We start from the raw sequence: 70,776 nt of genomic DNA on the forward strand, positions 1-70,776 counted from the left end.
AGGGTCAGAGAGAGGGAGACACAGAATCTGAAACAGGCTCCAGGCTCTGAGCGGTCAGCACAGAGCCCGACGCGGGGCTCGAACTCATGGACCGCGAGATCACGACCTGAGCCGAAGTCGGATGCTTAACCGACCGAGCCACCCAGGCGCCCCGAGGACTTTCAAACAATCAGTCCCAAGTCTGCGTTTTGGCCTCCTTCCTTCTGGCTGCCTCCCCACGGGCATCACGTGGGAGCCTGTTATAAATGCAAAATCTTGGGGCCCACCCCAAAGCTACTGAATCAGAATCTACTTCCAATGCACACTGAAGTGTGGAGACCACCACTTAAGCCTAGACCGTGACCAGGGACCAGATACTCAGCTCTTTATAACTTCAGGAAAACCCACCCTTGGAACAGGCCCAAGGCGGACCCTCTGAGCACTGAACTCCATGCTGCAGCAAACAGTGCATAGAAAAAATGAAATGTATTCATCCATTCAATTAATATTAGGGTGAATCCTGTGAAACTGCCATTCTACAGGTCAAAAATGGTTGAATATTGTCCGTTTGATATGGTCTAGCTCCGAATGTTTATTAAGCTCCTATTATGCGCCAGGCACAAAGCTAGCATTAGGGAAAGAGCAGTGGGCAAAACCAGCCTCGGCGGCTGCCTTCATAGACCTCACATTCTACCAGGAGAGACAGCCATTATTTTTCTCAAAAACCACACAAATGATGTAAAGTCACAACTGTGGTGACTGCTACAAGGCGGAGGTCCCCGGCGCGTGGATGGCTCATGAGTTGACGTGTTTCAGAGTGATGGTGGTGGTGGGGTCTGTGGCCAGAACTACAACCTCAAGGGCGAGGAGGGCATGGGAGAGGGGAGTTCCAGGTGGAGGGCACAGCAGGTGCTAGGACCTCCGGTCAGTGATTCTAGGGAAGGCAGAGCCCCTGCCCTGAATGCAGGACCCGGCTGGCCTGGTGTAGATCAATCCTTTCCCAAAAAACTACACCAGATGAGTAGCCAAGTTTGTCCTCACAGCTCCCCAGGCTTTGTTTGAAGAGGCTGAGGGGCTTTCTCTCCCGGTCAGAAGGAACTGGCGGACCATAGCTTCATGGTCCTGTAGTCAACTTGACTCACTTCGCATCTGTGAGCCTTACTTTTGATGTTCCTTGGTTGAATAAACTTTGGTGGCCTTGGGAAACTTCTTTCGGCTTGCTCCCTGAATGCCCTCGATGATCTCTCTGGCTGCTGGGACTTTGCACATGCGGGTCCTTCTGCCTGGATGGAATGTTGCACAGACAGCCTGCCCGCCTCTCTCCTCTCCAAATACCTGGCTTACTCCTAAGCATTGGGAGCACCTGTGCAGGGAGTCCTCTTTACCCCTCCCCACAGATCTGGTGCTCCCACCACCCCCTGCACGCAGTGTTGCCAAACGCTCATCACCCCTTAGCAGCAAATCTGATTTTGCTCATCTCCAGCACCCAGCTCGGGGCACGGTAGATATTCAATAGTCACTTGTTGAATAAGTGCACGAAACATTGTATGTAACCAGATGGCCAGTTGTGGCCGACACTGTGGGTTGGCTTACTCAACCGCCATTTCTTCACTTCTTTCTTTCTTTCTTCCTTGTCTGCCTCCGCCGTGAAGGCTGGCTTGCTTTCCCAGCCTCCCAAGTACATAGACGTGACCATACGGCATAGTCATACCCGTGAGATGTCTGCTGGGGTTTTCTGGGAAAATTTCCCCTTTCTCATAAAAAGAACTCAACAGCTGGTGCTGCCCCCTTCTCTGTTGTTCCTGCCTGGAATTGAGCTGTGATGCTTGGAGCTACAGTAGCCATGTTTTAACCATGAGAGAAAGGCCGACAGAATCAAAGAGACAACAGTCCGGACGTTGTCGAGCCACAGAACCCAAACCAGTGGCTATTTATCTCTGGACTTCTTCTTTAAGGAAAATGAGTGCCTATTTAGTCCTTTGTTAGATAGATTTTTTTTGTTATTTGCCGTTGGTAGCAGGCCTGATATGTCTCTGTGGCTGTCGGCGAGGGGGTAGGGAGGAGAGAATGGCAGAGCGAGTCTATTCTTTGGCTTGTCAAAGAAGGAAATTAGCATTTCTGGATCATCTGTACGTCCCAGGTTATTATACTAGTTCCTCCATGTGCATGACATTTAACCTCACAATCCATTCTGTCATTGCACAGAGCAGGCAGCAAAGGCTCAAGGTCTGTGTGAATCGCCCGGTCACCCAACTGGTGTGGGAGAGCTGGTGGGGTGGGCACTGGTCCCTCTGCTCCAAACCACTGCTGTCCCGAAGAGAAGAGTCAGCCGCGTGCTGCTGAGGTGGGGGCACCGGGGATTTGTCTCCAATCCAGATGTCCCCCGGATTGACTAGGGTCCTTCTAGCTCAGCATCCTTTGGGTCCAGCAGCTATACTAGCTTCATAAAAAGTCAACCTGTCGTAGTTAGAGCAGCAGGTGACCGCTTTGTGGGATAGAGGGCCGCCCATCGCTAACATTAAAACCGGCCGCCGCAGAGAAGAACAGGTGCTTTGTCCACAGCTCACGCATTTTGCTCAGCGGTGCTTGTATCTCAGGGGTCCCCCAGGCTAAGCAGTGACCGGGCAGGGGGCCCTCACTGGCTTCCCTCTTTCTGGCCCTTGGGGCACCTTCTCTCTCTCTTCACTGCCCTGGGTGCCTCGTGCCGTCATGTTTTCTCAGTCTCCCCTACTGAGAGGAAAAACTAAATTTATCAACTCAAACTGCATCAGAGCGTTGGTTCATTTGTTCCCTCTTTCCAGTCCCTCTTCCACCGTGTTCTAACCCTGGTAGCTGGATGTATTGCTAGTGGTAAACACCCAGCCCAAACCCACGCTGTCAGAAGCAACCCTATCTTTGGCTGGGGCGGGGGGTGGGGGGGACAACAGTCTTCTTGGTCCTGCTTTGAGGACTTGAGACATTGTGCCAGGCTCTGTGCTAACAGTAATATGAGTTAAGCATTATGAGTCCGGTTTACAGACGTGAAAACTGAGGCTCCTACCCAGGGTCCATACGGGGAGAACTTAGACCCAACCCTGTTGGGACTTGCAACTTGAACTTTAGTCTTTTTGGTAAGGGTGATTCACATCCAGTTCTGCAACCATCTCCCTCTTACTTTCTACTCCCCACCGCCTCTCCCAGGGAGCCCAAAGAGTCCCCATTAAAAGACCTGCCCCTTGAGGCTGAAAGCATTTCCATTTCCAAGGGTCTCTGTTAAAAGGCAAAAGGCACCAGGGAAGTATAATCCCCTAAACCTTGATGATACTGGAGTAGGGAGAGTTCAATGGACCAGTCCTGCGAGAGGTAACAAGGGCGACCTGGGGGCAGGGAGGAGAGGGGCAAAATAAAAAGTGTTTGATTGGCCCAGGACCCCTGTCCCCTGGGGCTCTGATGAGCCCAAGGTTAGCTCTCTACCTGATTCCCAGGGACCTTGGGGCTGGTCATTTCCAGAGCTACTTGGGGCAGGTCATTATTCTGAGAGCACTCTCATCCCTGCCAAGTATAGTCTAATAAGGCTTCCAGGAGTCCTGTGCTCGGAGCGATTCGTGGACAGGCAGCAGCAGGGCCTTGTGCTTGCTCCTGACCATGGGACCCAACTTCTGCAGCTCAGAGAGCCAGGCCCTTCCGAGGTGGGTCTGAGAATGCGGTGTGTGCACATATGTGTGGGGCGGGGGAGGGGGTTCAAGTCTACCAGCCGACCTAGTCCTCCAGGTTGTCATGGCAACCTCTCCCTGAGCCAATCTCACAAGGATCTGGGTGTCTCTGAAGGCAAGCTGATAACTTCCTGGCTGACGGCGTTGATTTAGCCTGAGACCCTCTAGATGAAGGGACCAGAACATTTTTGGCTTTAACACCTTGGGCTTCTAGAACTCAACCTTAAGAATCAATATTCTTGTTTCTGGCTTGGCACCGAAGTCTCTTTGCTGAATGGCAGGCATAAAAGTGCCCGCTCAACATTCTGAGTCAAGGCCTGAAGGCAGGCGACAAATGTCCCCTGATAGGAGGAGGAATGTTCCTTGGACTCCCTTGGCTGGCTCCCTTCCCCACTGCTTTGGTACTGGATGCGTGTTGACCACTCTCTTTCTCTGCGTATTTTCCAGGAAATAGGATGCAGGTTATCCTCCCAAGGACGATGCAATAGTTGATCCACACGCCAGGCATTGTGAGAAGCACTTGACATGCCTCATTTACCCTTATCACGGCCACGTGAGAACTCATGCTGCAGGGGAGGGCAGCAATGTTCTGGGTTCGGGGAGCGTAAGTGGCTTACCTGGGGTCACGGAGCCAGGCCGCGGGGGGACCTGGAATCGAGCCCAGGTTGTGTGACTGTGGTTCCCATCCTGGAAGTGTTAGCACACCGCCTCTCAGTCTGAGTCCTGTGAGCAGACATGGCAGGGGAGGGAGCGGATACATATAGGGAGACGGATAAACGTAGCCAGAGGAAATATAAACACGACCCAGGAAGAGGGGCCCTCCGTTTTGCTGCCATCTTGCATGGCATGCCCCGCAGAGAAAATGTGTAAGAGGCACCCTTCCCAGGATTTAATTATCTGGAATAAATATCAACTTGCCTCCTAAAACGTCCGAATTTGGTTTAAAATAGCAACGCAGCGATTTCCAGTCTTTTTAGATTTGTAACGCTCTGTTGCCTTCGCTTGTGTCTTTCTTTGTTTCTTTCTTTCTTTCTTTCTTTCTTTCTTCCTTTTGATTTTGTAAATGTCCCTTTTGTAAAAGGACATTGATCTGTGATATGAAACTCACTTAAAAATCTTCAGCGAAACCCCTCAAGGTAACTGGCGATACCTAAAGCTGCTGTAACCCCAAATAGGTGGAGACGATTCGCAGGCACGTACATCTTGTAAACATGCGTTGAGTTGCACACTTAGGCTCCGTGCATGTTTATGCCTCTCTGTTACACTTCGACGAAAAATTTATTTAACGTGTGGAAAAATACAAGAAAAGAGGACAGAAAAAATAAAATACAGAAAAATAAAAGGTTCTTCTCCGAACAGTGTGCAAACTAGCACGAGGGGATGGGCATCTATGGATCTCAGCTTTTTTGGTAGAGCTGACGCTGGAACTCTGGGCCTCTCATAAGGCGCTCGGGGCTCCTACAAGGGTTTCCTGTAAGGCACACGCTTGTGAAGAGTGTCTCATGGCTGCCTGCTGGAGTCCCGCGTCCCTGCCTTATAGCTCTCAGGGGCTCAAAACATACAGTTTGCCCAGGGTTGAGTGTAGAGACCTCAGTGCATGTGTGCACAGACACACGCATGTGCAAGACAGAGCAGGTGGCTAGGCATTCTGACAGCAGCTAGATGGTTTTTATTTGCACCACAGCTCCAGCACATACTAGCTGTGTGACCCTCAGTGAGTCCCTTAACCTTTCTGATCCATAGTGTCGTCATTTGCAGAATGAAGACGGTAATAGGGCCCACATCATAGGATTGCAGAAAGAAGGATTAAATAGGATAATTCACATAACGGGCTTAGCTCAGGATCCGGGAGACTGTCAACGCTGATAGAATAATGTATGGAAAACAACATATGTAAGAATAACGTACGGAATCAGAATACCCGGGGATGGGGCTCGGGCATCCAGTTGTTAACAAGCTCTGCAGGTGAGGCTGATACGCGGCCAAGGTTAGGATGACCCTCTGGCCTGGCCTCTGCCCCCACCACTGCCTGTGGATGATCTAGAATGTTAATTCTCTTCTCTCCCTCTCTGGCCAATGCCAAAGGAAAGCCATTCCTTCCTTCCTCCCACAAACATTCACTGAATGTGTGCCAGGCGCCATGTGGAGAACAGACAGCCGGTCAGGTGTGACCGCTGCCCTTGGGGGGCTAAATGCTCACAAAGGAAACTTCCTAGTGGCGCGTGTCTGGGCTCTGGCTCCGTTTTGTCCCAAATGAGCTTCTCTGAGTCGTCCTTTTACGCCGTAAAATGAGGGGGATGGACTGGATGATTTCAGGATGGATCCATAAATGCGTCCCTCACATCGTTGTCGTATAAAACTCAACAAAAAAGAAGGCTGTCAACTCAATTGAAAAATAAGTGGGGCGCCTGGGTGGCTCAGTCGGTTAAGCGTCCGACTTCGGCTCAGGTCATGATCTCGCGGTTCGTGGGTTCGAGCCCCGCGTCGGGCTCTGGGCTGACGGCTCAGCGCCTGGAGCCTGCTTCGGATTCTGTGTCTCGCTCTCTCTGCCCCTCCCTTGCTCCCACTCTGTCTGTCTCTGTCTCAAAAATGAATAAAACATTAAAAAAAAAATTAAAAAAAAATAAGCAAAAGACCTGAACAGACAACTCACCAAAGAAGACACACAGATGATAACTAAGCATATGGAAAGATGCCCCGCATCACATATGAGTGCAAATTGCAGACTAAAACAACAATGAGATACCACGTTACACCTGTCAGAATGGCCCGTATCCAAAACACCGATGACACCGAATGCTGGCCAGGAGGTGGAGCAGTGGGAACTCTCATTCACGGCCGATGGGGATGCAAAGATGGCAACGCCACTTTGGAAGAGAGTTTGGCTGGTTCTTTCCCTTTTTTAAATTTTTAAATTTTTAAATTTTTATTTTTTCAACGTTTTTTATTTATTTTTAGGACAGAGAGAGACAGAGCATGAACGGGGGAGGGGCAGAGAGAGAGGGAGACACAGAATCGGAAGCAGGCTCCAGGCTCCGAGCCATCAGCCCAGAGCCCGACGCGGGGCTCGAACTCACGGACCGCGAGATCGTGACCTGGCTGAAGTCGGACGCTTAACCGACTGCGCCACCCAGGCGCCCCTTTCCCTTTTTTAAATTGGCATCCAAGTTAGTTCGCACAGAGCGCAGTCATGATTTCAGAAATAGAATCCAGGGATTCATCCCCTACCTATAACCCCCAGTGCCGGTTCCAACAAGTGTCCTCCTTGATGGCCCGTGCCCATTTAGCCCATCCCCCCACTCCTACCCCCTCCAGCAACCCGCAGTTTGCTCTCTGTATTTAAGAGTCTCTTCTGTTTTGTCCCCCTCCCTGTTTTTATGTTACTTTTGAGTATGTTCCTCTGTTTTGTCTCTTCAAGTCCTCATATGAGTGAAGTCATATGATACTTGTCTTTCTCGGACTAATTTCACTTAGCATAATACCCTCTAGTTCCATCCACGTAGTTGTAAATGGCAAGATTTCATCCTTTTTGATTGCCGAGTAATACTCCATTGTATATATATACGCCGCATTTTCTTTATCTGTTCATCCATCGACGGACATTTGGGCCCTTTCCATACTTTGGCTGTCGTCGATAGTGCTGCTATAAACACTGGGGTGCATGTGTAGTTTGGCTGTTTCTGACAAAGGTAAACATAGTCTTACCATACAATCCAACAATTGCAGTCCTCCGCATTTGCCCAAATGAGTTGGAAACTTTTGTCTACACAAAAGCCTGCATGGGAATGTTTATGGGTCAGTGCCTCTGACCCCCGAGTTGTTCAAGGGTCAACTGTAAGTGGGAAACCTCTGTACCTTCTGCTCAATTTTGCTGTGAACCTAAACCCATTCTAAAACATAAAGTCTATAAGGAGTCAGAAACAAAACCAAATCGAACGCCAAATAGTGTATGGTTAAGATCACAGGTTTCGGAGCTCGATTATTGGAGTTTGAGTCCTGGCTCTGCCTAACTAGCTGTGGCCAACAGCAAGTTAGCCAAACATTCTGTGCCTCAGTTTCCTCATCTGTAAAATGGGGTAATAGCAGGGCCTGCTTCATGGGTTTTTACGAGGATTACATGAATTAATAAATCGAAAGCAGTTAGCACGATGCTTGACATGGGGTAGGTGCTCAATCACTATTAGCTACTGTTAAAAAAGTGAACCAATCAATTGGTTAAAGAGCTGATTCCAATCAGTTGGTTGACGCTCACTACCTTTTGACTGTAGCAATCCCTTGCACTTAGGATAAACAATCAGATGCCTGGTGGGACGACTTCTCTCTGCTGTATATTGGGGTGGAAGATCTATTTCAGAGCCAGAACTTTCAAGGCTGCACACGTTCTGAGGCCCAGAGAAAATGCCTCTTGATGGGACCATGCCACTGAATCCGGCAGAAAAAGCAGTGATACATCTATGTCTCATTTGCCTAAGTGACCTGGCACATCCCCCAATCCCCATTCTTTCCTTCACCAGCCAGGCATTGTCGTTTCTGGTGTCACTCTGGGGAAGAAAGCTTCTGCTGGATTAAACTAAGATTGATGTTCAAGCTTCGGGTGATCTTACCCTTTTGCCTGTAGCACCCAGCCTTGAGTGCCATGGGCTGTGAGAAATGAGTTCCTCAACCAAAGATGAACTTGGACATTTTGTGGCATACTTAAAATGCATTCAATACTTATTGGACATTCTCCCAAATAGTTCTAATGGCATTATTGTGTTTTGAATTTATGCATACACACATCAGTACGAGTAGTTTCCATTTCGATTTACGATTGTTTTTAAAAAAAGGACATATTCTTTTTAGGCCCTAACAATCTTAAATGATATGAATTGCTTACAGATCAAGAATGACCCAGGTACTAATATAATTAAGAACAGGCATTATAGTTGACCTTGGCCAAAAAGGGTCACTTGGTCACAGCCTGTAGAGACCATGGAGTGGGGGTGCCTGGGTGGCTCAGTCGGATGAGTGTCCGACTTCGGCTCAGGTCATGATCTCACAGATCGTGGGTTCGAGCCCCACGTCGGGCTCTGTGCTGACAGCTCAGAGCCTGGAACCTACTTTGGATTCTGTGTCTCCCTCTCTCTCTGCCCCTCCCCCACTCATGCTCTGTCTCTCTTTCTTAAAAATAAATGTTAAAAGAAAAAGACCAAGGAGTGAGCTCCCCAAATAGGCAACGACACTCTACCCTCCCTAGAAGATTTATTCGTGTCACCCCACTTTCACTAACAATGATACCCGTGATACAGGACATTCTACAGTGTTGGATGTTAAAGTCTACCAAGGGCTTACATGAACATTAAACTACCTTATCTGAACTTCACAGCAGCCTTGCTAGGGGAATCTGAGGCTCTCAGAGGCTGAGTCCCACTTAAGGTTTTTCACTTGGTAAGAGGCTTAATTTGAGACCCAGCTCCTCGGCTTCAAAGCCATATCCAATCCTCTAAGTTTTAACATTTTCTCCCTTTGATGGATGTGAATTGGTGGCTGGAGTAGGAATCACAAGTTCCACCTCTAACAACCCACTTCCCTCATCCCCAGTGCGGGGCAGAGCCCCAATTTATTTTGTTGAGGTAATGAAGCCTTCTCCAAAGGACTAAGCCAATTGTGATCATCCCAGCACCCTGGCCGGAGATTGGTCTAGAGGTAGGCATGTGACTCAGTTTGGCCAATGGGATGTGAGGGGAGGTCTAAGAAAGTGATTTGAGTAAACCGTACAAATTGAGTAGGGAAGAAACTATCTTCTTTCTCTGATGGGCAGAGCTCTATATTTCCACTGGACTCATTTTCTTTTGAGTCCTACTTTACTTGCTCATGGTCTCTTTTTAAAGAGCGCCTGGCTAACGTCTTTTGGGTCTGGGTCTGTGGGCCTTGGCTCCTCTCTGGATGGCACCAAGGCCGGGGCTGTCCTTTGATGGCCCTCAGCAGCAGGTGCACACTGGCCAGAGGCCGGGAGCCTCTCCACCCTGGGGGAGAGGATGCAGGTCCGGGCTGGCTGTGCCTGAGTGGCTGGCCCAAGGGGAGCATTGTGGTCACGGCTGCTCTCAGAGGAGGCCGAGAGCCAAGCCCCCCGACCAAGCAGGCACATTACCCTGATGCTTCAGCAACAGCGGGGAAAAGGGGTGACAGGCAACGATGCCCTTTTTAAGCGAGCTGTCTCTGTGAGACCATGATTACTAAGCATCGTGGCTTGGAAAAACCCTTTCTTCTTTGAGAGGCCCCATCCCAAATAAGAAACTTCCAATAATCAGAAATTAAGTTTTTCCCTGTGGACATTAACCTCTTAGCTCCTGGTACCCTGGCCAGCTTCCCAAATGGGGCCGGGAATCTTAATTGGAGGGTAACATTAACAGCACAGAACGATCACACAGAATTTCGATTTCCAGAGTGAGTCATTTTGCTGTGCTTTATTCTTTTGTCCACCCAGGAAAGAAGGTAAGGAAAGAATTACCAACAAGCCATGTGACCCTGGGAAATGCCCTTATGAGCACCTACCCAACCATAAGCAGACCACGGGTTGGGTGCCCCATTCGTGGCCTCCTTTAGCTCTTCCTCATGGTGATCCTACGCAGCAGAAATTCCTACCTCCACTTTACCTAAGAGTATGATGAATCTCAGAAAACAGAGTAAATCTCAGGGCCAGGATTCAAATCTAGCCCCTGTTGCCCATGTCACATGATGTTTCTGGGTCTCAATTTCTTTAGATGGAAAATAAGGGGCTTAATAATATGGACTCTCTAAGGTCAGCTTTTCTTTCTTTCCCTTTCTTTCTTTCTTTCTTTCTTTCTTTCTTTCTTTCTTTCTGTTTATTTATTTTTGAGGGGAGGAAGGGCCGAGAGAGAGGGAGACACAGAATCCGAAGCAGGCTCCAGGCTCTGAGCTGTCGGCACAGAGCCAACCACAGGGCTCGAACCCACAAACTATGAGATCATGACCTGAGCCGCCCAGGTGCCCCAGGTCAACTTTACTTCAAACTCCATGATTCTACAAATATTGTCCTCTGCCATAAAAAATGGAATGGAAGCATAGAAATTATCTTTGTCTAGGGCCATGTAAGAAGCTAGTAGGGTACGTGAGCCTTCCTCAAAACCAGATCTCTGGGTTTCCTTCTCCTGGCTCCCACAATGAATGGTTGGAGTGGCTCCTGGTATTAGGGAGTCGAGGTGAACGTATTGCACATCCAGTTGGCGTTAGCGCCCTTGTCTATTTAACTTCTGGGCAGTCTTCATTGCTGCCAATATCTTTTCTCTTTAAAAAAGTTCCAGCCTCTCCTCCCAGGCAAGCAGCAGCCTGAGACTCTGATCCAAGCTGGGTTCCAGGAGTCAAGACTGGATACCTTGTCAGGGGAGATCCAAACTCTAGCATTCAAGTGCTCTCTTCCTGAGTCCTTCCTTGTTTTAAGCACTGTTCCAAGAGCTTTCCCGGCAGTAACTCTTTGTATATTTATATATTTAAACCTTTATAATACCTTTATGAACTAGTCATTATTACATCCACCCTATTTATTTTATTTTATTTTTTATGTTTTATTTATTCTTGAGAGAGAGACAGAGCATGAACGAAGGAGGGGCAGAGAGAGAGAAGGACACAGAATCCGAAGCAGGCTCCAGGCTCTGAGCTGTCAGCACAGAGCCCGACGCGGGGCTCGAACCCACAAGCAGCGAGATCATGACCGGAGCCAAAGTCAGACACTCAAACGACTGAGCCACCCAGGCGCCCCACATCCACCCTATTTTAATGATGATGAAATTGAACACAGAGAGGTTAGGTAACTTGCCCAAGGCTCCACAGCTAGTATGCTTCAAAGACAGGATGCAAACAGGGAGAGTCCGGTTCTGGAGTCCACACTCTTTACCACTATGCTTTATTGCCTCGCATGATGCATTCAGCTTTTTTTTTTTTTAAGTTTATTTTACTTATTTTGAGAGAGAGAGAGAGAGAGAGAGAGAGAGAATGAGAGTGCACAGGAGGGGCAGAGAGAGTGGAAAAGAGAAAGAATCCCAAGCAGGCTCCAAGTTGTCAGCACAGAGCCTGACGTGGGGCTTGAACTCAGGAACCATGAGACCATGACCTGAGCCAAAATCAAGAGTAGAACGCTTAACCAACTAAGGCACCCAGGCACCCCGCATGATGCGTTAGCCTTCAAAGACAAGGTAAGTAGCTGAAAACCACACCTATGGCCATGGATGACAAACTGAGACAGTAAGACAGTGAACGCGTCTGAGAGAGTCGGGGCTGGGCAGTGGAGTCTGAGGACATCCCCTGGAGCACTGAATCTTTGGCGTACGGGAAGAAGGAACAAGTCTCCAGGAAGGCTTTTTAAAGGACACTTGCCCCTGTGCCAGTGAGTGGGGCAGGCTGGGGCCACCAACCTGATTGGGATGAATTGCTGACAAGTTGAGGAAAGTTGGTTCTGATGTTTCTCTGTCTGTCTCCCAACGCCCCTTAATTCCCCCTTGCATACTTGCAATCATTTAGTTAATTATCTAATTATTCATTCACCAAAGAACTGGGCCAGTCTTGTGCATAATTGTATTGCTACGGCCCTGTAGGTATCGATAACCCAGTATTTGTTGAATGAATGAATGAACGAATGAATGAATGGGTGAGTGAAAGTCGGGCCGTGTGGTCTGAAGTGTACTTTCAGCCAGAGCTCTTGGGGAAGGCTCTTGGAGGGGAGGGCACGAAACCAGCAAGCTGGCATTTTGAGGAAGTATTTGAAAGGAAAGGCAGGCTTTAAAAAAGAGGAAGGAGAAGATTAGGGAGGTGTATTTAAGAGATAGAGAAACACTGGTGGAGGCGAGGGGAGGGAAATGTGGGCATAAAACCTGAAAGGGAGCTTGTGAGCCTGGTCAGGGCTACCAAAGAAGCCCTTGTCCAGAGGCTTCCCTCTGCGGGGACACAGCTTGGCCTCCCTCAGAGCCTTGTCCTGAGGCCAGCCCAGAGATTTCTCCCCGTGCAGAAGTAAGTTCTCATTGGAAATGTTTTATCCTGGATGGCCCAAGGCCGGCAGATTCCCCCCTAGGTTCTCGGTGTGGGAAACTTTTCTGGTCCCTGGTGAGTTTCTGTGATTCTGGCCTGGGGGCTCCCCCAGCTCAGTACCTGGGCTGGGGGCTTGCTGCTCTCTGGAAAGCACTTTTGGGCTAACTCAGGGCCCTGTGCTTCGAAAGCAGGCATCAAAACGTGGCCCGGATTACCTGGAGCTGGAAGAGCTTTCCTAGAAGTGAAAATCCCACCCCTCCCCCACTCGCTGGGCCCACACAACAGCCCAGTCATTGGGCCCCCTTGGCTCCTTCCCACACCTCTCTCCACCACACCACCAAATTGTTGAGTGTAAGAGGAAACGCCACCTCCCACAGAAAACCTAGGGGACTTTTTTTTTTTTTTTTTGCCTTTAATAAACATTTGCTAAAATAACTTTTTCTCGGTGGTTGTTTTAAAACACGTAGCATAAAAAGCGTCCTGAGAATTATTCCCACCATAACTTTTGTTCAGCTAGATCTGTCTTCAATGTGGGCCTCAGTTTCCTCACCCATAAAATATGGCGCCTCTGTCACTTTACTATTCTACCAGTGTGGGATGCACCAGGAGGGACTGGTCATTGAATTCTGCTCGGCAGGCACCTGTTCAATGACTTTTCTTTAAGGGCCAAGAGCCCTGACAACTTTTGACATTATTGGAGATACAAAAGAAATGATTTCCCAGCCCCTGCCCATCACTGAATGGAGTGCCAACCCATAAGCTCGGTATATGGTAGGTGCTACTGAAGTTTTAAAAATGTAAGGGGCACCTGGGTGACTCAGTTGAGAGTCCGACTTTGGCTCGGGTCATGATCTCACTGTTCGTGAGTTCGAGCCCCGCTTCGAGCCCCACGTCGAGCCCCACATCGGGTTCCGTGCTGACGGTGCAGAGCCTGCTTGAAATTCTCACTCTCCCTCTCTCTCTGCCCCTCCCCTGTTCATGTTCTCTCTCTCTCTCTCTCTCAAAAATAAATAAACATTTAAAAATGTTAGGTGTTGTCGCTAGCTGTAAGGTGACTTCGAGCCCATTGGAATGACAATACATGTATGAAATAGAGAGAATAACTTAAAATAGCATATGATTAACGTTAGATGGGCAGCGAAGTGCTACTTAAGTTTCAAAGGCAGGGCTTGGGTTGGCTAAAATGTGATGGTGATGGTGATAATGGTGATGATGATGAATACAGGCACATTTATTAAACTCTTAGCATGTGGCCGGTATTGATATGGTGTTTTATAAGTATCACATTAAAAAAAATTTTTTTTAATGTTTGTTTACTTTTGAGACAGAGAGTGAACAGGGGAGGGGAAGAGAGAGAGAGGGAGACACAGAATCCGAAACAGGCTCCAGGATCTGAGCTACCAGCACAGAGCCTGACGCTGCAGGGCTCGAACTCACAAACCGCGAGATCATGACCTGAGTCGAAGTCGGCCGCTTAACCGACTGAGCCACCCAGGCGCCCCTGTAAGTATCACATTTAATCTCACACCAACCCTCTGATGTAGGCACCATTATGATCCCCATTTAACAGAGGAAGGAACTGAGGTCCAAATATTTTACTGAGGGTCTGACCAATCCATAGTAACACCTTCTGGGAGCAAAGGGGGCAGGGATTAAGAAGGAAGGAAAGAATGGAGAAGGGTCTTCAATCCTTCTCAAAGCAGTATTATGTGGGTGCTAGGTGGAAACATCTTTGTAGCATGTTTACATTTTCAGGTTAAACTCCCTCTTCTATTTTTTTTAAATTTATTTATTTATTTTGAGAGAGATAGAGAGGCAGAGAGAGAATCCCAAGCAGTCTCCTCACTGTCCGCGCAGAGCCCGACGCGGGGCTCAAACCCACAAACCGTAAGATCATGATGTGAGCTGAAATCAAGAGTCAGATACTTAGCCACCGAGCCACTGAGGTGCCCTGAAACTCCCCCTTTTATCTCATTTAAAAATTTTTTTTTTAACATTTATTTATTATTGACAGACAGAGAGAGACACAGAGCATGAGCAGGGGAGGGGCCGAGAGAAGGAGAGACACAGAATCCGAAGCAGGCTCCAGGCTCCGAGCTGTCAGCACAGAGTCCAACGTGGGGCTCGAACTCACAAACTGAGAGATCATCACCTGAGCTGAAGCCGAATGCTTAACCGACTGAGCCACCCAGGCACCCTGAAAACTCCCCCTTTTAAAAATGGCTTGAAGCTTCTTGAATATACATCTCTAAGGTTATAACGTACCTTTCAGATCTGAACAAATCCAACAGACTCATCTCAGATCTGATTTTTCTTTAAAAAAAAAAAGAATTTTTAAAAAATTCTTTTAAAAATTTGACCATACTGACAACCCATTTTGGCTTCCCTGGCAGTGGGAAGCCCACCCCTGTTGTTAATGGAGAGGGAATTTGAGGAACCTTGAGGTTTTGTGACTCTATGTCTGTGCCTTCCTTTCTTCTATCTTCCGCAGCACTGTTTGCTAACTTTTTTGCTTCCTCTTATTTCTCTAGTGTGTTCATTATTAGCATCTCCTAAGATGGAGTCATCGGCCAGCTTGTGTTTACTCATTCATTGACTCAAAATTTGTTAATCACCCGCTATTTGAAATTTAATATTTCTAACAGTCATCTTTGATCTAAAGAAGTTTGGTGATTCCACCTACAGTCGTGGTGTTAATTTCAGGGAGCACCTAGGTATGAATGACTTTCACATGACATCCCCCAGTTTGATCTTCCTGGGCCTCTAGCCTGTCATCCCTCTAGGCAGGGATGATACCTTCTTTTTGCTTTGCCTCCTCAAACAGAATGGCAAATGGTGTGTGGCTCATAGCAAACATTCAAACAAGGTTGTCTGACTAAATTATTTAAATGACTAACGGAACCCTGAGCTGTCAGAAGGCAGCTCAGTGCAGTTCTGTATTTAGTCTCAGACAGTTGAGTGGCATTTGATGGATGAGGCAGGAATAGTAAGCAGATAAAATTCCACAGTGTCAGTTCAGCTGTCCTTTACAAGCTTGACTTTGGCCTATTTTATTCACGTATTTTTCAGTTTTTTTTTTTTTTTTTTTTTTTTTTTTTAGTGGCAAGTGCCAGAAAATCCAACTTAAACTATCTTAGCAAGCAAGAGAAAGGAGATGTATTGATTCCATCACTGCGCGGTCCAAAGACTAATTCAGCATGTTCTCATGGCATGTTAGGTTCAGGGACTCAAATGCTGATCTCATAGCTGTTTCTCTCTTTATATGTATTGGCTGTCTTTTCTTCTGTGTTGATTCTATTCTCAGTCAGGTTCTTCTCCCATGACAGGAAAAATGGCCACCAATAGCCACAAACTACCTTCTCACACTGGTGTTTTAAAGGAAGGGAGTGCCCCTTTTCCTTAACATTTGATATCAAATCTCAGGGAAGACTCTGATTGGCCCTGTTTGGATCATGTGCCCATCTCTGAACCAATCACCATAGCTTTGAAAATGGACTACTCTAATTGGCCAACTCTGGTCACATACCCACACTTGGTGGGAGGGATGATAGGGCACCAGGATTGAGACCTTTCAAAGGGCCACAGGGAGAAGGACAGTAGTGGGTCTCATAAAAAAGGAATGCTGAAGAGAACAGCATACATCCACTACACTTTTCTCCCTAATTCTACCTGGCCCAGCATTTTAACCAGCATTTACTATCTCTTCATCTTCCAAAGACTTATTGTGTTAGATTCAAGAGAAAGTTTCCCCGGAGATGGCTGCATTTCTGTGGGTGCCAATTTATTATTAAACCTTTAGACATACCTTTTGTTTCGTAAAATTCTCATTGGTCGTTATTGGAAGGAAAGCCTTCTCATTCTCAACTCAAGTTTTCTTCTCAAGTATTTCAGCCTTAAAAAAAAAAAAAAAAAAGCAGGGGCACCTGGTTTAGTTGATTAAGCCTCCAGCTCTTGACTTTGGCTCAGGTCATGATCTCACAGGTTCATGATTTTGAGCCCCACATCAGGCTCTGCGCTGACAGCATGGAGCCTGCTTGGGATTCTCTCTCTCTCCCTCTCTCTCTCTGCCTCTTCCCTGCTCATGTGCTCTCTCTCTCTCTCTTTCTCTCAAAATAAGTAAATAAATTAAAAAAAAATTTTTAAATACCTGAAAAAATATATATCACATTAAAAATGTCACATATATGATAATATATATTTTAAGAATATATAGAAAATGTATATTTTCTATTTTATCATATGTCATATATTTTAATATATCATATGTATCTTTTAAAACTTTATTTTTTATTTTCTTAAGTTTATTTATTTATTTTGAGAGAGACAGAGACAGTGCAAGTAGGGGAGGGGCAGAGAGACAGGAAGACAGAGAATCCTAAGCAGGCCCCATACTGTCAGCACAGAGCCTGATGCGGGGCTCGAACTCACAAAACCGTGGGATCACAACCTGAGCTGAAATCAAGTCGCTTGACCAGGCTGAGCCACCCAGGTGCCCTTCTTTTAAAACTTTAAACCAAATCACTCCCCCAAATCACTACCATGTAATTTCTTCTCCAACACTAGGAAGGGGAGTAAGAGGCTCATTCTTCCTGGTCTCTCCTGGTAGGTGTTTGATTAGACAAGGCAAGAGCAGTAGGAAAGAACCATCATAAATAGGTCTCTGTGATTTTCAGAATATACGAATTGTTTGATTTTATAATACCATCCTGCCCTTCACCTAAGAATTTTTGGTGGCATTTCTTTAAGATTAGCAAAGTAAAAAAAAAAAAAAAAAAAAAAAAAAAAAAAAAAACTGTTTGAAAAAATTGTGATAATTCCATGGATCACCAGGGACAAAGGAAGATTAATATTGAAATTGGCTTTGTCTATATCAGGAACTGCAAAATCAAATGCCCCTAGGAGCCCAGCAGGTCTTGTAAATGATCTGGCAGGCTGATTGGAGACTATGTCAAAGGAGGGTGTTTAAGTCCCATCTCAAAGGGGCAGCTTCCAGTGGGCTGCAACCCACTGTTGCCATTAAGGAGTGCACGTTGTGGCAGATGACAGATATTCACCAATTCGTGGTTCCCTTCTCCATGGTACCTGGGAGGACTGAGCTTCCTTACCTCTTTGAAATTAAAAATGGTCATGTGACTTGCTTTGACCAATGTAAGCTAAAGTGACCTATTTCACTCCAGGAGGAAAGGTTTAACCGCTGGTACATGGCCGGCCCTCTCTACCTCTCTCTCTCTCTTTCCCTGCCACTGTGGCCATGGATACACTTGTTGATATGGCGGTGTAATACTGAGCCATTACCTATGGGACTTCTGCCCTGGACAGTCACCTTGATCCACAGGTGTCTTGGGTGGGTAAAAAAGAAGCCTTTCTTGTGTGAAGCCACTGAGTTTTGGGGGATGTTTGTTACTGCCGCCTAACCTATTTCATCTTCACTATTAAAGGATGTGTCACTGGGGCACCTGGGTGGCTCAGTCGGTTAAGCCTCCGACTTCGGCTCAGGTCACGATCTCGCGGTTCATGAGTTCGAGCCCCGCGTAGGGCTGTGTGTTGACACCTCAGAGCCTGGATCCTGCTTCGGATTCTGTGTCTCCTTCTCTCTCTGCCCCTCCCCCACTTGTGCTCTGTCTCTGTCTATCAACAATAAGAAAATGTAAAAAAAAATAAATGCCTAATTTTTTTCAAGAGAAGTTAAAAATCTAGATTTTTGTGTGAAATCTTTGATAGGTTAAAAAAAAAAAAAAGAATGTATGGTTGAGGCAGCAAAACCAAATTCAGCCTGCCAGGTACTAGTTTGCAATTTTTGGCATACACAGTTTGAATGGAACAATTAGCGGATGATTTTTCTGCGGAGCAGCGATCCTGTCGGAACTCCTACAGCGCTTACGGCCCTTGTCACATACTGGTCCTTTGTTACTCTCAGTCTTGCTGTTTGTTAGTGTTGAAGACCTTTCTCCTAACTAGGTAGGAGGTGGGGACAAATGAAGAATCACGTCTTAAACTCACTAGTATAAGGAGGCTAGTTGATCGGTTGATTATTCAGAACTATCACATCCTTCTTTAATATTGGAGAAACCGGTCTGGGGAAATTCATGATTTTACCTTGCCAATTCACTTTTTCACGTTGGCAAAGAGCTTGGGAGTCATCGATGTCCATTAAGCTTTCAAATGTGGTTAGCTCAATAAGTCAGAGATGCAAAACTCAGGGTGTTAATCAGGATTTTTCTAGTTGCAACTACAGATCTTCGTTGACTTACAGTGGGCTTGCATCCCAAGAACGCCATCATAATTTGACAATATCAAAAGTTGAAAATGCATTTGACACCCCTAGCTCACTGAACAGCATGGCTTAGCCTAGCCTAGCTTAAAAGTGTTCAGATCACCTACAGTTGGGCAAAGTTATCTAACACAAAGCCTACTTAATAATGAAGTATTGGATAGCTCAGGTAACCTGTTGAACCCTGTACTGAGAGTGAAAACCAGAATGGTCGTGTGGGTACGACAATGGTTGTCGGTGTATTGGCTGCTTACCCTCGTGATCGCGTGGCTGACTTGGAGCTGTTGTCACCTGTCACTGCCCAGCATCACGAAAGGGTATCGCATGCATATCCCTAGCCCCAGAAAAGATCAAAATTCAAACTGCGGATTCTACTGAATACATATATTTGCGCCATCGTAACGCTGAAAAATCCTAAGTTGAACCACTGAAAGTTAAGGACCGTCGTCGTAACAGGAAATGTAAATTCAAACTGCTTTAGGTAGGATGTAATTCACGGATTGCTACAGCTAAAAACTCCAGAGGGAGGGATGGCATCAGGCATGGCTGGGAATGCTGTCTGAGCTTGATAGGTCTCTCCCTCTCTTGCTTGGCTATACTCTACTCTTCTTTGCATTAGCTTCACTCTCAGTCGCCGCCCCTTCCCCCCGCCCCCCCCCCCCGGCAGTTTCAAGTCAAGCTTCTGGCAACTTTTCTTCCCAGAAGGTCCTCAAAATTCCTAGCCTCATCAGACTCACTTAAGATATGTGGCAATCTCAGTCAGCCTGTGTGCCAGGGCTGGGTGTTATCAATCAGGCCTTTCTTAGTTGCAAGGGATAGGAAAGCTAAATTCAAACTCAAAATTCTGAGGCTGGGTCTCTTGTCTGTCCCTAAGAGCCAATGGCAGGGCAGGGAGAAGCAGGCCAACGTCTCCATAAATGAGCCAGTCTGTGGCCTCTGCCTCTAGCTCCTTCCAGAGGCAATGACTATGTAGACAGACCGGGGAGGGGGCAATGGGCTGGAAGGGAGGGCTTGAAGCTGTGTTTACGTGGCATTCTATATACAGTTGAAAAAATCCAGATAATAATGGAGAGAACCTAATGGATATTAACGGGAGTTGGAGGGGGGCGAAAGACCCCCCTCAGTGCCACCCCTGTAGTATATTTAATTTGTGGGGGGAAGCAAAAGCCCAGCAGGACTGCCGGTGGCCTAGCCATGTCCAAAGCAGGCCCTGGAGAGGACTTGCTCTTACCACACACACTAATTATTAGTCCCCACTCATAGATCAGTTTAGGATTTTCCAAGTCCCAGGCGAAGACGCGTAAAGTAACATTGCCCCTGTTCAATGTTTTCTTCCATATAAACGTCCAGACCTCAGTCTCATGGGGGAAACATCATAAGGCAGTTTCATAGTACCCAGCTTTGATCTTTATGCCCTAGTAAAGGTGTAGTTGGCCTTACTGGGGCTCAGTCATGTTCTTCCACAAGACTATCAGATTACTACTCGTTTTCCGTTGTGTGTTCTTTTAGGACCTTACTTCATTTTTACTTGTTAACTTCAACGTTTTGAGGGAGGGAGCCGATGGTGGAGGTGAAAACTGAAAACGGTCAGTCAACGTCCTGGGCGCTTGATCCGTCTTTCCCTCTCACCCAGAAAGATTTCGCTGCACTGGGAAGTAAGGAGAATAAAATCTGACTGTACTCCTACTGAAGAGACTCGCTCATTGGGTTTTGCTCCTCTGCTCCCATCTGTCTCGAGTCTTGTTGTTTCTTTCACTCTGAGCATCTCCGCTCCAAGAAGGCATGAACTTTTTCTTTCACTTCCTTTCTTCTCTGGGTGATGGCCTGACATCACTCTGGGAAGGAGGCTGAAGGTTACTGAATATAAACACTGTCACTCCTATCTGGCTTAGGCAGAAAGGTAGGCTGGGCACCCAGGGGTTCTGGAGGTAGGAGATGCCAACCATGGTGCCAAGGCCTCAGGGCCACACGTGCGCACGAGGGCTCTGTGTCTCTGTGCCTTTACATACTGGAGGGCACCGTGGAGGACGCATTTCCTCTGGAGTCGCCATTAACCATCTACCACTCTAGGAGGATGAAAGGTGGGAGTAAGTTGGTAGTGGAAGTCGTTATGGGGGAGAGGCCATCTGGGGTCGGCCGAGGGCTGAGAGTGGCCCTGAGCCGAAAGAAGCCCGCTGGAGTGGGCCGGAAAGCCCAGGGGTCAGCCGGTGCAGCCCCAGAGAAAGCGGTGGGCTCTCAGCCCCAGAGGAGGGGAGCTTCCCGCAGCGAGCCACCGGGGGGCGGGGGGGGGGGGGCCCGAAGGGCGCCTGCGGTGGTGGCCCGGTGGGCTAGTAGGTGGGGACTATCCTCTGCCCATCCTTCACCGCAAAATAAAAGCGGCTCGCGAGATCCTTCCCTCACGCCCCCAGTCGTGCAGTGTCCAAGGATGAAAACGTGCTGAAACCCCCCGTGGGTCTGGGGAAAAGCGCTGAGGACCGAGGAAGATGGTTCCACGCAGGCTGCGGGTGCCTCCAGGAGCTTGGGGGCCGGTCCCGCCGCGGCGCCTTCTCGCTTCCCTCTCCCGAGCGGCGGCGTGGGTCGCGGGGTGGAAGCGGCTGTGCACGGGGATGCTCTTACATAACCGCCCGCCGCGTCCTGCTTCCCCGCGGGGTGGGCGCCGGGGGACGCGCGGGAGCCCGGGCCGCCGCTGCCCCCGCGGGGAGAGGAGCGCGAGGAGCGGCGGGAGGAGGGCGCCCGGGGCGGCGGGGGAGGTGAAGGTCAGTGGGTGTGAGGCGCCGGATCCACACCCCCTCCTCCCTGTCCCCTCCTTCCCTTCCTCTCCGTCCCCCTCTGACGTCTGGAGCTGGCAGCTCGGCGGGTTCCGCATTCCCGACCCCTCCCCGCCGCCCAGGGGCCGCTATATAGCCGGGGCTGATGCAACCCGTCCCGCCGCCCGCCACAGCCTGCGGGAGGGACGCTCGGCGGCCGCGACGGGGGGCGCTGGCGGCGGCGGACGCTGCAGCGGCGGCGGGGCTGGCGCCGCGGCGGCTCCCGGGCCGGGACGGGCCTGGGCACCGGGCGGAGCTCGGCGGCCGGGCGGCAGCGGCGCTGCGTGGGCACGGCGCCTGCAGCCGGGCCCCGGCCCCGGGGGCGCCGCCTCCGCCCGCGGCTAGTGCACGGTGGGTGCGAGGGCGCGCGCCGGGGGCGCCGGGCCGGGCGGGGCGGGGCGGGAAGGGCGCGCCGGCCGCGGGCACCTGGGACGGCCGCCCCCACGCGCGGGCCGGGGAGGGGAGGCTCCCGCGGCCCCGGGCCCGCCAGCGGTCCCGGCGGGGGGCGCTGCAGCACGGGCCCCTCCCGCCCGGCGCCGGGGAGCCGGCGGCCGCCTTGTTGGTTCCCGCCCTGGGACGGGAGGCTCCGTCCGCTCCCGGGACAGCCTGGGCGCTGCCTCCGCCTCCCTCCCGCGCGCTCCTTCCCGGTGCGTTTGCCGGGAGGTGCTCCCCTCGGGCGGCGGGGAACGCGGGTGAGTGGGGAGAGAAGTGCCCGGGGGAGACGGGAGGTGGGGGTGCAGATGGAGGCCGAAAGGCCAGGGAGGTGCAGGGTGCTGGTGGTGGAGGGATGACAGGGACCTGCTGGCAAGTCGTGCCGGCCCCCACCCCGCTCCCTGGGGGGGAGCGCGGCTCTCTGAGGGCCTGGACAGGGGCTGGGGCTCTCGATCCAATGAAGAGGGTTCTCTCGGGGCCACTGCTCCCGGGTTCTGGGTGGGGAGCGAGACTGGGGGCGGCCCGGGGCCCCTTTGGGCTGCCCCTGGCTCCCAAGCCAGGTTACATAAGGAGGCAAGTCTGCTAGGTAACCTGCCCCTCCTCTCCTGCCCAGCCCAGAAGACTCTCTTCTGCCCCGCCCCTCAAAGGAGGTTGAGGGATTGGGCCACAGGGCCTGGATCCCCGGACCCCGGGGTGGAGAGACCCGGGCTTAGTGGGAGGGGCTGGGAAGGTGGGAGTCCTTGGCTTTTCTGCAGGGATGGATGGGCCATCCTAGCGACTGGAGATAGAGGTTGGTGGAAGAGGAACTCAACTGACCCCTTGGGTCGGCTCCCGTTACAAAGTTGCCTGACCCTTGCTCAGTGTAAGGCTCTCCCGACTGGCGTCCGGGGCCTGGTTCTATGACCTGAGCGCATGTGCTCAGGGCAGATGTGCTCGGGTCTCTCCAAAAAGGGCTTGCAGACCGTGTGGGTGTGTGTACTCAGGTCTAAATCTTGGTGGTCTGTCCTCAGGGTCTTAGGTTGAGGGGCATCCGACCTGGAGCGTTAAAGCATGATTGGATGCCTGCTTGTCCTTTAAGCCCTTGCTCTGAACTGTGTTCCCAAATCATCTCCCTCCCTGCCCCCCCACCTCCCTCCCCTGAGGGTTTTTTAAAACACCTCCCATTGCTTTCATCTTTCCAGCAAATCTGGCTGCAGCTTGGATGGATGCCTTATCTTCCTTTGCAGGTTTCTAGGGGAGAGTTTAACCAGGTATCAGGTGTGAGTGAGCATGGCTCTGCCTTTATATAAACCTGAGGACCGGGGAAGAGAAGCAAGATCTATTCTCGTGCCTCTGGCTGGTGAAGGTTTTGCCTTGTTTAAAACAGGGAGGACAGATTTCTGAAAGACTCTTCTGTTCCTCTTCTTCTTTGGCCTTGGTTCAGAGCTACCAGCAGCTCCAGAATCTTCCTGAAGAGCTGGGTGCTGTGAGATTTGAAGGGCTGCTGGAAGGCACGGGCGTTGGGGCCTCTGACTTTCCTCCTGGGTTGGTGGCAGCCACCTCCAAGGAGATGTGTTGATAAGTGCTAACAGGGTCCCCTAAGGCGGGATTTGGACAAGGATCTCTCTACTCACTCAATGCCTCGCAGCCCAGGGTCTGTTGTCTGCCCCACCTGTTTGCAAGACCTGTGGGCATCTTTTCCAACCTGCAGAATCCTTGCCAGGGTTCGAAGGGCTGGGCTCTCTGGGGCTCGTTTGTTTGTCGTGGGGCTGCTGGTGTTGCAGTGGGCTGCCTCTCTCCCCCGTGTCTCTGTTTCCAGCTCGGCCCTGGAAGAGAGGGGCCGGTGCCATTCCAGGTTGGCCTGCTCAGTATTCATTCTGCCCCAGCTCAACTTGAGCAGCCAGGGCTGAGGGCAAGCTACATTCTTTTCTGCTTTTCTGCTGCAGGATGCAGTTTGCTTTTTTCCATGTGAATGAATTATGTTTGAAACCGAAATGAGAGGAAGAGAAAAATAGAGTGAGTGTGTACGGGTATGTGTGTGTGCATACCTATATAGGCAGGGGGAGAGCAGCAGGCACATTATTTTTCCATTTTCCTTTAATTAAGGCTCTGTGGAGGTGTGTTTGAAAACAGAGGGTCTCCTATGCCTTTGAGGAGGGTGAGAACACTGTTTTGGCTGCGTCCCGGGCCATATGCAGCGTATGGTGGCCAATGAAACTGGGCCTGGCTCGTTCTGTTGCTTGTCTTGGCAGTCGGTTCCGTGGCTTGTGTTACCAGCTCTGGAACTTACGGGCTGCCAAGCTCTGTGTGCCTGTGTGTGTGTGTGTGTGTGTGTGTGCACTCTTGTGTGTGCGTGTGTGTGGTTTGGCCTCTCGAAGCTCCGCAGAGACAAATGCCTTAGCGACCCAAGGTTGGAATTTTCAGTCTGTGTTTCTTTACACTCATTTGCCGGCTGTGGGAGGCCCAGCGAGAGCCCCCCATTCTGGGTTTTTGTTGTTGTTGGTTTTTTTTGTTTTTGTCTGTTTTCTTGCTGCAGCCCATAGGATTCCATTTGTGGAGCTCCATTTCCAAAACTTTAGTTGGCCAGTGGCATTTTTTTTAAGGGCCAAGAATTTGTCACCCGCCATGTGCGTGTCTGTGTTACGTATCATACTATGAACTACCGACACCAATGAATGCACATGGGGTGAGGCGGGAAGAGAGGATAGAAGGCTTGTCCAGTGGTAGTACCTTCCCAGCTCTTTGCTGTTTGGGATAAGGATCTTGGCAGAAATGCCTTACCGTGTATTTATTGAGCACCTACATTAGGCAGGGGAGAAAGCTGTGTTTACAGGCGGGGCCTCGTCGGAAGCATTTCTCTGGTCTCCAGGGAAGAACCTTTCCTGCGGGGAGAGGTTCCGGTTTCCTCTATGGGCCCGGATGGCCTTGCGAGGATCGCTCATGCTAGTGTGTGCCATGCCGCTGGCTTCCTCTGATCACTGCCTCCCCTCATTCTCTTCTTGTGAGGATCTAAGGTCTGTCCCTTTCTAAGCAGCGTAGGGATACCATAGCTTGAAGGACACAGAAGATGCTGGCCCTCTGCTTCTGGGGGGAACACACTGGTGGTGCCTTGCCAGCGATCTAGGCAGCTGTGTTCTGGCCTCCGGAGGAAACTTTAGGAGAAGCCAAGGCAGAGAGACATGTATTCTGCCTCATCTCTGCCCCTCTGTACCCAGCATTGATCTGCCCTCCTCTGTTTCTCTGTTGCAGTAACGGCCTGGATGCAGGATGTTCTTGCCCCTTGGAGTTTACAGCTGGAAAGTGGGACAGCAGAGAATCCTCTGGGGAAGAATCTTTTTCACAGCCCTAGGAAAGGGAGATCAGTGCTAGGTGGGAAATGTGCGGAAGGGATGTCGACGGGTCACCCAACACTAGGGTTCCTCCAGGAAGGAAGGCCTTCATGGCTACGCTGACTTCACGCTCACTAGGTGCAGGCGTTGTTCCAGGTACTTTCCAAGTAGTAACTAATTTAATCCTCTCCTCCGCCTTACAGGCCAAATAGCGTTATTTGTTATTCCCACTTTACAGCTGAGGAAAGCGAGATGTGGGTTAGGGAACTCTCCCAGGGTCACACAGCTAGTAAGGGGCAGACCTTGGATTCGCTCTCACATGTGCTCCCAAGTTCCTCTTCCGAACGTGCCTCGCTCTCCTGCCTGCAGAGCTGAGACAGTTGTGCGGAGACACTTGTGCGGCCGCCCCATTCTTAGTCTTAGAGATTTCTCCATCCTTTCGTTCCTTGCCTTCTGGATCGGCTTATCTTTTGGAAGCTGATTTACCCACCTCGTTTCAGATTCCAGGAGACAGATCATTCCAGATGATTCCTTAGCTCCCAGCACAGGTCTGGTATTTAATTCTCCAAGATTCACGATAGTTAGTACTACGTTTTGTGACCACTGGCCTGGAACCTTTCCGTCTGCAACCTTCCTGGCCATGGACTTCTGTCCTCCACGTTTTCCTCCTGGGAATCTTCCCAGGCTCTGACTCCCAAGACCTCTCACCCCCTCTTGCTGATTCTCAGGTGCTGGCTACCTGCTCTTGACTTCTAACCCCACTGGGGTTCCTGGGGCCTGACCCCTGAGCTCCCTTGCTCCTTGGCCTGCCCCCACTCATCTCCACTTTCTCTCGGTGCTGAGCCTTGCAGCCTCGGGTCCTCTGCACTCATTGTGCGCCCATCCCGGGCTCCCGATGCCAGCCCAGGCCAGCTGTTTGCCTGGAGGGGGGCTGCCCTTCTCAAAGAGGCCCAGGGACTTTAGAGCCTCCCTTAAACTTTTATTTCTGTGGACAGAGAGTCCATGGTGCAGATCCTAACTTTCTCTTGACTTACCCCCTACCGCCTTTCATCTGTCTTTGCCATTCTGGATGAAGATGATGATGATTGGACACTTTTTAACAAGAATAGCCCATTATGAGCATGACCCTTCAAAGCAAGACTATTATTTACTTGTAGATGTTTCCATTAAATCAATGATATCTTACACATTTACATGTAGGAAACAAGAGAAGAAGACAAGAGAGGAAAACCTAGGTTATCTCTGCTTTTCCTTCTTTTGGCTGAAATGACCCTCCATGTTAGCATCTTCCAACAGGGCCCATTTTCTGGAATTGAAGTGTGTTGTGGCTTTTCTTGGGCTTGTACAAGGCAGCGCCCCACCCTGTGCTCCTACAAGACCCTGAGTAAGTCAGAACAGGGGGGTACAGCCGTCAGATCTTTGCTTTAGGTTCTTGCCTCTTGGACCCATCGGGTCCCTATTTCTTCCAAGCCCGCTTTTAAGGGAGCTGCCTCACACCTCCCCAGATCTTAGGCTCCGTAGCAGCTTAGGGTCTACTGTGACTTCCTGGACACGTTCTGTCTTATTCATGCCTCCCTTGCCAGTCCCATCCCCGATCTGTGCATTACCCAGCTTTTCTTTATTGGCTAGTTTCCAAGTTGTTCCTGGTCAATGTCCCAAATTGCCAAAATCATTTGGGATTCTAGGCCCTGTCTTTTGAGGTCAAGCCCCATTTTCCCGTTTTGGTCTTCTGCAGACATGTAGAGCCTGCTCTTTATTTATGCATCCCAGTTACTAACAGAGACTTGGAGGGTGTTTATCTTCCTTTCCGACCTCCGGGGCCCTGAAGGGAAAAAAACTGGGTTCTTCCCCCAACGCTTTGAGTGCATAGTTCTCCTTTTCCTCCTAAATTGTTTCCGTATGGAACAAGCAGTTTGGGAGATGATTTCACCTCTTGTCATCTTTCCTATGTCTTCCTTGAAGTGGGTAAATTCCTCCTGGCTGTTGCTGGTTCCTTGCCACTGCCCACCCCCCCCCCCCATTTTTATAGATCCCTAAATCACATCGAATTGTTTTATTTTTCAAATCGCCAAAGCTGCCTTTCAACCTTGGATTGTCAGCCGGCTCTTTCCAGTTAGTGAAGACTCGATTCTGAAAGGGAGCCCCTCCTGCTCCTGCGACCCCCACCCCCACCCCCACCCCCAGAGCCCTGTAGGATGATTTCGTGCTGGTGAATGTCAGCTGTTGTGATTGTCTCCTAGGAATGGCATGTGTTAAGGACTTTGTGGTTTGTATCTGAGCATTTAGGGGCACCCTTGTTGGGGGGGGGGAGGAGAGAGAGGGGGGATGTTTGCTTCTGCAGAGGAAAGCCTGGTGTCTGAGCCTCAGAGTGAGGCTTGTCACTGGGATGGGTTCACAGGGGAGCAGGAATGGCAAGAATTTATGGGACTGCTGCTCCCAGGGGGTGGTTGCCCCTCCGAGGGGGTTCCACAGTAGCAAAGAATCCATTATATTTTGGGATCATTTGTTAGTGTCTCATTTATACCATCTGTATGAAAATAAACAGAAGCTGCAAGCAGAGACTATCATTCCCGGAATAGAGTGGGGTCTGGCTTGTGTCTCTTCCCGAGATGGCTTAGGCAGGGAAACATACAGAAGCCTCTGGAGTATTTTTCTTGGGGTCTACTGTGGGAACAAATAATCTGGAGGTGGATAACGAACATCTCAACTCCCAGAGACAGATCCTTACCCCACTCACGGAAGTTTGCCCCGCCGTGAATTTTTTTTTTAATCATTTGTTCATTCATTCATTTTCATTTAGTTATTAAATCGGTAAGTATTTGTTGATTAGCCTTTCTGTAATCGAGCATCCTTTTAGGAGCCACTGACTCCTTGTGGCATCAGTTCAGGTCTGGCAGAGGCGATTTTGTAAGGTCTGCTCCTCTCCTGAAAAGGAGATGTGAGTTTCTTTTGTCAGGCCGGCTCCGGTGGCCTGAAATCACTCCCCTCTGCCTGTGAGGTGTCCACATGGCTGGGCATAGGAATGAGTCCTTACGTTGGCCCCTTTTGTATTTTCCCTGGAGGAGGCCCCGGGAGACAGGCAAGCTGATCCACTCCACCCCAGAGCTGCCTCCTGGGGTAGGAAGCTGCCACCTTCTCTGCATTGCAGACCTGCCTCTGGGGGCGGGGGCGAGGGTGACTTCAGTCCGGCTCAGGTTTAGGGAAGATCACAGTACACTGACACACCACAAGCAAGATGTCTGAGGGGCCATGTCCATGTCTGGGCTCCCACCCAGGAGGGTGTTCAGGGAGCTTCCTAAACCTGGATCTGCACTGAAGAAGGCAGAATAGAGGGTCTTCTGTGCAAGAGAGCAATCCTCCACTAGGGGCTAGTATCTCAAAACCCACCATTAAAATGTCATTCCTTCTGCATTAATCTCTCTTGAATGCCAGGAGGGGAAACAGAAAGGACGGGGTGAGAAAGCTTTGGTTCTAAAACCCAGGGACCAGGAGTCCAGCCCTGGCTTTTCCCCTGTGTGACCTTGGGCAAGTTGTTTAACTTCTCTGAGCCTTAATTTCCTCATCTGCAAAATGAGGATGTGGTTTAGATAAGCACAGGGCCTCTTCCAGCTCTAAGACTATAACTTGATGCGAATGAGTCTCAGATCCTTTTCTGAGATGGCCTGGGGGACCCTAGGTGCTAAGGAGGGCAGAAAGGTGTGGGATGGGAAGGCAGGGCTGAGGGCCCCCCGGTGTGGGAGGGTGTGGGAGGCAGAGCGGGTGGAACACAGATGTAGGGCCTGGGGCACCAAATGTGAACTTGGGTGCTAGGCAGGGAACTCTGTACAATCGGCCTTATAGGCAGACGTGGCTGGTGTGCCGAGGGCAAAATGGTAGGTCCCCTGTCCACTTTAAAGAAAGTGATGTCCAGTGAAAGCCTTTGTGGTTAGAGGGTACAAATCCCTCACATGCTTTTCCCCTTCAGAGTGCAGAACCTATTGAGAAAGAGACACGGGGTTGGATAGGGAACCAAATTTCACCTTGAAAGCAAAACAGAGATGGAGAATGTGGGGTGCACTTGTGGCCAGAAGGGGCTCCCTGGTGAGCCCCTCTCCCACAGTTTAGACCCGGCAACCTGAATGGGAACAAGCGACCGTGGGTTATCCCCGAGGGCCACTCTTGCGGGAGGCAGAGAGCCCAAGGCAGCGTGGCCACGTGAGAATTGTGGCCAACAGAGAAGTGCGTGCAGTGGATGTCACATCTCCCCTGTCTCGAGAAATACCTCCTTCTTCATGGGAAGAGACTGATGGAGATGGAAAGATAGGTCAAAGCTCCCCCAGGATTTCCAGGACAGTCGAGGTTTTGATTTTACAGCCCAATGCAGAGGTTGGGAAGGGGGAGAGGTTCTTCCTGGAGTCTAGGAGCAGATTTGTGATTTATAAGGCTGTGCACATTTGATCTGCATATTCTCAGTGCCTCCTGGCTCCTAGGTGGTCAACAATTGGATGGGTGGATGGATGGATGGATGGATGGATGGATACGAGCCCTACGGGGGACCAGATGAGTCTGACTTTCTTGGCAGACATGCTTTCTTCACTACCATCCACACCCGGAAGTGACCGTTTCTTACTCGCAACCTTCTCCCAGCAGAGAGAAGGAAGAAATGAGAATTCCCTTGGTATTGACCTAAGTTATGTCTTTCTTTCATGCCTGAATCTTTCTTCCCTTGCACACCTTCTGGGCCTGGCAGAGCCACAGTATGTGTTTGCTTTGAGAACGAAGAGACCGGGGAGGACTTTTCTGGTCCCGGGTGCCACTGAGAAAGCACACGCTAATGAATTTCATCTCTTCGCCTCAGTATCTTCCTCATAGATGCCACATGCACACACTCACACACACACTTACCTTTAGCTCTGATTTGCTTCATTTCATATTCAGGGTGTCTTAACAAGTATGCAGAATGGGATGTGTGATTTGAGGGGAGGCACCGTGCCAGACCAAAAATAGCTCCCTCTCAAACAGGTGCGAAGGTGCTTGAAATCTCACCGTTATAATCCATTTTCCTTGGAGGCAGCATGCTGCGGTTTAAATCCCAGCTACCCCAGTTTTAACTGTGTACGGTCTTGAGCAAGTTATCGTTCTCAGCCTTGGCTTCTGCCTCTGCGTAATGGGTCTGACTGTGTCTCATGGGATTACCGCAGTGCCGAGCACATAGCACATACTGAATCAGTGTGACCTATGCCTGGGTTAAGCATTGCCTTCAGAGCCAAAAATAATGCTGCTGGGAGTTAACTGATCAGTGTTTCCCTCTGTGACAGAATGAACTTAAGGGTAGGAGGAATGACTGGGTGGGGAAGGGGTTTAGAGGAACATTAGTGAAAGAAAGGAAGAGGGCCTGGCAAGGCATGGGGGCTTAAGCCCCTCATGGGACCTCTCACCTGGCTGACAGCACGTGTCCTGATCTTCTCGAACCCACTCCAGGCTGGGCTGCCACTCCTCCTGCTATGATGCCTGGGCAGATTCCAGACCCTTCCGTGACTGCAGGCTCTCTGCCAGGGCTCGGCCCCCTGACCGGACTCCCCAGCTCGGCCCTGACAGCGGAGGAGCTGAAGTACGCCGACATCCGCAACATTGGGGCCATGATCGCCCCTTTGCACTTTCTGGAGGTGAAACTGGGCAAGAGGCCCCAACCCGTGAAAAGTGAGGTGAGCGAGCCTTGTAATCCCCCAGGCAGAATCCAAGGGTGGGGTGCCTGGGCCAGAGCCCCAGGTCTAGCCCCAACATTCGCTGAGTGACCGAAGCATTGCTGTTCGGTGTGGGGTCTGAGGACCAGTATGTCCTATGTCCCCCTGCAGCTTGTTAGAGATGCAGCATCTCAGGCCCCACTCCAGAACTGCTACATCAGAATCTGTGTTTTAACAAGCTTCCTGCCCCCGCCCCGGAGGATTCACGGACATGTTAAAATTTGGGAAGCTCTGGGCCAGGGCAGGATGCCGAACCTGCGTCTGTTTGTTGCAGGGGCAAAGGAAGGGCGATTGATAATAACAATAATAAATAATAATATATTGGCAATCTCTCTGGGATGTTGGGAGGGTCAGGGGAGATCGTGGGAAACATGCACATGCTTTGAAAAGGATACACGAGAATGCCAATCGTGGATTAGCTTTAAAAATTATTGTTGTCGGTCACATCGTTGTCTCTACTCCTCTTGGCCCTAGGCTGGAGTTGAACATAGGCACTTGGGGAAGGGTGGTGTGGCGGCCCTTCCCAAAGCAGCTGCCAGAGATGGGCATGGCCTCGGTCACTCAGCATCATGCGCCTTAAATGGTGTTTGCAGAGGACCCGCGTGTGAAGCACTCCCTCCCCAGGTCCCTTGAGGCTGCAGCTCCCATGAGCCTTTCCTTCCAGAAGAGCAGCATTTCCCTGGGGACTGGTGAGAAGCAGAAGTCCCCAGCGTGGGTGAGCATCAGTGCTGTGCACGCCCCCAGCCACTTCCCCAGGGCTGGCAGTTTGTCCAAAGACCTGCCCCAGTGAGGTCCCCAACCTGTGCCATTTCTGCAGAGAAATCGGACAGAATGGCTGCCAACCTGGAAGCGAGAAAGAGCGGGTGGCGGGAGGTGGAGAGGGGGTAGGGGCAGGGTGGGGTTGGCACGGAAGCTGCTAAGCATAGGTGCTCATTCGTAAGCAGAGGGGCGCCTGGATGTGATTCCATCCTGTAGCCTGGAGCTGAGGGCTGGCCTTTCCGGAGAGGGGGATTCTTGAGTGGGGAAAGGTGTCCGGGTACTGCCTTGGGTTTCTTATACAGCTACTGCTCTGCTCCCCCCGCCATCCCCACGAGTACCATAAAAATTGCAAAGAGGGGCTGCTGGGGGCTTGGTCAGCAGGGGCAAACTGGCCATTTGCGGGCTGTATCTGGCTCTCGGAGGTGTTTTATTTGGCCCGTGCAGTGTTTTAAAAGAAACTTGAACCAACATTTCACTTGAAAATTTGGATTTTAATCTTTGATTAAAAAATTGGGAGATCTGGTCACACTGTACCCCGTTCTGGCATGGCAACAGCTACATGGAATGGAAAGCCCCGCCTCACCCCTCCCCTCCCCTCTCCTCCCCTCTCCTTCCCTCCGTTTGCCACAGACCCCCACACCTCCCTATTGTTCTTGATTTTGTTTACACTGTTGGTTTTGCTTTTGTTACCACCAGCTGCCTTCATTTACCTTAACTGCTTGGCCCCCCGCTGTAGACATTTGCACCAGAGACACCTGCATTTGGTGCATTGTAGGTGCCCATTAAAGACTGTTAAGTACCAGATGAAAGTTGACGGTAATTATATTCTTCTGAGTCGATTTTGTAAATCAGCAGTGCTGTTAATAGCACTTCCTGGCTTATTTAGGTTCTGTTTTCTTTATGGGGGGCCCTTGTCTTTGGTCTTTTGCTATTCACTTTCCCAGTCTCATAACTTGAAAGCATCCGTTTCTGGGTCGTTCCACAGTATAAGTGCCATTTAAAACCAGCAGCTGAGCCGTTTCACTGGGGCGCTGAGGCCGGGGGACCAATGAAGAGCCAGGTGGCTTGGTTCAGGGGCTGGCCCAGCGGGGATTTGCCCCAAGGCCGAGTTACCGCCCCTTCCCTTTCTGCAAAGGGCGCTGGAGGAACTTTTCCTTTTCCTTTGGAAAAGGGCTTTATTTGGGTTGGGTATTTTTACATTTCACAGCCTCCCCCAGATTGGTGGCATATGCCCCGTACCTGACAGTGACGTGCGGTCTTCACAGGCATCACAGGCATCCACAAACGCGCACCACCCCGGCCGTGAAAATAACAAGCCGTTTTTAGGGCGTATTTGCATGTCCCCTCCCCCGCTGTCAGACTGCAGCATCGTGGGGGCGAAGAGGCAGATGGAACAGAGCAGACTGAGCTGGCGCGGAGCGAGGTCAGCCCTGCACTGGGAACTGACCTCCAAACGCTTCCTAGGTCAGACCGAAGGTTGGGGGAGGGCCATTCTTAGAGCAACTAGAGAACAAAGCAGGTGGGGAGAGAAAGTCGCAGCTGGAGAACCTTTGGTCCCGCAGATTTATTTGCATATGGCAAACTGTCTTTGGTGGATTCTCACATTGGCATTTTAGACTGGTAGAAGTTTCTTGGCTAATAATAAGATACTAGCTCACCATTATTAAGCATTTAAGATGCACCAGGCCCTGTGCTAAGTGCTGAACATACACGATCTTGTTTATTCCTCCTTACCCCATCCCGACCACCGGGTTAAAGAAGAGGAATTTGAGGTGCGGGAGGTGGGGGTGGGGGGAGGTCAAGTCATTCAGGGTCACATGGTTACGTGGTAGTGACACTGCTGCTGACAAGGCACCGTCCCGGTTGCACTGAGATGCGCACCAGGCACAGTTCTGGGTGCTTTTTGCGAAGTATCTCATCGAACCTGCACAAGAACCCTTTGAAGTAATTACTGTTACTTTTGTGGTTTATGCCCGAAATATGGATGAGGTTGGCGAGACTCAGTGAGGTCCAAGGTCATGCATGCAGCTGGAAATCAGCCCCAGCAGTCTGACGTTAGAGCCAGAGCTGTGTTGCCCCCCACCAGCTCTCTTCCTTACACACTTCTAATCAGCACACTGTCGGGCTGGGGAGGCCGGATGAACCTGGCCCCGGAACACTCGATCATTTTGATGACATGGCCCAATTATTGCTGAGCTCCTCACTTCTGCAGCCGCATCGTCTCCCAGGCCGCGGGGGGGGGGGGGGGGCCGGAGAGGGCTGGCCTAGCTGCTCTGTGCAGGTGGTTCTGTCCGAGCTGGCTCTCAGGCAATCCACCTTGCAGAGGCCGCGTTCTCTTGGCCATGGCCAAACACACGAAGCAGTTTGGTAAAAGAAAATTGGAGGAATTAAGTTAAAGGACAGGTTTTGTAAATGATAAAGTGCTTTGTGCCGAGGTTGTTATTATTATGTGGTTGACACTTAAAAGTTAAACTGTTTCGGTGCCAAGGGCTTGGCTGCAGTCCATTTGTTGAGCAGATATTTGCTAAGCAACTACTATGTGCCAGGCACTAGGAACTGAACCATAAACAAAGCCCCTTCTCTTGGAGCTGTATAGCATAGTGGGGGGCATCCGGAAATGCACATAAGCAAAGTCATATATAATACAAAAGGTCAGGTAGTGGTGAGTATTGTGAAGAGAAACTCAGCGGAGCAAGCAGATGGAGAGTGGCCAGAGGGCTCATTCTGATGTCTGGCTGGGGGATCTGGGGATGTCGCCTTCTGGGTTATGGGATGTTTAGAACCGATGCTTCTTCCTCGCCTTTCCTTTCCTATGTTCCATTTCAAGACAGTGTGCTCTCTAGCTTTCTCCAGAGTTTTCCTTCTTTTACTTTCCGTTCTGTAGCCCCTCCCAGCCAAACTCTTCAACCCCCCAGACCCTACTGGCCTGAAGATCTTGGCCCATCCCAGGGCATCTCTGAGTGCGCTGCTGTGGCCACACCCTGCCTCTGCACCTGGAATGCATTTTTAGTAGGGAAGGCAGGGAGGCCAGAAACCCCACCCTTGTGCACGCACGCGTGCACACACACACACACACACACACACACACACCAAGCACTCACTTAACCACCTGCTAGATGGGATCCCTTACCCTCTTTGCCACTCTGCAGGGCTCTAGAGAGGACTCAAGTTCAAGGGAGGTTGGATTGGATAACCTTTTAGGAAAGAGTCTGCAAAGTGTCATTCCATGGGCAGGAGTCAGCCTACAGATGAATCTCGTTTGGCCCCTAACAGTGCGGTTTTCTTTCTGGCTTTTTTTTTTTTTTTTTTGAATTGAATGAGTTGCTATATTTAAAAGCCAGGAAATGTGGACTTTCTGGCTCCTTTAAAAAAACCAGAATATCTGGCCACTCTAGGCCCACACCCTTATATGCACCGAGAAGCTGGAGCTGAGTAGCAAGTGCTCACTGTATTTGCACTAGCTTGCTGCAGTCCCCACCACTCCCTGTTGCCTCACACACAGCCTGCTTTTGCGTGCGTGTCCTGTGTTTAGGTCCCAAAGACAGAGATGACATCTTATGTTTCCTTTTATTTCCACCAGACTGTGCAGTATGCCTTGCACAGATTGTATGTTTTTTTTTAATTTTTTTAATGTTTATTCACTATTTTTGAGAGAGAGAGAGAGAGAGAGAGAGAGAGCAAGTGGGGGAGGGGCACAGAGAGAGGGAGACACAGAATCCAAAGCAGGCTCCAGGCTCTGAGCTGTCAGCACAGAGCCCGACGCGGGGCTCAGTCTCCCAAACCGTGAGATCATGACCTGAGCCGAAGTCAGACGTTTAACCGACGGAGCCACCCAGGTGCCCCCAGACTGTATGTTTGATACATGCTTGTTGGTTTAAACACTAATCAGCTATGCCAACTTTGCAAGTCACTTAAACTTTCTGTCCCTTGATTTCTGCATCTCCTAATTCTTATCTCTGAGCGTCGTCCATTTGTTTTTCTATTTCTGAACTCAAGCAACTTCAGGCAGAAAAGAAAAAAATACAATGAACATCAAACCAACTATTCCACAAACTTGGTTAATCATCAAAACCGCATGGAAAACTTTTTATAAATACAGATTTCTAGACCCCACCCCCGGGGCCCATGCACTCAGAAACTATGAGGGCGGAGTCCAGGGAATCTGTGTATTTTGTAGGCTCAGAGATTCCTGGGCTGCATTTGGGAACCTGATTTTCACTGTTTAATACCTCTCCTCAAGCTCTGCCAATCCTTTTCAGGGAGCATTCCGAGGGCTTCACCTGGAGGAATCAGTGTGCATATCCCGTCACGGACTGCCTTTCCAGCACAGATTCCATGCTGACTGGGTCTGTGTCCTTGTCATCTTCAGAGCAGGAGAGGCTTAGGCATTTGTGACTTTCACACTGGTCATTTTCCAGCTTCTCTGGGGGCCCTAAAGAACATTTAGGGTTTTTCACCTTTGATGAACTGTGTTAAAAATTTTTTTTTTTTACATTTATTTATTGTTGAGAGACAGAGTGAGACAAAGTGAGAGCAGGGGAGGGGCAGAGAGAGAGAGACACACAGGATCGAAGCAGTCTCCAGGCTCTGAGCTGTCAGCACCTCGCCCGACGCGGGGCTCGAACCCACAGACCTTGAGATCATGACCTGAGCTGAAGTCGGACGCTCAACCGACTGAGCCACCCAGGAGCCCCTTCCTTTGATGAACTGTGAATTGGAGTCCGTGGACTGTAGGGTGGTCGTGGAAGATGTGCTCATTCTCAGCCACGGGTGGTCGCCCCAGAGTTTGTTCACCAAAACGTTCGTCCATGTTTAGCCTGAGCATACAAAGTTGCCCCAAATCATCTGATGTGCTGGGTAAATGTTGGCGTAAGCATGCTTGTGTTTTTAGTGATTTAAAACATAAAGGCAGCCCACTGACATTTTTTAGCAAGCTTTGCATAATTGGTTTTTAATTTGTGACTCTTTGAAATAGCATTGGCCTTCTTCCCCCTGACTCAGACACTTTTTCTGTCTCATACTTGTTTGGCAGAGAGATCCAATCTGTCCCTTCTTGGAACAGAATCTCCCAGCTCATCTTTGAAAGACTGAGTTTCCACTTTAGTTCCGTCACTTTCTTAGCGCATTTTCAAAAGCTGTTAGCTTTTTTAAATTTCCTTTAATAGTTTAATTTGAGGGAGAGTGAGTGATCCCTAAAGGCAGCTCTAGGTGTATTTAACCTTGGCCCCCGTGTTACTGAGTCTTACTTGATGTGGTACCCCCAAGCCTTCACAAGCCTTGTGACACTCTTATTTAACATCATAGGCTGGTCACATCCACTGTCGTTCGAGGACAGGGCCCCTTAGAGACATGGTGGTGGGGACATGGCTGGATCTGTGTGTTCTTGGAAATCAGACGCCTCTACAAAGTTCAGGGAGTCCTGTGCTGCCTTCTTAGATTCTCTGTCTTAAGGTGGGGATAATATTCGTACCTCTTAGGGCTGATGGGATGGTTAAATGAACTAATGCAGGTAAAAGGTCTTGCATAATGCCTGGCACTCAATGAGATACACAACAAATGTGAGACATGAATGTGGTTCACTTTTCCAACGTGACAGTTATTGAAGTTAGTTTTTACAGTTGATTCCAACACCGTTCCTTGGGCTTTCATTCCCTTGAGGGTATTTTGCCCGTGGAGGCGGTGAGTGGCCTGAATGTCTAGAGACCCCAGGTGTCAGGGGTGCAGGGCATCAACCTAGCTTCCTAACCAGAGGGGGTATGTCTGGGGCCTGGGAAGAGCTCTGGACTGGGGTTCAAGCTTCTGGGTTCAAAATCTGGGTTCTTCTTCGCTCACTCCCACCATGACCTTGGACAAGTAAGTCAGCTATCTTTCTGAGCGTCAGTTTCCTCATCTATCAAAGGAGGAAACTGACACTCATCGCGTTGCATCATGAAGATTAAGTGAGGCACTGTGTAAAAAGATGACCTTGACTCCAGCATGATATGATGGTAAATTGCCTTTTCTAGGGGCTGAGTTTGTGTGTTGTGAATCACACTGCAAATTCTGACAGCATTGGCCTTTCCAGTGTGTTGTGCCTTTGATCCGGGTTTCAGGGAAGCCAGCAGACCTGTTTCTGGTTGTGCGTGCAGCCAAATTTTTAGTTACCATTGCCCTTCAACCCTCTGTTTTCCCCTAAGCTGCTTTGTGTGACCCCTTATCTTGTTTCCTGTGGTGTTAAGGTCATTGCTAGATTCCTGTGAACCATCAGTTTTTTAGCAGCCATACAAAGTGGCCTCTTCTGTCAATGCTGGCCATCTCCCTTTGGTGTCCCCAGGTCCCCGGCATGGACTCAGAGTTGGGAAACCGGGTCATCTCACTGGTGAGCTCCGCTGGCTGAGCCACTCTGGCACGAGCCAAGCCTCTCTCCTTTCTGTGCCCCAAGGCAGAAGACAACTTGACCTGATGTTGGAGCTCTGAGACCTGGGGCTTACAGGCAGATTCTGGCCAGCTGTAGAGGTGCTGGGAGTCAAGTGGCGGGCCTCGTCTGGGTTTAGCGACCCCTTGAGGCTGGGGCCCGTTGTGCTTTGCTCCATGACTGTGGCTGCGGGGTTCCCCTTTGCTAAGCACAGTGCCTGTGCATGTTCTGGGTGGGAAGCTCCTGCAGAGTTTACTTCCATGGCCTCCTTCCTGTCCCTCCCCCAGCCAATAAAATACTTGGGCTCTTTGGAAGCATGTGGCAAAGCAGGAGTGCTGCATTGGAACACTTTGGCTCTGAAGAGTTTACTAGACATTTAAGCTTCTGTTTCCTCCCTTGTGAAAATGAGGGAGACAGACCCCCTATCTCACACCATATACAAAAATGAACTCAAAATGGATCCAAAACTTGATATAAGAGCTAATATTATAAAACTCTTAGAAGAAAGCAGCTGATAATCTTCATGAGCAATGATTTCTTAGATAGGACACTAAAACCACAAGCCACAAAATAAAAAGTAGATAAATTTGACATCATCAAAATTAAAAACTTCTGTGCTTCAAAGGACACAAAGTCAAAATACAGCCCACAGAATGACAGCAAATTTTTGCACATTATAGATCTGATAAGGGACTCATAGACTATATAAAGAACTATTACAAGTCAATAATAAAAATGGGCAATGCACATTTCTCCAGAGAAGATCTATGAATGGCTAAAAAGCATATGGAAAGATGCTCAACATCAGTAGCCATCAAAGAAACGCAAATCAAAACCACTGAGATACCCACTAGGATGACTGTTATAGAAAAGAAAAATAATAAGTATTGGTGACAATGTGGAGAAGTTGTAATCCTCATACACTCCTGGTGGAAATCTAAAATGGTGCAACCAGTTTAGAAAACAGTCCTCCAAAGGCTAATTCCACTCCCAGACATATACCCAATAGAAAGGAGCACATGTCCATGCAAAAACTTGGACATGAATGCTCACAGCAGTATTATTCATAATATCTCAAAAGTGGAAACAACCCAAATGTCTATCGATTGATGAATGGGTAAATGAAATATGATATATGTATACAGTGGAATATTATTTGGCCATAAAAAGGAATGAAATGCTGGTACTTGGCTACAACATGGATGAACCTTGAAAACATGTTTCATGAAAGAAGCCATTTACAAAGGAGGACATACTGCAGGATTCCATTGATATGAAATGTCTAGAAAAGGCAAATTCGTAGAGACAGGAAGGAGAACCACTTCCCTGGTGACTGGGGCTAGGGCAGATGGGAGAGGTGGAGGGGTCCACTAAGGGGTGTGGGCTTTCTTTTGGAGGTAGTGAAAATGCTCTGAAATTTATTGTGGTGATAGTCGCACAACTTTGCGAATATACTAAAAGCCACTGAGTTGTGTACTTTAAGAGGGCGCAAGTGTGAATTTTATCTCAATAAAGCTGTTTTTAAAACGGGGAAGAAGAATATCTACATCACATAAGTGTGGAGAGGATTCAAAGGCATAATCATGTAAATCACCCGGCATGTATCAGGGCTCCAGAATCAGTAGCTATAGTGATTAAAACCCCCTTTTAAGCCAGCGGTAATGAAAAAGTCAGGATCTGGTTAGGGACATTTTCTCCTCTTTCCTTTTTATTGCTAGTGGCCATCCAGAAGCAATGAGAGCAATCTGGCAGGATTTTGTATGGAACTCAGGAGGAAATATGGAGTAATCCTGGCTACTCATTAGAGTCCTCTGGAGAGTGTTTAAAAAAATATTGATGTGGAGCCCAGAGATTCTGATTCAGCTGGTCTGGGTGGGGCCAGCAGGTGTTTCTAGCTTTCAGCCATTGGTTGAAACCTTTGGTACCGTCTAAACTGGCCCAGGTCTTTGAAGGACTGAGGACATCTGGGTTCAGGATAGAAGACTCATGCGAGCAATGCACTTTATAGTTTGCAAACTGTGTTTGTAGACATTATCTCTTGATCTGTTTAATAACCATACAGGTAGGTGTTATGAATGCTACTAGTTGTGAGACAACTGAGGCTCAGAGAGGCTAAGTCATGTTTCAAGTATAATTTTATTCTGTGTTTTTTTTTTTTTAAAGCAAGATCCACACACATGCTCCTACCTATTAGTTATCAAATCTAACACCTTGGGGAGCACTTCCAGGGTGATGCCTATGGCCAGGTCAATCTATTTTGGGTAGACTTCAGAACAAAGCCTTTTCTGCTACTTTTCTTTAACTGATAGACATCCTGAGAGTGCAGGGCAAGCTGATAAAATGTTATAGACATATGTACATATTCACACACACACACACACACACACACACACACACACACACACCATTTGTAACTACTGTGTATGAGGAAAACACGAGATGGGAATAATTTGGATCCTGAGGCTGTCAGAAACTGTTCTCTATAACCTCTGAGTTAAAGGTTTAAACCAAGCACAGCACGCCTATGGCTCTAATAAGGCTGTGATACCATGGGAACCCCTTAATAACGTACCACCTTTATCTGTTTAGTATATTGTGGTATCATTTGAACAATAGACTCCTGCTGCTGAAACCGATCTGAAATCCACTGGTTTACTTTGGTGTATACCAAAGCGGGGTCTGCAGAGCAGTGGCAGCAGCATCTGGGAGCACCTTAGAAGTGCAAGGTCTTGGGTGTCACCCTGAGACTACTGAAGCGGATGCTCTAGAGGGCGGAGTCCAGAAATCTGGGATGTAACAAGCCCTCCAGGCTATTCCGATGCTCTCGGCAAGTCTGGATGATCTGCAAAATCCCTTCCAGCCCTGACTGGCAATGATTCTCTCTGAGAATACCTATGAGGGGTCTAAAACCACGTTTTTTCCCAAACCTATCTCAAACTTTCTGGACGGAGCTGCATGCCATCAGCTATTAAGTAATGTGTGTGGTACTTGACTCTGTGTAAGGCAAGGTTGCAATCTGAGTCAGCAAACATTTCCAAACCAGTTATTTCCAGGTATTGAGATCCTCCCGGCTGCCAGCATTCACACCCTAAGGGACTTCCCAATTAATTAAGCTGCGGAGCTTGTCAATAGGCCGGTTCCTTTATAGTTTTTTGAAGGGAGAATCAGATAAGCTATTCATCACCGTAGCTGGCTGGAGTTCTCAGCCGCCCTGGTCTGAGAACTTGGGTGGGGGGGAGCTCTCCACCTCCACCCCACCCCCACCCACACCTCCACCTGCCTGGGAGTTGCAAAGCCTTCCCTTCCCCATCTCTCAAATTTTATTGCTTCCATTTCATTACATAAATCACTCATGGTGAAACCCTTCCGTCCTCCAGGCCAGGTATCCCTGGCTGTGAATTCATCTGGCCGTGTCACCTGGGTGGGATTTTTATTAGTGGGAGTTCAGTACCCACGAAATAGAGGTCGCCGTTCTGCTCAGCGATTTGTCTGTTATCTGTGCCTTATGCCTGAAAGAAATTGGCTGAAATCTGTGTTTTAGCTGCACACCCGGCATACAGATTAAACTGAACTGCACTGGTGGAGAATAATTAAGCCAAAGACCTTGTTTTTCACCTTCATGATGAAAGACAAATGACTTTCAAGGCTTTAATAGGATGATGGCACTTGAAATGTTCTTCTACTTTGGCCAACTCGGGACTTTTAGAACAGCCCTGTTCATGAATATTCTTTGCAACAACTGCATTTTCATTTAGTTGTAGATAGTCATTTTGCAGGATCTCTTGTCTTTTGGTGTTTTGTTTTGTTTTGATTTTTTTTTTCTTTTGCCCCGGTGTAATCAAGGCATATTACACTGCTATTGTTAAAGAATTATTAACTCTTTTTGAGAAAATTGATTTCCCTTCCCAGATATCTTCTGCTTCTTACCAGTCTTTTAGAGGTGGGGAGAGCCTTGTGGGGGCCACTATTCCTCTCCCTTTCTCATCTTTTGAATCAAATGTCAATTGGGCAAGAAAATTGACTGATTGCCTAGTGGGAAACTAAACCTCACCAAACCATAAATATGAAACAGGCCTGAAATAGACATATTTCAACAAAAGCCATCATTCTCCAAATAGCTCTTCTCCAGCAAAAGGATTTCCCGGCAATCATCAGCCCTTTTCTCTTCAACGTTAGACTTTCCGTCCTGGCCAAGGTGCTTTTTCCTACGTCTCCTGGCCTCGCTTTCGCAGTAACAGTGTTCACTCCTTCCTTAGCAGGACCATACAGAAATGGGTGTCACCCTGCCCAGCCGGCTTTTTCAGGCTTTGTTCCAAACACAATGCTGTCTTTTCTTAGCAGTGGAAACGGCTGTTCTCCACTGCTTTCTGAGAGAATGGCCCTTCCCTATTCTGCTCATATAAACCAGCCCTATGCCTCAGCAGCCTATTGTTTTATGGGTTCTCTTAACGCAGGAAAAGGTTCTTACTGAGGACAGGGGGGCTGGGAGGGCCAAGGTCACAGGAATGCTTTGTCTTGCTGAGATGTGTGGAGACAGAGAAGTTGGTTCAGATAGATTCCCGCCCTCCCCACCCCCCTCCACCCGCCCTCCCCACCGCCCCCCACCCACCCCGGGAGGTTCTGATGCCCGACAATGGCAACTGCATCAAGCTTTCAGTTCATAAAGAACACGTCCCCTGCTTCTAGAAGGTGTTCCAGGAAGCAGTGGTATTCGGATTGGTCCTGCCACCATCTGACCAGGGACCAAGGCCGACTTACTCCTCTTCTCTGAACTTGAGCTTCCTGGCCTGTGGATGCCGCAAGGTGCTGGGATCTCTACGTCTTCTCAGTTCCGGAACCTCAGGATGGGGCTTGGCTTACCGCCCTACCACTCCCCACCATTTCCTGTAGATGCTGAGTGCACTGAGCAACTGCCCACCCACCTGTGCCCCCAGTCACCAGAGCTGAGTGAATCATCTTGGCAGGTGAAGCCATTGCCTCTGGCAGCTGTTGTTCAGAGCCTTCACCCAGTGGTTGGCTGGGCTGGTGTGATGCTTTGAGTGAGCACGGCTCCCACTACGTGGGTTTGTTCATAGGGGAATGTGTTTGATCATACCCTGGCCTTGGGGGGCATCTCGAGTGAAGTCAAAAGAGCACCAGGCTGGGAGTCAGGAGTCTTGCCCAGGTCACCAGCTCTGTGGATCAGGCCTCCCTCTAGCACACATTTATTGAGCACTCCGGGTGGCTCAGTTGGTTAAGTGTCTGACTTCAGCTCAGGTCATGATCTCACGGTTCGTGAGTTTGAGCCCGCATCAGGCTCTGGGCTGACAGCATGGAACCTGAAGCCTGCTTTGGATTCTGTCTCCCTCTCTCTCTGCCCTTATGATCTCTCTCTCTCTCTCTCTCTCTCTCTCTCTCTCTCTCAAAAATAAATAAACATTAAAAACAATTAAAAAAATCAACAAGACACAGATTTCTGCTCTCATGGAACTCCCAGTTTAGTGGAGGGGGCATAAACTGAGGACAGAATACAGCAATACAGCACAGTGGGGGCCAAGATAAGCTCAGAGTTCTATGGGAGCCCAGAGCAAAGGGACACCTCCCCAGCCTGGAAGCGATGAGAACCACGGAGGCCTTCCTGTAGGTGGTGATGCTTGAGCTGAATGCAGAGGGGGAGAGCAAGCCAAGGAAACAGCAGGGGCAAAGGCATGTGGCCAAGTAAGTGTGGGATATGAGAGGCTCAGGGTTGCAGGAACATGGAGTGTAGGGTTGGATGGACGGGAGCAAAGACCACAACACATGGGGCCAAGTCACAGGCACCCTCGCTTGACACATGAAGGAGCTTGACCTCTCTCCTGAGGGTAATGAGGAGTAAGTAACTGGATCAGGTTTGTGTTTTAGAAAGATCCCTTCGATGGCTGAGATAGAGGATGGTCATGTAGGGTCAGGAGGTAGAAAGAAGCCTGGAATGGGGATGGCGAGTGGGGAGCAGATATGAGGAGGATTTAGGATGTAGAATTGGATGGCCTGAAGAGTCAAAATAAGAGATAAAGAGAAGGACAGGTTGGGGGAGGGCTGCGTGTCTAAGTCCAGTGAACGGGTGGTGCCAGCCTGGGGTGGAGAATAGACAGGAAGTAGCCAGTTGAGGATAAAGACTTTGAAGGGCTGAGGGACATCCAGACTGAACATCCAGCTGGCAGCTGGATGTTTTGTCCTGATCATAAAGAACTGTTTGGCTTTCATATATAAATGGTAGTTGAAACCACATAGGTAGATGAAAATGATAAACCAGAGGCAGTACCCATGGAGCAAGAAAAGCAGCAGGTCAAGGATAGGACCCCAGGAGACATTGGCCTGAAAGGGACAGGAAGAGGGTCCTGGGCAAGAGACAGAAAAGGAGAGGTCAGAGAAGTAGGAGGGGGACAGACGAGGTTAGTGCTGTTCATCCAGAGCATAGAAAATTCCAGAAAGAGGAAGTCAGGTGGAGCCCAAAGGCCCAGGGAGGCTGACTCAGCAGTGACCCAGGCCCTGCCCTCAAGTGTGAGCCTTGGAGCAATCCACTTCCTTCCCAGGACTCAGTTTCCTCATGTGTAAAATCCAGGAGTTGGCCTAGGGGATTCTCCTTTCTGGCTCTAAGAGTCTGTGAAGTGACTATTTCTGAAACTCCTTAAAAGGGAAAAGATGTCGTCACCTTGTTTCCTCAACTGTAAAATGAAGCCCCTAATACCCACCTTGCAAGGGCGTTTGAAGGTTAGTGAGAAGTAGGAGCTATTGTGTTTATCAAAGATGAGCCACAAGACGGGAGAGATGAATTGATTGGCCCACGGTCACAGAATAGGGCATCTAGGTGACTAGAACTAGGTGTCTGATGACCAACCCCGCCAGGGTCTGTCACTTGCTGGGGTCATAAATCAGCCGCCCATGGGCTGGTGCAGCCCACAGATGTGTGGCCCACGAAGTGTCCTTTCCAAGATGGAATTTGTTGCCAACATTAAAAATTGGGAGATTTTACTTAAAACCCCGTATGTTCAGCTAGGCTTGAAAACTTGGAAGATTTGGCAATGCTGAGTCTGTGCTGCTCAAGTGAGGCCGGCTGGAGGGTCCCTTCTGCAGGCCACAGCCCCATCCAGCCCCCTTCCCTTGCTAACGTTACTTGCTTGGCCCTGGGAAGTGACTTGAGTTTGCAACTCGAGCCTTAGACTGACCATTTGGCTTGAATTTTGTCTTACAGCTCTGCCCGCTGCTCACTGAAACTGCCCCAGTATTTCACAGCTGAGGTCCAGGCCATGGTTGTTTAGAGAGGGGGGGCTTGCCGGAGAAGACAGGGCTAGAGGGGGAACGGCTGCCAACAGCTCAGCCCTAGGGAGATGCTGATGGGGACGCCTGGCCCCTGCAGGGTGCATGGGCGCAGGAGGGGTGTTGGACAGAGGCCCCTGGGGTTTCCTCCTTCTTCCCCTTGGGGTTGTAGGCCTGGCCCGGCTGGCTTGTGGACGTCTCGCCCCTGGACTGCCCTACTTTGCTGATGCGTGGCTGGACAGGGGAGTGGTGTGGAACCGCAGCCCCGGGGCTCAGCGCAGCCGTGTTTATGTGGGGGAATGTCTGGTATGTTTGGTATTTGGGTGTTTACTTCCCAGGGTGCTCATGGGTCCCTGGTGTTGAAATGTGGCTCCACCGTGCAGTGTGGCTCCTGGGGGGGGGCGGGGGGGACCCTAGTGGGCCTGGCCAGGGCTAGATTTTGAGGCTGCCTGGCTGCTGTTGCTCCGGGCCTGCTCATTGACAACTCGTGTGCCTTGAGGCACCCCCAGCCTGCCCTCTGGCCCAGGTCTCCTGTGCCAGATTCTGCCCTTGGGGGAGGCTGGGCGTGCCCCAAGCTTGCTTTCTGCCTCACCTGGGAAGGCGGGCCCAGGATCTGGCACTTACAGCACGCTTCCTATGTCCCAGGCTCAAGATTGGCACTTAGTCCTGTTACAGCCTTGTGCGGCAGGGCTCGGTCGGTGCCTTCCCCACGCAGGTGGGGAACAGAGGCTCAGAGAGGCCAAGTGACTTGCCCAGGAGCACACAGTCGGTGCTCCTCTCAGACCACATAGGCCTCTTAGACCCCTAAGTGCGTGCTGATGACCCTGATGCCACGTGTCTCAGCTGAGCCTGGTTCTCTGCGTCCCTGCTGCGGTCCTTAGTGCAAGATAAAGCCTTTCAGACCTTCTCTGCTCTGGTGAGTGCTGGGGGTTTGTTCTGGGTCCCCTCCCCCAACTTCTGCTTGTCACCAGCTTTATTGCTCTTGCCTTTATATTGCTTTGTCCATGTAAGAGTGTCCGTAGTTTCAGTGCCTCGGGTTAACAAGTATCATTAGTCTTTCTCATCTTATCTCTTTGTGGGTCCCACAAGATATCTTGTTGGAAATGCTTGTGAAATATCAGAATTCAAAATCAAATCTGGGAGGAGGTTGCCACCATGTGAAAGCCACGTGGCCTGCAGGAGAGGTGTGGAGGAGGCCCCTCCCGTAAACCAGTCAGCTTTTTTTTTAAGCGTTTATTTATTTTTGAGAGAGAGAGAGAGAGAGAGAGAGAGAGAGAGAGAGAGTACATACACATGATCAGGGGAGGGGCAGAGAGAGAGGGAGAGAGAGAATCCCAAGCAGGCTCCGCACTGTCAGTGCAGAGCCCGATGCGGGGCTGGATCCCACAAACCGTGAGATCGTGACCTGAGCCAAAACCAAGAGTCGGATGCTTAACCGACAGAGCCACCCAGGCGCCCCCTCCCCCGCCCCCGTAAACCAGTCAGCTTTAATGTTACACATTCAGTGTTACTTGGGCAATAAATTGTTTTTATTTTAAAAGACCCGAATAGGGAAAAACAACACGGTCATTGTCGTCAGAGTCAGAAGCTTCTGTTGCTACTTACAATCCCATCACCAGGCCAGAGCTGAAAGGACAGGGGGCGTATTACCATATGTGTGTGGGGCACACATAGGCCAGCAGCCCTTCAAAGAGCAGGAAGCTCTTGGGCCCTGGGGCCAAAAGGCCTGGATTTCAAGCTGCCACTGACCTTCTGCGCAGCCTTGATATCTTTAGTTTGGTCATGTGTAAAAGTGGGGAGGGTAATAGGACTGTCCTCGGCTCACTGAAGCCATTTAACCTGCTGAGACCCCTAGTCCAGAGAACTGGATACGTACCAAGACCAACCACCTCTGTTTGCTCAAGCTCTTTGTGAGACATGGGCATCTTTCAGTTGCAAGAGGCAGAAACCTTCTCAAACTCCCTCCAGGCCAGAGGAGGAATTTTTCAGGATAGACTCAGGGGTATGCATCACGAACTCAAGGCGCAGGAATCCTAGGCCCCTCCAGTGGTGGAATCAGGAGGATTGAGACAGTTTCTTCCTCGGTGTGTGCTTTCAACGTTCACTTGGCCTGTCTTAACCACTGACCTCTGTTCATGCCTCTGTGTGTTTCTCTTTCTAATGGCGCCGCCTCTATGTCTCTCTCCACCCATCTTTGTCTCTCTCTGCTCTCTCTTTCCTCTCTGTCTCCGCCTTCACCTTCTCAGCCTGGAGCGTCCTCTGTTTTTCAGGGCCTGGACCAGGGTGAGGTGAGCCAGACGCCCAGCGCACAGCATTTAAGGAGGCAGTCGGTCTTGGGTGCCGACCCTGCCCCTGCGTGAGCTCTGGAGTGAGTGTCTCCTTAGGTGCGTGTCCTGGGCACCTCACTGGCGGCACCCTGGCCCAGGCCCTGCTTGTCTCTCTGTCTGCCATTCCTTCTTTTTGTCTCTCTGACTCCCCTCCGTAGCTGAGGGTTTGTTTCCTTCCTGCCACACCGTCTTTGGTTTCTTCTGCCCATCTGCAAGCATCGCAGCCTGATTGCTCTGCTTCTCTGGACACGTGGCTGAAGCCGCCGGTCCCTCAGTCCAGCGGTCCAAGTTCAGTGAACACAGCCCCTCTTGGTCAGCCGTTCGCACCTGCTCCAGTCAGCTGTGGCCGGGGGCTCACAAGCAGGGCCTTGGGAACAGGCCATCTGAGGAGGGACTGCTCGACCGGAGGCCCCCCTTGGCCGTGAGTCCCCTAGCCTATCCCTCCAATGTGAAGTGTGGCACAGAGCTCCCCCTCACTCCTCACCCCGGTGCACGGCCAGCTTTGCCCCAGGGCTTCCTGGGAACTGGGGGAAAACAGAGCCAGAGCTATGTTTGAGAGCAGGCCTTCATCTCATGGGTCTTTAAATGTGTTGGGCGTCAAGCAGCCTCCTCCTCAAACATTCTTGTTCTTCCAACTGCGTCTGCAGCAACAAATCATCATGCCCCATTTTGGGGTTCCGGTTTTAGACGTCCCCGCTGTGTGTGGCGACAACACTCTGCCGTCTCACCCCCTCATGGCCAAATGTTTTAGAGACTCAGGAACGTCAAGGAGCGGGGGCAGCAGCCTTGGGACTGTGGTGAGAGAAGGAACTGGAGGAGGCTAGTGGTGGTGGTGGGGGGGGGACCGGGGGGGGTCCCAGGCAGGGGACACAGAGCGCCCAGGCCTGGGCCACAGCTGGCCCGTGGGGATGAGAGGGCTGAGGGGCACTGCCCAGCCCCCCTCTTCTTTCTGGCGGGACTCCAGCAGCTGGTTTCCAGAACTCCTCAGGCGGCTCTTACGTGGCGGCGGGAGGATTTGGGGAACATGTAGCACAGTGTCAGTGGGGAAGGTGTGGTAATGGGGCTTTGGGGCCATTTCTTGCCTTATTGGGAGATGTCAGCTGAGGTGGAGCGTGGGGGCAGGAGAGGCCTGGGGACGGGCGTGGAAGCCGCTGGTGGCTGTGGAACTTTAGTGGGTGTTTAGGCTTCAGTGCACAGCCTGGAGTGTGTCCGTGCCTGTTCGAGATTCGTGCGGACCTGCCACAGCCACCGGGGGGCCTGCCCCCGGCCGCGACTCTGTCTTTGGTCATTGTGCTTCTGGGGAAGACAGGATGCAACCCCCACGCTTTGCTGGGCTCCTGCAGACAGACAGAAGAGACCATCCCTGGCAGCAAAGGCCCCTTATTGGCACTGGGGAAAAGCTTATGCAGAGGCAAACCTAGGCAATAGCTTGCTTTTATAATCACAGAATCTAAGCCTGTGCCACCTTTCCCTGGAATCGTTTATTTCACTCATTCATGTGGCTGACATTTGCTGAGCCCCTATTAAGTGCTATCCAGGTGTTGGCGATGCTCGGGTCCCCCGTCCTTCAGCAGGGAACACAGATACCTGCATACACAGAGAACTATGATGGGATACGATAGAGACCCTGAAAGCAGGGGACTCAAAGTCCTGTAGCAGCACAGGAAAAGCAGCCGATTCTGTCTGGGGAGTCAAAAGTGCCTTCCTGGAGGAGGTGACATTTGCTCTCGAAGGTTGAATAAGAGTCTCCCAAGGAGGAGAGGAAGGTTATCTCAGGAGGGCCCAGCTGGCTCGGAGAAGGGGGAGATATGTGGGGAGAAGGCGATGGCTGGAGGGGACGGATAAGGCTGGACAGGGGGGCTGGAGAGCCCCCAGCGCGGCCATCGGCCTGGCCCAGTTGAGCCTCTTCGCATCCGCAGCCGGATGGCGCAGCTTCCGTTTGCCCGCGGCTTTGTGCAGGGCTGGGGCGGGGAGCTGGGTCTCGGAAGACAGAGGTGGCGTCTCCCAGGAAACGGCTGCTCTGCCAGAAGCCGGGGTTGCTCCGGGCCCCGTGAGCCCGGCAGTGCCCAGGTTGCACACATCACCTTGGCAGTTTGTGGGCAAACCCTCCTGGCCGAGGGGAGATTGCACTGCCGGCCACTTCCTCCAGTTCCTTCCCTCTGCCTGTCGTCACGGTTACCTCGGCCCTGGTGGGGGTGAGGTTGAGGTTGGGTGGAATCAATTTTGTCCAGGTTTCTATTTTCCCAGATACGGGTCAGCCAGAGGTGCTGTCACTTCTGGTTCTATTTCAAGGGAGGCCAAGGGGCCGGGAGGTGCTTGGGTGTGGCCGTGTTGACAAGCTGCCTCTCCAGCCAGCCTCCCAGGAGGGGTGGGGCGGGTCAGGGAGAAACTCAGAGGTGGTGGAGAGGGAGAAGGTTGTGTTACCAGGACCTGTGCCGATGGCCGTGGGTGCTGGTCTCCGGCCAGGCCCTCGGTCCTAAGCTCCTAGAGCATGCTGGGAGTGCACAGAGAGGGTGTTTATTTTCCTGGCCTGGAGCCCTCTCAGCTGAGACCTTGTTCCAGGCCTCAGGCTGCCAGATTCACCCCCACTGGCTCAAGAAGTGAGAGAGTTGGCAAGGCCAGGGCAATCCAGTGACTTCTCTAGTGGCCTCTGACTCCAGGCTGTCCCCCGCCCCAGCTGGTCCTGTGTGTCCTCCGGATTCTCCTGGTAGCTAACAGACAGCAAGAGGCACCACCGCAAAGTGATCCTGCTGGGGTCAGGGCTGGTGGGCAGTGAGTTTCTCCCTTCCCACTTAATGGGCCCTATTTTATGCGTGGTGAATTTTCTAATGTATCCTGGGGGAGAAGCAAGCAAACCCGGAGACTCGGGAGGCCCCTCTGCTTGTGTCCATGCAGGGCACTTGGGGGAGCCCTGGCACCCTGGGATACAGGGGGGGTATCGTGGGGGACAACCTGCAGAAGCAGCGAAAAGGACCAAACCCGGGTGAGGAGAGATAGGGGGGCGGGGGGGGGGGGCTGTTTACTAGCACCAGGAGGTAGATCAGAGCGTCTGGAAGGACCAAGAGGCAGGGCGAAGGTACCCCGGGGAGGCGGAAGTGTGTGGGGGTAGAATGTGAAATCTATGTCCATGCCCAAGGCATTTTTTAAAGGAGTGCCTGGGAACCACTGGCCTGGAAAATAGTGCCCAGAAGGCTTGGGCTGGGCAAGAGAACAGGGCCGTCACCACCCGCTGGGTGTCACCTCCGTGTGAATAGACTTGCCGGGCTTGGTGCCTCCTGAACTCTGGCAGAACCCAGGCGGCCCGGCCCTCCTGGGACACCGACCCCTCCCAGGTTTGCCCACCTGCTCTAAGAGGATCCGTGGGCTAGGCTGGGAAGCGTTTCCGACCCACCAGCAGGGAAGCCAGTGGGCTGGCAGACAGGGATGGCTCCCTCACTGCGGGGGACATTGTCCATCTGCTGTCTGTGTCAGGAGGGAAGCGGTGCTCCAGGCCCGCCTGGATGTCTAATCCGCGGCTCTGTGCCCTCACAGCTAGATGAAGAAGAGGAGCGAAGGAAAAGGCGCCGGGAGAAGAACAAAGTGGCGGCAGCCCGATGCCGGAACAAGAAGAAGGAGCGGACGGAGTTCCTGCAGCGGGTGAGCAGGGCAGCTGGCCAGGGCGGGGCACCTGTCTCGTCCTTCGGAGCGGGCTTGTGCACTCGTGGGCCAGGAGACGTGTGTCGTCACCAAAGCCCGCGGAATCAGTGTGTGCCTGCTGGCTGTCTGCCCAAGCAGCCGCAACCCCCTGTTCTGGCCTGCCTTCCATCCAGTGCCCTTTCCCTGAACCAAGATAACCAAGGGCAGCGGGGAGCAGGTCCGGCCCACCCAGATCCCTGACTGCCAGAGAAGGTGGGAGGAGCCGGCTCCCCTCTACCAGGTCAGACGCTGGTGCTTATTGGCCCAGATGGCCCAGGACTGCGAAGTGGTCCCCGCTTCAAAGGCCTGGTGGCTGCCAAAGTTGTCTAGGGTGGATGCTAACGACGTAGGTGACGGCGCCATGCCCCGCGTGTGAGCGGTGGACAGAGGCTCTTCCAGCCCTGCATCCCATCTGGCTGGCCTCAGCCCCACTGAACACGACCCCCGAGCTGCTGCCTCCAGGGACCAGAGGTCAGCTCTGCACCCAAAGGCCAGCAGAGCCTACCCCCCACCCCCACCCCCGCCCTCAGAGCACGTCCCCGACCTTCCATTTGGAAGGTGCCAAGCAGGGTGTTTGTTCTTTCTCCCCTGAGTCTCATCTCTTAGGCCTTTGCTGCTTCTCAAAAATGGTTGCTGGCAGTGAAGGGACATGATCAGAAAGCTAATCAGTCCAGGCTGGTAGTCTCCAGCCTCCGCGTTCCGGATCACTTGTTCATTACTAAATAATAACTGTAACCATATATAACAATAATAATACCGGGGGGCCTCATTCTGTTCTATAGCATGCGATAGTTAACGGCGTTGCTAACATTTGTAAAGTTGGGCAGGGTGTGGAGTGCTGTATGTTATCTCTGTGTCGGCACAGTAACTGTATGAGGTAGGTACCCTCATTATTTTCTTTCTACAGATGGGGAAACTAAGGCATGGTGAGGTTAAGTTACTTGCCCAGGTCCCTCAGCAACTAAGTGGTGGAGCTGAGATTCCAGCCCGAGGCTAACTTCAAAGCATTTGTTCTTAACACTGCGCTGTGCTAGCTCCGGTTCATTTGTTCATTCAGTCATTCATTTGTTCATTCTTTCACTCACTCGTTGATTCGTTGACAAGCATTTTCATGCAGGTACTAAATGCCCAGCACTGTGCTAGGAGCACTGGGGGACACACAGGAAGGAGCAGACACAGTCTCTCTGGTGGGAGCTGAAGACTAGCTAACTCGGCCCTGGTTTTCTCTGATGCTGGGGTATATACGGGTCTCTTCTCATGCTTGCAGCAAGCAGAGAGAAAATCTGGGGTCATAGGTGTAGACAGCGTGGGGCTGTGTGTCCACCTGGGGGCTCTGATCATCTAAGGCAGGGGGATGGCCATTCCAGGTGGGAGTCAGACTCCTAGAGCTGAGAGCCTCCTCGGAAGAGATGGTAGACCGACGCTGGGCTGTAAGTTTTCAAGAAGTTTCTAAGACACGGGTCTCACACGGGCATTTAAGATGGATGGCGTGTCCCACACCTCATTTCCAGCCCAGAGTGCCTGCAGAGCTGGGTGAGGCATGGCAAGGAACAGACAAGTTCCCTGCCTCCAAGGGATTGTCAGCCAGTTAGCAGGCAAGATATATGCCCAGCGAAAACACACCGTGGCAGTGAAAGTGCCAAATGAATGGTGCTAGCTGCTCGTCACATTCCAGAAGCATTTGCTGAGCACCAACTGTATGCAGGATTGCCACATGCCTCATTTAATCTTATAACATTTCAGGGAGATAAACATCGGCTAGCCCCATTTTATTTATTTATTTATGTATTTATTTTTTTAAACATTTCTTTATTATTGAGAGACAGAGAGAGACAGAGCATGAGCATGGGAAGGGCAGAGAGAGAGGGAAACCCACAATCCAAAGCAGGCTCCAGGCCCCGAGCTGTCAGCACAGAGCCCGACTCGGGGCTCGAATTCACGAACCGTGAGATCATGACCTAAGCCGAAGTCGGATGCTTAACCGACTGAGCCCCCCGGGTGCCCCGTCTACCCCCATTTTAGAGACTGACCTATAGCTCAGAGGAGGTCAAGTTATTTGTCCAAGGTCACACTGCCAACAAGTAGTAGAGCTGGGATTTATTCATTCCTTTGACCATCCATCCGTCCGTCCATCCATCTGTCCCTCCATCCCATAAGTGTTTAGTGAGTACCTGCTGCACAGCAGGCAGGAGGACAGCAGATAGAAAATGGGGAATGGTAATGCACCCTGTGCCTTATGTTGGGCAAGCCTGGTGTGAGAGCACACTGAGAGGCCCTATCCTAGTCTAGGCTGAGGGAAGACTGCTCATTGAGACAGAGGAGTAGGAGCTAACCAGATGGACAGGGTGGAGGGGTTAGCAGGAACAGGGCAAGCAAAGGCCAGAGGCAAGAGGTGCTTAAGGATGTGATTAAGGAATTGAAAAGAATGTCAGTGTGGCTGGAGTTTAGAGTACACGGGGGAGAATGGACAGGCAGGCAGACCCAGGTCCTAGCCATGTAAGCCGATCCTGATTGGGGCAGCGGGAAGACCAGTTACATGGCTGTCATGCTGTCCCTGGTGGCCTCGGGGTCTAGGAGGGGGGTTTAGGCAGTTCAGTCTGGACTCAAGCCCAGTCTCCCTCTCCGCCCGTGCTCCTCTCTTCCCCTCTGGCCTTGGTAACAGAGGTTTAGGACATGGATGCAGATGGCCGTGTTGATAGCCAGTGCCCACAGACGTGAAGGGCTCCCTTATAATTTATTTTTGAACAGGTGAAATATTTATAAGGCTCAGAGGTACGAAAGGATATGTGTGTGCGCACACACACGTATATATGATGTAAAAAGTCACTCTCCCATCCTTGACCCCTGGACATCTAGATGCACCCTGGGAGACTCTTAGAGCATCTCCGAGTTCACCTGCCTGGACCAGCCGAGTTCCTGAAGCAGCCAGGGCTACCTCAGCAGCTCCTCTGTCTGCAGTCAGGAGCAGCGTCCCTATGCTTCTCCCTTCTGTAACGCCGACCTCTGTACCTGCCGCACCTGCCGTGCCTAACGCAGGTTCATTCTCTGGGCTTTGGTAGCAGGAAGCCCATCTCACACTCCCATGGCACTCTGCACTCTTCATGGCCATTCCCTCCTGGATGGTCACAAGGAGATGGTGACCCTGGAGGGGAGGCGAAGCAGCCCCCACTCCCCTGACGAGGATTCTGAGACTCAGAGGGATGAACGTTTGCTCAAGATTCTGCAGCAGCTGAGGCAGGACTAGAACCCAGGGCTTCCTCTACCGCCCAGCACGCTGTTCAGGTTGCCCAGGCTCAGGGACATGGGGAATCTGGTTCACAGTGACATAGCTAAAGTGGCAGAGGTAGGATTTTAGTTCAGACAGGCCTTTTGGGCTCAGAAGAGGCCATCAGCCTTCTTCCCAATACTTACAAAAAACATTGGGAAATAGAACTCTATTTTAAGTGTATTAGGGTAACTTTTTTTTTTTTAATTGTTGAGAGAGAGAGAGAGAGCGCAAGTGAGCACAGCAGGGGGAGGGGCAGAGAGAGAAGGAGACACAGAATCTGAAGCAGGCCTCAGGCTCCCAGCTGTCAGCAGAGCCTGACGCGGGGCTCGAACTCACAAACCACACGATCATGACTTGAGCCGAAGTCGGACACTTAACCGACTGAGCCACCCAGGCGCCCCTAGGGTAACTTTTTTAAAGATAAAATCAGAGAATCTTTTTTTTTTTTATGTTTTTATTTTATTTTTGAAAGAGAGAGACAGAGTGTGAGTGGGGGACCCATAGAGAGAGAGGGAGACAGAACCTGAAGTAGGCTCCAGGCTTTGAGCTGTCAGCGCAGAGCCTGACATGGGGCTTGAACTCACAGACTGCGAGATCATGACCTGAGCCAAAGGGATGCCCAACCGACTGAGCCCCCCAGGCACCCCTAAAATCAGAGAATCTTAATGCTTAAAGTCCTCTAGGCCAATCATATTCTCTGGGAGGAGACTGAGGCCCTGAGAAAGGAATTGACTTGGCCAAGGTCACACAGCCAGGATGAAATACCAGGACACCCAGCCCCTCACCCTGTATTTTTTCTCCTGCCTTTGGTGAGCCTAGTGGAAGAGACAGAATGTTCACTCGCTTGCAATCTATTGTGAAACAACAAATGGTTTCATTTTCTCTAGGGCAAGAAATATCTACCAGAAGGCAAAACTATAAACAAAAATGCAAGCAGTTATTTACTTCATAATTAACATGTGAAGATCCTAGCCCACATTTCTCAATTAATTAGCAAAGCAGATCAGGTAACTGTTGTTATAAAACCACAGGCAACTTCTATAATCATGGTTCATCTGAAGTCAACTTCTACTTACACGATAAATAAACACGTAGCACCATCCAATAAAACAGAAGGAAATAAAACTAGAAAGCAGTCACTTACCTTCTGACAGCCAGCTGGTCCGAGTGCAGGATATTCCATGATATACTTCAACATTTTAATAACTTTTTAAAATGTCTATCATTTTGAGGGGGGGGGGGGCGGCGGCACGAGCAGGAGAGGGGCAGAGAGAGAGGGAGAGAAAGAATCCCAGGCAGGCTCCGCCCTGTCAGAGCAGAGCCCAACTCGGGGCTTGAACTCCTGACCTGTGAGACCGTGACCTGAGCTGAAATCGAGTCAGGTGCTTAACTGACTGAGCCACCCATTCCTATGATGAATGAGTGTGAATCCACACACCTCCTTGGGTCCAAACCACCATAGCTGCTTTTTAATGTTTTCCCCCAGAGCGCTTTTTTCCTTTTTTGGGGGCCGTTCTCCTTCAGTGTCTGGTCCCGAGGACTGCCCATCTTAGCAGTTCTGAGCTCCCCAGGTGCTCGTGCTGTTACCCCCGAGACAGACCAAGTGGCAGTTCAGTTGGGCCAGCCGCTATGAGGAGGACGGCGGCCTGGGGTGCCTCCCCGCAGGAGGCTGCCCAGCCTGGCCCCGCCGGCGGAGGGGCAAACCCACAGACCCAAGCCAGTGTCACCCAGCTCCTTTGTCACATGCGCGATTGCAACCGCAGCTTGTTCTTGGCCTGGTACGGGTTGTCCAACCGCGGCCCTGTTGACATTTTGTCTAGAGAGTTCTTGTTGCGGGGCCGCCCTGGGCATTGCAAGAGGTTTAGAAGCATACCTAGCCTCTACCCACTGGACACCGTAGCACCCCACCCTCCCCAGGGGGGGGGACAACCAAAATTGTCTCCGAACGTTGTCAAATGTCTCCTGGCAGGCGAAATCGCTCTGAGTCGAGAGCCACTGGGTCCGAAACTTTGCTGGCCCTTGAGTAAATTCCAGCTCTCGACCGGGTTGTAAGTTCTCAGACACAGTCCGGCGAAGCCTTCCTGTCTTACTGCTTTGACCCCTAAGCCCTGAATTGGTCTGCTCGTCGCCTATCCATCCACACTCTGAACCCACAACCCCGCCCCCCCCCCCCGCCCTCCCCAAGAGGGAATCACCAGCATTCGTTCCTTCTTTTCCCTGGAGTCTCTCCAACTGAGCTGGAAGTTCATTGGGAATCTCACTTGAGGTCTATTGGAAACTTTCTTTTGGATCCAAAAGGGTGACAGTTGATCGCCTCCCAGTGGGCAAAGCTTCTAGATAACAGGGGATAACGAAGAGGCTGTTTCAATGATTATGGATTGATAGGAAGTACTCGTTTGGGGAGGAATGACATGAGCACACTGGGCTTAGTGATCCCGCAGGCCAGCATAGCCCCAATGTACATCACACATCAAAGCACTTTGCCGCTGCACTGCCAGCCGCGGGCCCCCTCCCACCCCCTGTGGACCCTGCGTGCACCTGCTCTAGTTCCACTGGGTCCCTATTCCTCTCCCACCCTTTGTTTCCTGGGCAAGAGCCCGGAGGCAGGAGAGTGTTGGCATATTTGAGCGACTACAAGGGAGTCGCCGTGGCTGGAGTGGATTGAGTGAGAGGAGGGAGGTGGGACATGAGCCAGGCTGGCCCCAGAATATAACCTGGGTCCTTCCCGCTTTGACACAGGCCAGTGTCACAGCGGTGACGGCTACTGCTGCAGAAAGTCAGGGACCCTGGGGGCTCGATAGCAGGTCCTGTGCCTCTTCCAGTGGGAAGCTGGCAGGCAGAAAACAGGCAAATGCCAGCTGGGAGTGCCTTGTACCTCCCCAGAGGCAGTGCCGGTCCCCAGTGAAAGCTTACAGCCCTGTCCCTGTTTTTGTGCACAGGAATCTGAGCGGCTGGAACTCATGAATGCGGAGCTGAAGACCCAGATCGAGGAGCTGAAGCAGGAGCGACAGCAGCTCATTCTGATGCTGAACCGGCATCGCCCCACCTGCATCGTCCGGACGGACAGCGTCAAGACCCCCGAATCAGAAGGGAACCCGCTGTTGGAGCAGCTAGAGAAGAAGTGACCATGGGCTGGGAGAAGGAAGAGGAGGAAGAGGAGGAGGAGGAGGAGGAGGATTTGGGAAGAGGGGGGAGGACGAGGGGTCCCAGAGGGCCCTTCCTTGCTGCATGACAAACTTTACAATGAGGCTCAGCACAGCCAGCGCTGGCCGGGCTTTTTTGTGAAACTCACATCAGCCACACAAGGGGAAGAACGGGCTGACGAAACCTAGAAGGACCAAGTGCTGAGACCAAAGTAGACCCACGGTGGGGCTGTCCTGCCTGGGGCCCAGCTGGAAGGAGGCAGGACAGAGGCCCCCGGCCAGAGAGACACCCAACCAAATGGCCTCTCCACCAGGGCACCCACCGAGGGACCTCGGAGCAGCCAGGAAAAGCCATGAGTTGCAAACAAACATGCGGCTGGGGATGGAACTGAGTGGGACCACAGCCTGCCTGCCCCCAGCCCTGCCCCCCCTGACCCTGATGCCAGGCTGGAGCGGGTGCCACGTGGGGCCCAGCCGTACCTGCCCCCGTGGGTCCAGCGCGGCCTTGCCCGGGAGCGGCAGCCGGGGCGCGCCCTCAACGGCCCCGCTGGAGTCTGCTGTGGGCACGAGGCGCGGGCGCCCTTCCAAAGCACATACTCACTGAATGTTTACAGACTGGCTGTCCTGGCAGGGCTTTTCAACTGCACATGTTTTTTTATACTTTCTTTTTTTTTTTTTTTTTTTAATATTTTTTACAAAAAAAAAAAGATTTTATACAAGCAATATATATATGGATTTCTATAATCACTCGATGTGATATAGTATAAATATGCTATGGTTTGTTTGTTACGAACAGATATCCAGCAGTTATGGCCGTCGTGTGTAACTCCTAAGTACTGTAGTAGTCTCTGGGTGTCGGGGTGGCAGGGGCGGGCATGGGGTGCGTTTCCATCCTGGTAAATCCTTCACAGTACTCAGTCCTGTATCGCTCAGTAAACGTTACTGTTACTTACTCAGCCGCCTCTTGTGGTGTCTGCCCAGGGAAGGGGGTGCGAGGCCCGCTCGGCGGGCCTCCCGCTGTGCGGTGTCCGAGGATGTTTCGCGCATCGGCTGGCGGCTCTTGGTTTTCACGACAGCCCTCCCAGGTGAGTGTTTATATGCCCATTTTACAGATGAGGAAGTTCAGGCTCGGAGGGGTTCAAGAAGTCCGCGGTACTCCCTTCGTTCACTCACTCACTCCCCAAGTGGATTGAGTGCCCGTCCTGCGTGCGCCAGGCTCTCTACAAGGTGCCGAGTGGTCACCAGGCATAAAACAAATCTAGGTAGGCCCTGTGCTCGTGGAGCTAACAGTCATGTGCTAAATCCTTGCAGCCCCCATTCGTTGACCTCCTATGTGACAAGCACATATAGTTTCATTCACTCTTGACAGCGTGAAGTAGGTGTCTTTGCCCCCATTGTATAAACGACTTAACCGAGGCACAGAGAGGGTAAGTGCCTTGTCCAAGATTACCCAGCTAGGGAGGGGCAGAGCTGGCGTTTAAACTTGGCCTCCAAGAGCCATGACTCTCCACCCGTCGCCAGCTTGCTGTGTGATTGTTGATTATCGGCTGGGGTTGGATGTCTCATCTGATTAGAAGAGGGAGCCTGTGGGGCCATGGGTAACATTTAGTTCTAGGGGGGCCTGGCTAGAGTCCCAGGCTGTGCTGTGATCCCGGAACAGACCAGTGATCCCGGCAGATGCGGGCTTGACCCAGCAGAGAGGGTGTGGCTAACTCGACTTGCCCTCACCTGCACGGCTGAGCACCGAACCCACGCAGCAGGAACAGCTCAGTGTGATACACCGTAACTGCCATTTATGTGGCACACAGCATGTCTCAGGTCCTTTGGTGCACGCCGTCTCACTTGGTATTACAGCTCTGTGAGGTGGGTGGGGCAGGTGTTCTTAGCTCCACCGCAGAGCCGTGCAAGCCGAGGCTTCTGAAGATTCAAGTTCACCTAGCAAAACAGAGGCGCAACTAGGAACTGAACGCTGCTCTTCTGCCTTCTAATCGTGTGTCCTCTGTCCCATCACTGGGGCTAAATCACTAGTTGTCGATGATGAGACTTCGGGTCAAGGACAGCAGTGACCTTGGGTTGCTTCCCAAACCGTGGACGAGGACTGCTGAAACGGACAGAAATGAGAACAGGTCACAGACACGACTTTGGCCCCTCACCTACCCATCTCAGGTCCCCTCCACCCAACACACTTGGTGTGGACCTCCTGAGCCCTGCCTCAGAAGCAGGGATGGTCGGCTCATAGGCAGCCATGGCAGCACACGGTAAACCCTCAGGCCATAATCCTTTGATATTTTTCAAGCCAAGAGAAAACAGAGACGTGGGCTTCCAAGGGCCCCTCAAGTGACCCCGCGGCCTCCCTGCAGGACAACCACATGCCACTGGCCACGGTGCCTTCGGTCCCGTGCTTGGGTGCCGCGAGCCTGTACCTCCAGAAGAGTCCTCCTTAGCCTCTGCGGATGGGCTGTCTCCCAGAATCAGTGACTTGTGCTGTGCTGAGCCTGCCCTTGGAGTTTCTTCTTCGGGACCACTGCTACCTCCTGTGGGCAGCAAGAAGTCACCATCACAGCCTTCCTCGTGACAGCTAACGTTTGCATGTTTTCTTTGTGCCTGGCACTTCAGACGTGTGGCTGCGGCCAGTCCATATGACCTTGCCAGGAGGTAGGTGCCACCATCCCCATGGTATAGACAAGAAAACTGAGGCACCAAGAAGATGTAACTTGCCCGAGGCCACAGTCCAGTAGGGTGTCAGGGCCAAGATGTTGGCTGGGCCTCCCCATGAGGGGAAATGCTCCGTGTTTGTGGTGTGGCTTCAGTCGCCAGAACTCGTCCAGGGGCTGGACGAGACGGCACACAATGAGTATCCCTAACCCCCAGACACACCCGGCTCCAAGTGTACGTACAGAAGACATACTTAAAAGGCAAATAGGTTCAGGATTCAATCTTCTACTGCCTAGCCAGGAGCCGGTTTGCATTCTGGACTTGTATTCAGTTCCCATAGGGGCGAATGCTGGAATCTGAGATTCCTAGGTTCGTTAGGCTCCTACATGGCCACAGTCATCTGTGTTGGGTTCAGCATCCCCTCCCTGGGGCTCCCTATGCCTTTCTGCCAGGGGGTCACAAGGAAGGCCTGCGCCACCTCTGCCCCAGGGTGGCTATGAGCATCCGCTGTGCAACCTACAAGAAGAACAAGACCCATTTGCAATCAGATGGGCAGAAACTAGTACGCGTTGGTCAGGACACGAATTAAAGGGAACTTGCATTTGCCACTAGTGGGAAATCAGTGTGACTCCTGTGTAAAGCAATTTGGCAATTACCGGTGATTCTAAGGCTGAACACATGCTTGGACCCAGCAGTTTCCCTCCTAAGTATACACCTTGGAGGGACTCTTGCACAGGGGCCCGAAGAAATGGACCAGAATGTTCACTGCATCTCTGTTGGTAATAAAGAGAAACTGGAAACAACCTAAATACTTATGACCAGAAAAGCAGATGAACAGAAATGTATGTTTAGGAAGTCAAATATTATTCAGCAGCTTCAAAGAATGAACCAGGGCTACAGGTACTGCTGTGGATAAATCTCAGGAACGCGGTGCTGAGCTGGAGGAGAGGAGGGCAAGTTGCAGAAGGATATATGCAGTGTACCATTTATAGAATCTTTCTTGATATGTGAGCTGATATTTTAGTGTTTACGGGTATGCACAGAATTGGCTAATAGAGGTATCAAAGCCTGCACAGGACTGCTATCAAAATCAAATATCAAAATCAGTAATGGGGAAAGCTCCTGGGGATGGGGGGGGGGGGGAGGGAGTCGAAGGCAGCATCTGCAAGGCTAAGAAGGACATTGGGTTTCAACTGTATGTGTAACATTTCGTTTCCTTTTAAAAATCCGAATCCAGGGGCGCCTGGGTGGCGCAGTCGGTTAAGCGTCCGACTTCAGCCAGGTCACGATCTCGCGGTCCGTGAGTTCGAGCCCCGCGTCAGGCTCTGGGCTGATGGCTCAGAGCCTGGAGCCTGCTTCCGATTCTGTGTCTCCCTCTCTCTCTGCCCCTCCCCCGTTCATGCTCTGTCTCTCTCTGTCCCAAAAATAAATAAACATTGAAAAAAAAAATTAAAAAAAAAAATAAAAGTCCGAATCCAGTGTGGAAGAACGATGTTGCAATTTGCCAGAGGTGGGTGATACTCCTCACGCTCTTCTGTATGTTTGTTATATTTCATAATAAAAAAAGAACAAGCCACAGCTCAAATAAGTTTTCTTTTTTCATTCTTTCCTTAGCAAACTCAGGAAATAGGAACAAAATCTGAAATTGCAATGGAGTTACAGCATATGCTCTTTGAATTGGTGCAAATTTAATTAAATGCCTGGAGGGAGAGAAAGAGACAATTCAAAGGGTGTGATTTGTTTAGCTGGCCCTTGTGATCAGTAGGCCCAAGCCCTGGGGTGAGGGCGCCTAAGGGTGAGGGCACCTTGGGGAATGTTGATCGGCTCTTTTCAGTGGGTCCTGGTCCCTTCTCTCCACAAAATGAGCAATTACAGGCATTTTCAAGGTTAATTTGGACTCCATATTTTCTCCTTAAATGCTGACTTCACAAGCCAACCCCTACGTCAAATGCAATCCACTGCACCTTTAAGCTAAGACTAGAAGCAAAGCAAAGGGGGAGCATTTGGAAAGACACGAATGCAATTTTCCCAGGCATATTCATTTCCTGTTGTTACCGTAACAAATTACCATAGTTTTAGTGGCTTAAAGCGACACAATTTTTGATATCTTGAAGTTCTAGAGATCAGAAGTCCGAAATGGGTCTCGCTGGGTTAAATAGAGGTGTCGGCAGGCTCTGATAGGGGAAAATCTATTTTCTGGCCCTAAGTTATGAAGGCTGCCCACATTCCTTGGTTCGTGGCTCCTTCCATCTTTAAAGCCAGCAGTGGCTGCTTGAGTCTTTCTCACATCACATCACTCTGACACCAACTCTTCTGCCTCCTCCCTTTCATTTTTTAAGGACCCTTGTGATTATACTGGGCCCACCTGGCTAAGAAGGATAACCTTATTTTAAGGTCAGCCGATTAGCAACTTAAGTTCCATATGCAAGCTTAATTCCCCCTTGCCACGTGACATAATATATTCACAGGTTCCATCTTTGGGAGGCCGTTACTCCACCTACTTCAAGAGGAGTTTAAGAGTTGGAGGTTCTTGCGGCTTCCTCACTCCCTAGCCAGGTAGGCTGTTTTCCACGGAAGCGTCGCGAGGACAGAGTCTCCGCTCGGGGCATTCTCTGTGGTCGGCACAGAGCAGATGGTCAACACGCGCAACACACACACACGCACACACACACACACACAAAGTCACAGATATACTCACAGGTATGTGATACAACATAGACACAGACAAACACAACTACACACACAGCACACAGATACACACGAAGATACACAAACACACACACGTATGCGTATAAGGTGCGTATAATGCGTATAATGCGTATGCACACGTATGCACACACACACGTATGCGTATAATGCATATAATGCCTGAAGTAATGAGATCGATGCCGGTCCTACTCCTTTATGCTACATTTCTGTAATTTTGGCAAGAGCTTCTTCTCCGTACTGGCAAATCATCTTTCTTGGGAGCAGCTAAATTATGGTTAATGACAATGTTAATTAAGCTGGGCATACTGTTTTGGCTTAAAAGTTTAAATATGTAAGACACTGAGTTTCTTTCTTTCTTTCTTTCTTTCTTTCTTTCTTTCTTTCTTTCTTTCATTCTTTCTTCTTTTTTTTCTTTTAAGTAGGCTCTATGCCAATGTGGGCTTGAACTCATGACCCTGAGAGGAAGAGTCACGTGCTCCACCAACTATGCCAGCCAGGTGTCCCTCTTGATTGGTTTCTGTACTGTTCTGAGGGTAATTCCTGAAGAAATGAGTAGTAATGCTTTGGACCACTTGCAGGGAAGCTAACATTTAAGTATCAGCCTCTGCTGCTCTGAAGGACGGTACTCACCCGGGTGGATGGTACTGGGCACCTGTTTTGGGCCCCATTTAAAATCCTCAAACTCCAAGGTGCCCGACTGGCTCAGTTGGTTACACGTCCAACTTCAGCTCAGGTCATGATCTCGCGGTCTGTGAGTTCAAGCCCCGAGTCGGGCTTTCTGCTATCAGCGCAGAGCCGGCTTCGGATCCTCTGTCTCCCTCCCTCTCTGCCCCTTCCCTGCTCTCTCTCTCTCTCTCAAGAGTAAAGAAACATTTAAAAAATTTTTTTAAAAAAGTAAATGTTTAAAAATAAATAAATAAAATCCTCAGACTCCAGTTCTATCACATGACCAGGACTGAACAGGCGTGAACAACCTCACACAGGTACAAACCGACGCTTCCCCCTCTCCCCGACAGTCACATCCTATATCTTCCCACGTCCTGTCCTGGGAGACATCCCTGGTGATCCCCTCGGCACTCACATATGCAACGTGGAAACTTAGGGGAGTTGATGCCTGTAGGGTCTCCATTGACTAGTTGGGGGGAGGGGACAATGGATAGATGCTTTCTCCTCTCATCCTTCAGGTGGAGAGTTCTAGGATGTGTTTCCTGAGGCTCCTCAAAAGGTCTTGCAGGATGAAGCGAGACCTGTAGAAGTGACCCGCAGACGGGTGCCTGGGTGGCTCAGTTGGCTAAGTGTCCTGCTGTTGATTTCGGCTCAGGTCATGATCTTATGGTTCCTGAGGTCAAGCCCCGCCCGAGTCGGGCTCTGCGTTCACAGTGCAGAGCCTTCTTGGGATTCTCTCTCCGCCCCTCCCACGCTGTCTCTCTGTCTCAAAATAAATAAATAAACTTAAGAAAATAAAATAAAGTCAGGGGCGCCCGGGTGGCTCAGTCGGTTAAGCGTCCGACTTTGGCTTAGGTCATGATCTCGTGGTTCACAAGTGTGAGCCCCGCGTCGGGCTCTGTGCTGACAGCTCAGAGCCTGGAGCCTGCTTCGGATCCTATGTCTCCCTCTCTCTCTCTGCCTTTCCCCCACTCTCACACCCTGTCTCTCTGTCTCTCTCTCTCTCAAAAATAAATAAGCATTAAATTTAAAAATAAATAAATAAATAAATAAATAAATAAACAAAGTCAGTGTCCTAAAGGGGAGAAGGATCTGGAATGGGCGCATTTGGGTACACGAGACCCTTGAAGCCCCTCCTAGAGTGGAGCAGCCTCCCTGTGCTTGAAGACCCTGTGAGGTTGCACCCGAAGCAGGGACCCTGTAGCACGATGTTTAGCGTCAGGATCCCCCTCTGCCACAGTCGATACCACCAGGCAGAGAGACAGGATCCCGTATCAGGACAGTCTGAGTAGGAGAACTACAGTCACTGCTCTGCAAAGAAATTACTTATTTGCGGAAGGAACTACAGGACCTGGCTGATAATGGATTCACAGGCACCAGCGGAGGCGTACGGGAATGATTGCGCCCTGAGGGTGGTGGACCAACCCTGGGTGTAGGTCTGGAAAGGGGAGCATTGTCCGGGGGAGCACTTGCTTGTGACCCCGGGCTCAAAGCCATGACACCGACACCCGGAGTTTTCCTCAGGACACTGCCGGTCATGCTCCTTGAAGCTTCCTCACGGCCTGAACCCGCAGTAAGCAAGGTAGAGATGCTGAAATGGCCTTGGCAGAGAGTTAAGGAAGGGCTCAGAAGGTCCGGGGAGGAGGCCATGTTCAAATGGGTTTGTTAGGTGAGGCTGGAGGCCCCATCACCTGACCATGCTCCTCAGGAGGGCCAGAGGAATGTTCACCTGAGCCACGAGGCCACTAACATCCTGGAGAAGCTCTGAATGGGTCAGGGTTGACGGGACGAGATCCTGCCATAGAACCGGGGCTCCCTAGTACCAGTGGGGATTATGGAGTTCCAGAATGGTAGAAGCCAGAAGGCTAGTAACTGGCATCATGGACGGCAAGGCCCCTCATCCACTTTCTAGATCTCAGTCAGTTCACAGAGCTGGAATCCACCGACTGAAGGGCAGGTGTGTTTCCTTGTAGAGAAACCTGCATCACCATAACCCATACTCAGTAAAACATTCGGGAACCCTCCTAAAGGGTAACGAGTCGGTAGGGAAAGGGGAATTCTCACGTCTTTCGAGGCCCGTTGCATCCAATATCCCCATTAGAACTCCGGGTATGCGGTGACAGTGATGCTGGAGCATCTGCAATGCTAGATGCTCCTCTGGCTAGAGATGGGCTCAGTCAGACCAGGAGATCGAAGGTATTCTGGCCAGGGTCTGCCTGTCAGTGGGTTCAGTGGGCCCACAGACCTTCCCTGTAGCTCTTTACCCAGCGTCTGATGGATAAGAGCATTTTGATAGGAAAAGCTGAGTGAAAGTGCCTGAAACTGTCCCACCACACCCCCCCCCCAAGTTAGTGAATCAGAAATGACACTATGTCCTAGGAGCCGCTGGAGGGAATCGCGCCATCTTTGAAGACGTAAAGGGCGAAAGGTGGTGGCCGAGGCCCCTAGCCTATTCCTGTGGGATTTACTCATTTCTCTGGTCCCTGTGAAGACCAGACAGATTGTGCGGGACAGTGGGGGGCTACTGCAAACTTAACTGACACTCTGTGCCACGTTTGATGTGTTAGCGTTGTTAGAGTAGATGACACAGCCCCTGGCGTTTGGTAAGCAGCTATTAATTGGTAGATGCATTCTTCTGAATTCCCATCACTAAGGAGAATGAAAAGCAGCTCGCTTTTACCACGAGGGAGGCAGAGAGAGCATTCGCTGTCTGGCCAGGGGGCGTATCAACTCTCCAGCTCCCCATCAGAAGATGATCTTCAAGAGCTTTGATCTTTCTGCCTCCCCATAGAACCCAACTGCTCCCATGATACTGATGGCGTGAGGCTCATAAGACCTGCAGGGCAGGAAGTGGCCCGAGCTCTGGATGCCCTAGGGAGGCGCATGAGCACCAGAAAAACACCATGAGGGTTCAGGTGCCTGCCGCATGGGTGGAGTTTGTAGGGGTCCTGTGCTCTGGGGCATTCCAAAGCAGCCTCTTCCAGACAAAGGGCAGGTAATTTCACCTTGCACCCCACCACTGAGAAAGAGGCCCCGGACCTAGGGAACCTCTTTGGATCTTGGAGGAAACCTCTATATCTCACTTAGGAATATTTGCTCCAACGCATTTCTCAGTGACTCGGAAAGCTGCCAGTCTCGAGTGGGTACAGACGCGGCACAAACTGGTCTGCCTCTAGAACCGTGTCAACATATGCTCTGCCACCATATCACCCGGTGGGCCTGGAGGTTTCCACGGTGCGTAAGGTGTTGGCTGTTTTGTGGTTGTTGTTTTTCATGTTTATTTGTTTTTGAGAGAGAGACAGACAGAGCGCCAGCTGGGGAGGGGCAGAGAGAGGGAGACACAGAATCTGAAGCAGGCTCCAGGCTCCGAGCCGTCAGCCCGACGTGGGGCTCGAACCCATGAACCGCGAGATCATGACCTGAGCCGAAGTCGGACGCTCAGCCACCCAGGAGCCCGGGTGCTGGTTATTTTGAATGCACAGCCCATGTGCATTTAATAAATTAAAATATAATTTTAGGTGTTATCTCCCACGGTCCCTGTGAAATGTAACCCAGTGAGGATCACCTTGCCTTGCCTTCTGGCAGACCTGGGACCCTTCTGTTCCCTCTCTGGTAAGAGATGGCCCTGTGTCCTTCTAAGTCTCCATCTGTTAATTAGGAGGTCCAGTCTAAGATAAACCAAAACCCCGAAGTTTTGATGTTCACATCTTCTCCCGTCGCCAGCACAGGCCTGCTACAGGCTGACAGCCTGCAGCCAGAGGGAGAACCGGGTGTCTCTTCTCTCTTCCTCTACCCTGAGCTGACTGGCCAGTCTCTGGCCCCTCCTGGGGATGGAACAGGAGGTTAGGAGCAGTGCTGAAGGGGGTAGGAACGGCCTAATGCCCTTGGACCGTTAGAGTTCTAAACTGGCTTTGGGCATGCCAGTCCTAGCAAATTTTAAAGCTGATTCTTACGTTAGTTCTTTTCTGGGTCCTTCTGAGGTGTCTGTCTCCAGGGACCTCTCCCCCGCATGACCATCTACCTGGACAGATGTTTCTGTAGGAAGCACTCTCCTCAGGCCCAGAAGACTGTCTTACCTCTAGCTTCTTTCTGGTACATCCCAGCGTTTTCTAGATGGCCTCACCTGGCAGACCCAGGCAAGCTACACCAGCCCACACCGGTCTTGGGAAGCTCCCGTCATGCCCTGCCCCAGAGACGCTCAGGGCATACAGACCTGGCCTAGCACAGCCCCTTCTTCATGGGGTCCCATGGCGGCTTCCCCTCACTTGGTTCTAGGGAACGGGGCAGCGTCCCCTCCTTCCTGCCTGGCAGAGGGCGAGGAACTTCACACCCCAACACCTCTAGCCAAAGAAATGGTGCCGTAAATGCTCTCCCCAGCTCTCCACATCTGGAACCCTTTTCATGCCCTCCAGCTGGAGAAGGTTCCAGTCATCACGGAACCCACTCTTGAAAACCTCTAAAGCCTGCACTTGCTGACGTGGCTTCACATCTCTTGTGCTTTGGTGTTTCAGTCAAAACTTTAATTTTCATATCCCGGTACAGTTTTTTTTGTTGTTTTTTTAGTTAAAGCTCAGGTAATGATTATAAAGGCTCACAGACTCATGTGACTTGGCTGTAGAAAAGACATTGCTGGGATGCCTGGGTAGCTCAGTTGGTCGAGTGTCCGACTCCTGATTTCAGCTCAGGTCATGATCCTAGGGTCGTGGGATCGAGTCCTGCGTCAGGCTCCGCACTGAGTGTGGAGCCTGCTTAAGATTCTCTCTCCTTCTCCCTCCGCCCCCTTGCCCTCCATGCTCTCTCTCTCTCAAAAAAAAGATAAAAATAAATAAATAAATAAATAGACAGCTCTCCACCCTTGTAGCAGATGGCATGGCTCACCAATGGACGAAAGGAGAGATACTAACGTTTATTGAGTATCTACCACGTGCTCTCATGGGTGTTACAGCTTTAAGTCCCGTTTTATTGACGAGGAAACTGAGGCAGTTAGCACCACGGGGTTCAATCCAGGTAACATTTACCGAGCCAGGCTGGAAGACAAATATAGACCTCACACAAAAGCCCGGCCTGTAAAGAGGCCCAGTTCCTTGGGGAGACAGAATAACAGGTCGAGAGAGTCCATCTCAGTCTGGATGACTCTCGAGCTGCGCCCTTTCCTCCTGAGGGAAAATAAAACCCCATTTTGGCTGGGCATACACCAAGGTTCAATGGCCGTCTTATCATTTTCCTCCCCCAAAGTAGCTCTCAGGTCAGTATTTTGATCTCTGACAGCTACCCTGACCCTCAAGCTGAGGGTCCATGAGCACTTTCTTCTCAGCCATTTTTTTTTTTAATTTTTTTAAATGTTTTATTCTTTCTTAAATTTTTTATTGTTCATTTATTTTTGAGAGAGAGAGAGAGACAGAGAGACAGAGCACGAGCAGCACAGGGGCAGAGAGAGAGGGAGACACAGAATCCGAAGCAGGCTCCAGGCTCTAAGCTGTCAGCACAGAGCCTGACTCAGAGATCAAACTCATGAACCCTGAGATCATGACCTGAGCGGAAGTCTGACGCTTAACTGACTGAGCCACCCAGGCAGCGCTCTTCTCAGCCATCTTGTCGTTGCCTCTCTTAGGTGGCCAACGGGCTGCCCTGCGGTGGTGGCTGTGTCCTCGGAGGCTTTCCTAATTGGTGCCCATTAAGTGCACTCAATTCCAGCTTCCATGGTTCTTCCCGTGAGAAGAAACCCCGACGAACCCTGACAAATACAGCAGATTCAAGCTCCCTGCAGGCCCTACATCCTTCCCTTCCAGCCTTATTACTGTGGTATTTATAGCCCAAATATGAAGGGTATTATTATTCTCCTTCCTCTGCCTTTCTTTGCTTGAAATAAAGACTCAGTCCACCCTTCCATTAAGCCGGATTTGCATAACACCGACTGGGAAGAAGCCTCCTCAGGGCCCAGGGACCAGAGCTTCTGAACTCCGCCTTTATACAGGGTTTCTGAAAAAGCTCTGCTCCTCTTTGAAGGCACAGGAGAGACTTCCCTCAAACGCATTCCCTTCAAGTAGCTGAACCTTTGCATTTCTGAAGCAGCTCCTGGCCCGTGCTCTAGAGACTTCCCTTCCCTCATTAGAAAGGGAAGGGGGGAGGGGGGAAGTCCAAGGTCACCGCTGTGGGTCTCATGAAATAAGGTCTCGTAAAACGTTCACTTTCTGGGGGCACAGATCTGCGGCGCCGGTCAGGTACCCCACTCTGCATCAGGTAGATGGGGGTCCCGCAGCCCCCTGCGGTTGGCCTCCATCACTGACCGGGCTCCCCACCGAGGAGCAGATGGCCCACGCGGGTCCCCTGGAGTCCACAGTTTCTACCCCTGCTCCATACTGGACTGCTGTCCTTTCACTAGGCCTTACAAAAATGGGGTTTTCTTTCATCATAAACTATAAACAATTCATGGGATTTAATAATTGAGTTACATTGGTACGAAAACTGTTTACAAGTACGGCAAGACCTTGGATTATGAGTCACTTGTTCTGTGAGTGCTCCGCAAGACGAGGAAACATTTCTAACAAATTTCAACTTGAGAAACGAATGATGTCTTGCGATGCGAGTAGTATATGATGCCGAATGTCGCATGATCACAACTGAGCCAATGGTTCTTCTCTCTCCCTCTCTCTCTCTCTCTCTGAGAGATTG

At 50.8% G+C, this 70,776-nt stretch overlaps 1 protein-coding gene across 1 annotated transcript; it reads left to right on the forward strand.

Annotated features, from left to right (window-relative positions):
* Positions 1–22,050: 22,050 nt before the first annotated feature.
* JDP2 (Jun dimerization protein 2) lies at positions 22,051–59,026 on the forward strand. Its single transcript, XM_030319604.1, has 4 exons — positions 22,051–22,121; positions 30,971–31,194; positions 51,520–51,624; positions 57,871–59,026. Exons 2-4 carry the CDS (start codon positions 30,994–30,996, stop codon positions 58,054–58,056), a joined length of 492 nt encoding a protein of 163 aa, XP_030175464.1. The 5' UTR covers positions 22,051–22,121; positions 30,971–30,993; the 3' UTR covers positions 58,057–59,026.
* The last annotated feature ends 11,750 nt before the right edge of the window (positions 59,027–70,776 follow it).

This window comes from Lynx canadensis, chromosome B3 (assembly GCF_007474595.2).
Source record: "Lynx canadensis isolate LIC74 chromosome B3, mLynCan4.pri.v2, whole genome shotgun sequence".
In the NCBI taxonomy this organism is placed as follows: Eukaryota; Metazoa; Chordata; class Mammalia; order Carnivora; family Felidae; genus Lynx; species Lynx canadensis.

What these genes read in the sequence shown, in the direction of transcription:
- JDP2 (XM_030319604.1), top strand. Translation starts at nt 30,994, where the DNA reads ATGATGCCTGGGCAGATTCCAGACCCTTCCGTGACTGCAGGCTCTCTG. An exon ending in CCCAACCCGTGAAAAGTGAG is followed by an intron (nt 31,195 to 51,519) that starts GTGAGCGAGCCT and finishes GTGCCCTCACAG; the next exon opens with CTAGATGAAGAAGAGGAGCG. An exon ending in GGACGGAGTTCCTGCAGCGG is followed by an intron (nt 51,625 to 57,870) that starts GTGAGCAGGGCA and finishes TTTTGTGCACAG; the next exon opens with GAATCTGAGCGGCTGGAACT.